Source organism: Populus nigra, chromosome 6 (genome assembly GCF_951802175.1).
Source record: "Populus nigra chromosome 6, ddPopNigr1.1, whole genome shotgun sequence".
NCBI classification, from domain to species: Eukaryota; Viridiplantae; Streptophyta; class Magnoliopsida; order Malpighiales; family Salicaceae; genus Populus; species Populus nigra.
The window spans coordinates 21,515,545-21,587,633 of NC_084857.1; positions in this window are offsets into that span (position 1 = coordinate 21,515,545).

Consider the following 72,089-nt stretch of genomic DNA (forward strand, 5'->3'; position numbering starts at 1 on the left):
GGTGTTTGTGTTAAGGGATCGACTTGTAATGAGTTTGAAATTGACTATTATGGTAAATTAGAAGGGGTTGTTGAATTGCAATATCATAACAAGCAGAATAAAATGTTTTTTATTCAAATGCTTTTGGTATGACACCATTGATAAAGGAATCAGAGTAGATCCCCACATGGTCTGGTCAAAATTAACTCAAAATCTAGACTCTGTAATGTAAATGATGTCTTTGGTTTTGTCAAGCAGTGCCAGTAAATTTATTACATATACACCCCTTTCTTTAGAAAGGATCATTCAAGAGTTCATTGGTTATCATATTGAGGTCGTTTAAGATGAGAACCAAGACACAGGTATGGGAGATGATGTCTTTCAAGTTAATGAGTTTGTTGAACCATATCGAGTTGCTTCATCGATTGACTTAGAAAAAATATTTAGAAATCCTAGAATCAGTAGAATTGAATTCAATAATATTTAATCAGTTGGTTGTTTGTTTTTAATCATTAATTTTTGGTTCGTAGACTATCTCATTTGATTCCTCAAATAGATCATAATTTAAAAGATTTTTGTAATTAGTAGTAATTTTTACAAATCCTCGTGAGACGATACCCTACTCATCATTTATTACATGTTACGATTCGTGCACTTGCAAAATTAATCAACAATAAAAAAATTAAAAGAAATATTGGAAGAAAATCAAAAATACATATCAGTATATCTTCGACTAATGAAGACCCTATTGTAAAAAAATTAAAAAAAAATTCAATTTGAGGAAGAAAATTCAAGCTTGGATGTTTAAGAACTTAATTGAAAAAAAATTAAAGGCTTAATTGAATTTAATGAGAGTTTAATTGCAAGAAAATTGACCTTTTGAAGTCAATTCAGACTCTAATTAGAAGAAATTAAAGCATGGGGGTCGAATTGCAAATTTTAAAAGTTAATTTGGTCAAATCAAGGGCTTAATTGCATAAATTTCAAAGTTGGATGGGCAATTATGAACCTAATTGAACAAATAAAAAACCAAGGACCAACTTGTAAGATGTGCAATACTTCAAGTTTGAAATTGGTGAAATTAGGGGTTAAATTGAAGATAATTGAAAGGTTGATGGTCATCTAGGGGTCCAATTGAACAAATCAGAAACCAAGGACCAAGTTGTAATAGGTGCTCAAATTTAAGGATGGCAAATAAGTTTGGCAGGGGTGAAATTGCATGAAATTAAGGATTTGTGAGGTAATTACAAGTTAAATTAAAAGAAATTGGAAGAATAGGGAATAAATTGAAGTTTGCCAAATATCAGATTAAAAACCCTAATTTGTAGGGTTAAGCGTAGATGACGTGTAATTCAGCTACTATGTATCTGCTAGATTGTTTTTTATTGTTTAAATGCAATGTTTTAAGTGTATTGACATGATGATTATTATGCTAATATTTTAAGTTTACACTTCAGTTTGATTTTGTGGGTTTCAATTTGAGGATTTTAGTTTTGAACCGAAATTTATTTTTGACAAACAAATCATGATATTTGAGTAATAATCAAAACAAACTAACACTTGATTCTTGATCTACGCTTAATTCCGAATAAAACCTTGTCTTTTATTGCTTGAAATCTGGTTTGGTTTGATGTTTACATTGTTGGTTTTAAGTTTAAGTGTCTTAATCTTCTTCATTTTTTTGTGTTTTGATCTGTTTTGCTTAAGAAAATTATTAGTTTTTATGTTTTTTTGGTTTAATCTATTTAGGTTTTTTCTGGTCAACTCAGTCAAGTCAACCCAATAGAGTCAAAATTGGGTAAATCATTTATACCCTGTTTGGTTTGCTATTTTTTCGTTAAGGTTTTTTTTAAAAAAAGGTGTGTAGCAAACACCCCTTAGACCTATTTTGGGTGGGTTTTTTTTTTAATCAAATATGACCTTACCAAAATACAAAAAAAATTAAAAAATGTCATAATCTAATTTTTTTAATTTTTAAAAAATAAAAAATAAAAAATAAATGAATGAATGAAAAATAATTTGAGGACATCACAAATTGAAAGTTAAAGGACTAATAACGATGGAATTATAAATTTGGAAGTCCATTTGGCAAAAATTGGATGAAATATCAAAATGCAGGGTCAATTCATGTCAAAATTGCAAGAAATTGAATTACAAGGACCAAAGTGAATAGGTGCTAATACTATAAGGGTGTTAATTGATTTTTCCAAGGGTAATTTTGAAAGAATTAAAAGTTGAGGAGTTAATTAAGGACTAAATTGATTAAATTTGAAACTAAGGACTATTTTGTAAATGGCATTGAAGTCAAGGGGTCCAATTGCAATTGAACTAGGGGCAAAATAAAAAAAAAGTAGAGATTTTCAAAGACAAGGGCTTGATTGCAAGATATCATAACTTCAATGAACAATTTGAAAAATGACCGTCTAAACCCAAAACAACATCGTTCGATCCACTGTTTATTTTCTTCTCTTGTATAGCAAAGGAAATTCACCCAAGAAGCCATAAAAATGGCATCGGCCAGACCCCAATTCCCCACCAAACTCACCCAACAACAAACCCGTTTCAATGCCCAAGACGTCCATCACCAATATGGGTAGTTGGTCTGATTTCCCTCGCCCCATAACCCTCCTCTGATCCGAAGACAATTCAGCTCCAATAGTCCAATAATAGCAAGACTATTGGAATCCACATCCTATCCAAACACGGTTCAAGCACGATCGCATCATGTCCTCATCGCCAACAACAACACTAGGTAAGCTTCTTCCCTCCCACCTTTGCATTTTAATGACATTGTTCCTGTAGCAAGCATGTGTGAACAATTCATGCACGCCTGTTGAAAATGGCCGGCTTGGTGACTAGGTCGGGCTAGTGACCAAGCCAGGCTAGCTAAATCAAGCCCAACCTGTACGGTTGGGCTAGATCTTGCACAAAAAAAAAACTAACACCCTTATGCCATTTCCCTTTATTTTTCACTCTTCTTTATTTTGATATCTAGCGAAAGAGGCCTCTTTAGATATCAGAAAATTCCAATTTTTTTTTGAAATATCCAAAAATTATGTTTTTTAATATATTGTATCGTTTTTAGCATTTTCAGTATCGTCTCAAAATAATTTAAAATTTCAAAGATCTTTGGAATGCGTTCGACTTTTAAAAGTGTTATTTTTAAAATCATCGATTTTCCTCATTCGAGTCGATGTTGATAAGAAAAATCCAAAAAAATAAGAAAAATCAAATTTATAAAAAAAGAAAGAAGTTGAGGGATCAAGTTTGAAAACCTAGCAATATTTTTACCTATAAATACTGATCTCCACAACACACACAAAGGGAGGGGAGCAATTTTGAAGAAAAAACACAAGAAAACCTAAAACTAAACCTATCTCTAACCCAACAGCCGCCCCACCCATCTTTTAATACCGCTCCATCTTCTCTACTCTGAAGCCAAAGCAGAGTTGCCGCCCCCCTAGCCATCTCCCTTCCCTCACACTACCGAACACCAACCTTTCCTTTCCCTTGGCCTTCAGCCATCCCCAGTCGTTCCCTCCTCTAGCCAGCCAAAGCCTTTTCCTTTCCCTTAGCTAAAACCTAAATGAGCCGCCTCCCAACACCATTTCCTCCATTTTTGCCCACGGTCGTCCCTCCTTTCTCTCTCAGTCATGTCCTCCTTCTCCCTTTCTTAGCCATCACCAGACCTCCCATCTCCCAAAACCAGCTAAACCTCTCCCCGTCATCTTCCCCTCTCAACTGACCCATCAGCCTCCCTCACTTGGCCAACACCACAAACAACCATCTGGCCTTTCTTCCTCGGATCTATCTTCCTCTCTTCTTCCTATCCCGGTCAAACCCAATAAGTTCTCCAAGACTAGAACCAACCACTCACCGCCGACTGAACCAGGTCTCCATCTCCTCCAGCTGCCGCCCAACATTCCCTTCTCCTTTAGCAGTAGCCCAAACACAGCAGATCCAACAGAACCCGCCGACCACAATCCATAACCGTCCACATCTATAATCCGACCATAGATGCCTTGACTTTAGAGCCATCCACCGCCTGTAAAGTAGGAGAAGAAAGTGAAACGTATCTGAATGGAAAGCAGAAGAAACTAGATCTAAACGACTACCTAAAATAGACTGCTTGTTGCGTCTTTGGGTGTTTTGCAGGTCGTTGCCAGTGCAGAAAGAAAGAGGAGAAGAAGCTAAGTCAGATCCACCCGGTCCCCTAATTTTTCTTACGGCGGCGCGTGAACCCACTAGCGGCGCGCGCACTACAAGATTTCACAGTTTTACCGATGGAAATATTCTGTCGGTGTGTGATTACGAGTTCATCGATAATTTATTTACCGACATCGTCACCAAAAAAATACATCTGTCGGCTTTCCTTTTGTCGGTAATTCCATATTCCGTCGTTATATCGGTCGGAAACACAAAAAAACCATTTGCCGATGGTTTTACAGATGAAATTTGCATGCAAAAAAAAAGTTTCCCGCTTGAAATATATCGACAAATTTTATCCCGTTGGTGATAGCATGATTTACCAATGAACACATACCATCGGTAAATTTGTCGGTGAGTGTTTGAAATACCGACAGAAGATATCTGTCTGTAAATTCATTAGTAATTGTGACAGCTACTGTCAAATGCCGACGGATTCATTCCTTTGGTAAAGCTGTCGGTGAGTGTATGAAATACCAACTGAATATATCCGTCTGTAAATTCATCGGTGAATGTGGCAGCTATTGTCAAATGTCGACGGATTCAGTCCGTCGGTAAAACCCTTTGTAATATTTTTTTAAAATTTGTTTTTAAAAAATTATTTAGAATACATAATACAAAATTATATAAATTAATGGTAATAAAAACCAATTATGCAAATAAAAGTTCTATTAATCAAAAACAAAAAAGTAAAGTTAAATAATATTCATTACAAACTGAATGTGTTTCAAACAAATATTAAATGAAATTTTAAAGGGAAAAAATATTTATTACAAATTAATATAAAGGTGGTGGAGGAGGAGGAGGTCGGTGGTTATATGACCAAAAAGGATTAGGCCGATTCCAGTTGCCAACACTGAACTGTGAGCGTCGTGTCAACCGCTCAGACGTCACGTGCTCAAGATAGTGCGGCCATATATCTTCCGGGATGTATATCGGTTTGAAATCCCTCCAAACCGCAACATTGTTCTAGCCTTGGAAACTCCTATCTCTCGCTGTTTTTTTTTTGCCCTTTTTTTTGCTTCATATCAAAAATCACGCAACCTACTTCACACAACCAAAAATTACATTTTAAAACATAAATTTTTGTCTAAAAAAAATCTTGTATTGTTTTCGATGTTACCTAGTTGCCGCGTGATTTTCCCACACCCTCCTTACAACAGTGTCATGCTCACTGTCCCGGCAGAATTTGTCCTGTGTATAAATAATTAATTTTAAATAAAAATAATAATTTATTTACAATTATATTAATAATTTAGTAGAAATAAGCTGAAAATTATAAATTAACACCAACCTCAAATCTGTCAAACCATGCATTGATTTGAGGCATCCATTCAGGATGACTGGATCTCTAACTCCATTGAAACAATGGAATCTCCATCGACGATTTAAACGCCGATGATATTACTCGGACGGCCTCAATGTTTGTGAACCTGAAAATAAATGAAATTAATGAAATAGTGATTACTTCATAAATTATGTTATAATTTTTTTAAAAAAAAAATCTTAACAAACTTACATTGAAAGGTCATCCTTCCACTGTGCCTCATACTTGCAGGTAAATTGATTCCGCTGTGAAGGCACGCCGCCTCTACGCTGTGAACTAGCTCTGGAAGAGGCAACATCGGTTGATAGCGCAGGTGGTGTAGGTGCCTCTTCTTGAGAGGCACCTAAGGAAATATCATCCTCGATACTAGATCAACTAGCTACAACCATACATGAGCGACCAACTCTGGTTTTCATTCTACACATCTATATAATTTTATACAAATAATTATATAATTAAATTCAAATGTTAAAAAAAAATCGACAGCACCTCCCCTATATTGGATACTACCCAAATCCACAAACCTGCAAATATTAACAATAGCCACAACCCATTGACCTAATCAACCAATTGACCCAATCTATACTAATTATTTCAACATATTCAATTACTAATTCTAAGGTAAATTCAACATTAACAATTACAATTCAAAAAATTAATCAATAATTATGCCAATACAGCAATAAAATATATTTAAAAAAATCAAAAAAACCTTTAGAACAATTAAAATAAATAGAAAAAATTAAACACAAATCATGCAATAATAGAGTAAAATTACTAATTATTCCAACATGTTCAATTACTAATACTAAGGTAAATTCAACATTAACAATTACAATTCAACAAATTATTCAATAATTATGCTAATGCAACAATAAAATATATTCAATAAATTCAAAAAAAACTCTAGACTAACAATTAAAATCAATGGAAATAATTAAACACAAATCATGCAATAATAGAGTAAAATTACAAATTATTCCAACATATTCAATTACTAATTCTAAGGTAAATTAAACATTAACAATTACAATTCAACAAATTATTCAATAATTATATTTATTTCAAGACTTTATCTACATTACAAAAATACTCCAAAACAAAAGGCATAACAACAATAAAATAGCTAAAATAATAATAAAAAATCCTTAAAGTAAAATGAAATAGAGGAAACACATACCTTTTAGATTGATGAAGATAAAAAAAAATAGTAACCTTTGCCAGAAATATTAAGGAAATGACAGGAAAAAAAATCGAAGAGGGGAGGGGAAATTAAGAACCAAGAGGAGAGGAAAAAAATGAACTGAAGGGGCGGTCGCTGGGATTTATAGTGCAATTTTACTGACGGATTCATCAATGAAATAAAAAATAATTATTAGTTTTAATTTATTCTGTCGGTGATGTGTCAAAAATCCGTCGATAATTTTTGAATTTCGCATCAAATTTTTTAACTACCCTCCATATTTTTCGCGGTCCGTCGGCAAACTGACAAGGTCAGAAATGCATTTAATGCACCGCCCTTTTGAATTCACATGCCCATCGGTGAATTTGTCGATAATATTGACCCGTCGACAACTTACCGGTAGACGTGAATCCATTGGTATGGTCGTCGGTGATTGTGGCATTTCAAGTCATTATTTTCAAACTTTCTGTGAAATGCCAATGGGATGAATGTCGTCGGTATGGGCGTTGGTGATTGTGGCATTTCAAGTAATTATTTTCGAACTCTTTGTGAAATGCCAATGGACATTATTCCGTTAGTATTGACGTCGGTGTATGTCTATCTCCCATGCCTGTATTCTTCAATATAGAAAACATATCCATTGACAAAATACCCGTTGTAGCACTTAACTTTTTTTTAGGCCCCAAGCTTATTGAAGACAATGACTTAGGCGCACTTCTTCTCATTTGATAAACCTTGTATGTAATGTACATCAATAAACAGTAAATGAACAAGAATCTCATAATGACATGCATACGTATAGTAATTTTGCAAGTTAGAATGAGTTTGTGATAGTGCTTACATGTGTTCTGAACCACGTGGCAAATTGTTCATCTTGTAATTGAAAGATCTGGGATTCGGTTAGTTGTGAGTTATTAGAGAGCAAATATTGTTGATGTTGCCTGCAGCTGATAGTGAGTGTATGATATTACAATATATAATTAACAGTATATTACTCACAAAGTTTAATTAGTATTACACATATATAAATTTACTGAATAAAAGATCTCAGCTTATCACAGTTAAATAGAACATAATTGTGTGCTTGTTTGAACTCTATTTCCGACAAATATCTTTCTCTTACGACATTTTTAGGTAGGGGTCGTCCAGTATTGGAGAATATTGACAAGTTCCCACTGGAAGGCACTTCACCGCCATCATCATGCCATGGAACACAATTAATTCTCGTTCTCAGATGAGGTTCGAAATAGTACGAGATAAATGTTGAGATCTCCTCAACAATATAGACCTCACATATCGAAGCCTCAACAGGCGCCTTGTTCTTAACCTTTTTCTTTAGATTAAACAAGTACCTGTATTGAATTAATCAAGTATTTTCAATTAAGAAAAACATAGAAAATACTTTTACATATGAATTACATTGCAACTATAATATCTAACCATTCGAATGGGTACATCCATCTATACTGGACCGATCCTCTAGCTTTTTCCTTGAACGGTAGATGTATAGAGAGATGCTCCATTGAGTCAAAAAATGATGGAAGAAATATCATCTCAAGGTTGCATAGTGTCTCGACAATATTCGTTTGAAGCCTCTCAATGTGCTCAGCATTCAACTTGCTGAAGCATATATCTCTAAAGAAATGACTGATCTCCGTGAGTGCATCTCATATTCCCTTTGGCAACAAATTACAAAAAGTTAATGGGATGAGCGTTTGTATAAACACATGGCAGTCATGACTCTTCATTCCGTACAATCTGCAGTGCCTTGATATACCCTGTGTTGGTTTACTATTTTTTTGTAAAGTTTTTTTTTGTTTTAAGGGTGTGTTTGGCAAACACCCCTTAAGCCTATTTTGGGTGGATTTTTTTATTTAAAAAATAGGTCTTCTTAAATATAGCCTTACAGAAATACAAAAAATAACTAAAAATAAAAAAATAACCCAAAAAATAGTAATATAAATATTTTTTGCGTGTGCATGTGACAAAGTCTCTCAAAAATAAATTATATTTGCATATGTTAGCATATTAAAAAAAAGGCACAAAAAATAGTCTTTTAATTTATTTGCATGCATTTTGGATTTAATAACTAGTTTAGTGAATCCATGAAAATTTGGGTGATATTTCAATAATCTCTAAAATTTTAATTCATGAGGATTAATGCTCAATATTTTGGTATAAATGTTTGACCTATAAGTAAGCTGCTATTTAAATATCAGGAATTGACTATAAAAGTAAAAGTATTTTTTACCACAATATAAGAGCTGTGAAAAACCCTTTCGCCTTTCAAGATAGGTGAACCCTATTAGGGCACCTACCTAGACCTTTCCCATAAGAATTCATCTGGGCATATAAGCCCATAATAAATTTGAAACACAAGATTTGTTCACACAAATGAATCTTTATCCTAAGCTATAAAACTAGGCAGTAACTCTTTTACCCCAACATCGCGTGCTCATACACGACACCTAAGATCAATAATAGAAGTAGTGGACAGGGGGGCTTGGTAAGAACATTGACAAGTTGATCCTTGGAAGAGATAAAGTGAATTTGAATGGCCTTCGTAGTGACTCAATCATGTACAAATGAAAATCAACCTCAAAATGATTAGTATGAGCATGGAAGATAGGTTTCATAAACAAATAAGTAGCACTCAAATTATCACACTAAATCATAGGCACAAAAGAAAGAGTAATATGCAGATCTTACTATAAATATTGAAGCCATATAACCTCAAAAATTTCATCGACTAAGGCTTTAGACTTAGTTTCGGTTGAAGAATGAGCAACTGTATGTTGTTTGCCTCACTTCCAAGAAATTAGTGTCAAAAATGTGTAGAATCCTAAAACAAGCAAGTGGACAGCACAACAACCTTTGATGTAGAAAGAGGAGTATCAATAGGCTTGCAAAAACACATACTTGCTTTGTGAATGATGTCAAGAATATGTAGAAAGAGGAGTATCAATAGGCTTGCAAAAACACAAACCTGCTTTGTGAATGATGTCAAGAATATACTTATCTTATCATAACATGATACCCATAGTGGTAGGATGGACTTTAATGCCTAAAAAATAATGAACAACTCCTAAATCCCAAAACTTAAATTCTAAGCTCAGCAACTATAACAATTGTTGAAGCAAGACTGAATTGCTTCCTATTAGTAAAATATTATAGGAACTAGAGAACTGTTATTGGGCAACAAGAGCTGATGGTGGTTGAGCTGACATGGGTAACAAAGGAGCACTGTCAACAACACCTATGGATTGAAGGGAGGTGTAACACGCTCAAATTATAATGTCATGAAATCTCAAACATTTCATTACTAATGTCAAGTATTGAATAATATGTTTAAGATTATGGGATTTTTTTTAAAAAAATTTTGACAGAGTTTCCTTTGTTTTTTTTATGTTACCAAGTTATCAACTAGACTCCATTCAATCATAATACTCAAATCTTCCACTTTTATCCAACCATCCTGAATCATAACCCATCGCATCATACAATATTTCATATAACCATACTTCATTGTGCTTTCTCATCCTTACATCATCAACAAATAAAACATTAACTACAAACAAATATAAACTTAAAGGATTCATATTGAACTATTTATTACATTAACATGCATCCATCTTTTAAACATGCATGATTATAATTATTAAGTATGCTTTTCGAATAGTTTCCTAATATTAGTTCCCTCATACTTTCTAAATGAATAAATACCAAAGACAAATATCTTTAGGATACATATATTAAAATCTACATATAATATAAATTACATATAAAGCAAAAGATATTACATCCCACAAAATAAATAGATTTAAACACAAAGCCTATATTTAATGCTCCGCATCACTTCGTGAAAAACCTATATACATAACATTAAAAAGAAATTAGAAAAATAACACATTAAAAATAATAAAGCTATTATGTTCACAATTCTTCAAAATATATCAAATTGTCTTTCATCACTAACTTACTACATATCAACATTAATAATTCATTCATAATTTATTAATCCTATACTTATAGGACCTCCGCAATCAACACTCATTGCTTAATTTTTAATTTTGTAATTCACAATTTTACCTCAAACCCGGCTAACCCTCTTTGATAGCCAACAATCAAACCGGTAATTCCATACATATTACCCAACATCCAACAATTCTCTAATAATAGTCAATCTAACCGGTAATTCCATACGAAATACCCAACATCCGGCTATTCTTTATCAATAGCCAATCTAACCGGTAATTCCATATGAATAACCGAATATCCAAATTATAATACAAACAAGTTTCTTCTTCTACTTTTTCCATATCAATATGTCATAAACAAATCATAACTAATAATGAAACTTTGAATTTTAAAAGAAAGTGATGAATCACCTACCATCTGCTCGTGATGGCCCAGCTCCTCCTACCTGATGCCCTACTCCCGAAACAACTCCTAAATCAATCAAATTGCACTACATTATTAATCCATTATTATTTCTCCTACGTGCCTAAATTTGAAGCATGTAATATCTTTTATTTAATTGGGTTTGGCACCAAAATGTTCATTCATTTGTCACCTCATTTTCAACATATCGTTTTAATCAATTTTCTTCTTTTAACTCACTTAAAGAATTCTTCCATGAACTATTCCCATTATTTAATCCTTCTTTTCACATTCTTATGATGTTTCTTCATTTGTTCATATTTTGAATACTTCAAATAAGATAAAGAACATCATTTCTCAAACATAAAACAATCAAAACCTCATTTTTTTATTTCCGCATCCTTAGTTAGAAGTTCATTTCTTCAAACATATTCATTTTCTTTCTTAATTACTACTTACATTCACTATTTATATACTATTGTACCTCAATTGCATCATGTTTACTACTTTTCATAAAATCCCTAAATTCTCATAAGAACCATAATTTAAAAAGTCAAGAATATAAGAAATTAAAACAAATTTAATTGTCATTTTTTGATAACTTACTCAAATAAATTAAAAAACACTTCATTCAATTAAGAATCTTAATTTTTCATGCATACCAATCTAAGTTCTCCCAACTTCTCTTCTCCTCCTAGTGTGGCCAGCCCTCCTCTCCTTTCTTATATATTCCTTCACTTGATTCTTCCTTAATTAATGTTCCAAGTCTTTCAATATTACAAGTTTCAAAGCTTTCTCTCACTTTTTCTTGTTTTTCTCTTGATTTCTAATGTTCTTCTCTTGTTTTTTTTTCTTTTCACATTTTGTTTCTGCCCAATCGGTAACTTATAACAGAAAAGGAGCTTATTTGTTTTATTTGTAATAGCAATTAACCATTTTACCCTTATTGAGTCTTTTTGCTTCTATTTGACGGTCCTTATTTTTTTGCTAGCATTATTGACCTTCGTTCATCCTGAAATTTTAACCAGACTTTATTCAATATATTTTACGGTTCCTCATAAAATTTCAGCTCAATCTCATTGTCGGATTGAAAATTACATCCAATAACGTAAAACTAGTCAAATTATGATTTTTCATCAAATTTCCAAATTTCTCTAAAACTTCTAAAATTTTAACCCAAGCTAAGGCATCATATCAAAAGGCTCCATACAAATTTTCAAAATTTTATGATAACCCGATCAAGATTTATGGATTTTTTTGTTTTACATGAAACTAGTCAATTTATGATTTTTCGCCTAGAGGTTTTACAGGAGGTCTTGTGAAAGAGCTTATGACTATGAAGATCTGTATACGAAAGAGGTTCTGCCTTGGTCGCGAGGTTGGTTACCAAGTATTTCAACTCACCTCAAGCACCATGAAAAACATATAAATTAAAATTCTCTAGCAAAACTAGCCTGCCAACAGTTGCCAATTCATCAAACAATGCCTTTTCTTTTTGCATACATATTATCGCACGTGTGTGGTGAAAAAAAATCCACTCTCAAATACTAATGTGTGTGGTATCCTAGAAAAATTGAAAAAAATCAGGAGACAAGGAATTTTTATATTTTATCTATGAAATGCAGGAATGGGAGTAGCCACCTAGTATTTTGGTCACTAGGAACCATAATTGGTCTCGGAGATCGGGTACGGGAACTAGTTGCGTAAAGGGAAGGTATTAACACCCCAAATACACCCTACCTAAGGTAAGCTACATTGTTTTATTTCCTAATAAAATCTAAGGCCTTGTCGTGTTTTCTAGTTGTTGGTCCGTCTATGATTTAAGAAAAGTCCTCGGTAAAGAGATCCTTATCTTATTGGGTAAAACCTAACCGTTCTAATGTCATATCTAGAATATGTTTTATGTATAAAGTCATAACCCCAAATACTAAAAGAAAACAAAATAATTTTTTTGAAATTTTTGAAATATTAGCTTAGTTCTTGTCGCACGTCACCTGCGCGACTTCGGTTGGCGATTTTTTCGTTTCGTTTGATTGATTCGTTGGGAGTCGCCACCTAGTATTTAATTGAGGGCTACTAGGAAACCCGAATATATTGGTCTTGTCTGAGATTCACGGATAAGGAACTGGTTGTGGTTAGGGAAGGTATTAGCACCCCTAACGCACCCTACCTGAGGTAAGCTGCTTCGTGACTTTGATGTGTTAAAGAAGTTTTAATAATTTTTTTTTCATCGGATATTAGAAATACAACTTACATATAAGTTAATAATTCTTGACCATGAGCAAATCAAAATATTAAATTCTTCTTTACCTTTGCAATTTTATCATAAATAAAAACAACAACCATAAAAAAAAATGCAAACACACAAATACACTTTCACTATATTCATTTTCTTTTCTGTTCTTTTTTTTTTGTTACATCCACACTACAAATAATAAAAATTTCAAACTAAAAAAAAAATTAAACAAATTTTAAAATTACAAAATAGCCCCAAAAAATAGAATCAAGAACAGTGCAGCCACGGAACTGTGTCAGGCCGACTTCTGGTCACCAAAAATTACAGGAAATTACAGGCAGCGGGTGGATTTGGAGCGGCTTCCTCCCCTCTTCCCTTTCTCACCGGCGGTGAGGAATAACATCACCTGCAAAGCTAAGAAAACACCACAAATAGTTGATTTTCCTTTATTAAAAGTTATTAATATTATTATCCCTAATAATAACCCCCTAACGGTATTTTTAATCCTTATATTAAAATTAAATAATATGTTCTTGCCAAAAAAATTAAAAATATTTTTAAAGATAAGTCAAAATTCTTTGGAATTTTATGAACTTGTTGTCAAATCTAATGCAATATATTTTTTTAAACAATGCCAAAGTGTTTAAAATTTTCTTTAAAAAGATGCTCAAAATAAATTTAGTATTTTTGGTCATATACAAAAAAAGAATTACATATTTTAGGTTTTGGAAAGAAGAGGTTTGATTAGTAATCCTGTGGAGGTTAGTTGATGATATCAACAAATTGGTATTAGCATTTTTGAAGGAATTGTCTTTCAACATTAACATATGATATTGGTCGGAAAATTTAGGGATGGAAAGGAAAATGTTAATGAATCCAGAAGGGATAATACCAGAAGTATTAAAAATGGAATCAGATGAAAAATTGTAAAGAATATGATAGCATGTAGCCTTGAATATATATTGTTTGATTACTAATGTTTGTATTGCTTTTCATCATAATTATTTTTCAAAGTTATGTTTGTTTCAGGTCCATCATATTCACAACAATATTAATATTTTAGATTATCTATCTTTTCTGTCATTTAGAACTAAACAAGTGCTCGTGTATTTTATATCTCAAGAAACTATTATGACTTGGATTGTAATAATATCTTTTAAATTGAATTTTTGAATGTAATTTATACTATCATGTATTCATACTTGTCATGCATGTGTGTTTTTCTTATTTACTTATTCTTAAAATATAGATATTTGAGAAATTGTGGTTGAAGCGATAAATATTGGATTAAAACCCAGGACAATTGGGTTGTGATTGGATAATGATTAATAGAATTGTACAGGTTGTTGGTCGATAACTTGAGACTTCCTGGTATAGGAGATTGTGCTGAAATTTCCATAGAAATTACAATGAACCTTGTGTCGCACGTGTACGGCGTCCCGACAATCGTTCACCCTCAGGTATGTATATGATATCTATCTAGCAATTATGGAAAGACAAGGAATTTTTGTCTTTTATCAGTGGAAAATGGAATGGGAGTAGTCACCTAGTATTTGGTCACTAGAAACCCCAACTAGTCTCAAAGATCGAGTACGGGGACTGGTTGCGTAAAGGGAAGGTATTAGCACCCCAACTACACCCTACCTAAGGTAAGCTACATTGTTTTATTGTCTGATATATGCTAAGGCTTCATCGTATTTCTAATTGTTAGTCCGTCTACGATTTAAGAAAATTTCTCCTCGGTAAAGAGATCCTTATCTTATAAGGTAAAACCTAGTCGTTCTAACGTCAACAAAAGAACTACCTTTTTAATATCGGAAATATGTTTTACGTATAAATTCATAATCCCTGATACTAAAACAAAAAAAAAGTATTTTTTTTGGATTTTTTTAAATATTGGCCAAGTTCTCGTGTCTTTAATAAACTGGTTATTAAAGCCAAAATGCACGCTAAAACATATTTTTTGAAGTTTTCTTTGTTGTATGAAAATACAATATGATTTTTTTAGCTTTGAAAGACTTGGTCGTATGCATGAAACAATTTTTTTTTCTTTTGACGAAAATATTTTAATACTGGATTTGTATCTTTACGGTATAAAAATACAAATCGATATTAACCAAAATGGATAACTAAAATGCACGCAAAAATCAAAATTTTTTTAGAATGGGCCGGACCCAACCCAAAAAGAAACTGGGCCAAGATCAGCCCAAAGTAAAATACAATCTATCTTATATTAGGCTGGACTCAACCTGGCTGCGTGAACTGGGCTGGTGATCAAACCCGGACTAGTTTCTGTGCCCATGCATAGTAACCAATCCATTATAATTAGTTGGTTACTGTGCTCATGGATAGTAACCGGGTAATTATTTTTCCTTGCTTGCAGAAATGTGCATAGTGCATGTTTTGCATGCAAGAAGATGAAACGGGAAATGGAGACGAAGGGGAGAGAATCACTAAGAATGTTCTCTTTTCATAATGAGTGACCTCCACTACTCCATAAGAAAACATCTTAACAACTGTAAATGGTCCTGACCACCGTGATTTAAGTTTGCTAGGAAACAAGCGAAGCCATGAATTGAAGAGCAATACTTGTTGACCAGGGACAAACTCCTTACATACAATGTGCTTGTCATGGTTCTTTCCTTGTATATCTTGGAATTCTCATAAAACTCATTTCAGAATTCATCCATCTCGTTAAGTTGCAGGATTCTTTTCTCACCTGCAACCTACAGATCCATGTTCAGTTGTTTCATTGCCCACGATGCCTTATGCTCTAATTCAATAGGAAGATTGCATGCTTTCCCATAAACTAATCGATATGGAGACATTCCCAAAGGTGTTTTGAATGTTGTCCTATACACTTATGGTTCATCATCTAGCTTTCTTGCCTAGTCTTTTCGAGAGTTATTCACTGTCTTTTCTAGAATCTGCTTCACTTCTCTATTTGACACCAATGTTTGGCCATTTATTTGAGGGTGATAAGCTAATGCTCTCTTGTGTCTGACTCCATACTTAGATAACAATGCTTTAAATTGCTTGTTGCAAAATGAGTTCCTTCATCATTGATGATGGATCTAGTAGTACCAAATCTGGTAAAGATGTTCTTCTATACAAAATTAAGGACCACCTTGCCATCATTTGTAGGTGTTACAATTGCTTCTATCCACTTTGATACATAATCCACTGCTAAGAGAATATATTTGTTGTTGTAAGATGAAGGAAAAGGTCCCATGAAATCAATGCCCTAAATGTCAAATAACTCAACTTCTAGGATATTCTGTAATGGCATTTCATTTCAGCGAGATATATTCCTAATTTGTTGACATCTATCACAAGCAGTAACAAAAGCATGAGCATCTTTAAACATAGTGGGCCAATAAAAACTAGACTACAGAACTTTGGTTGCAGTGTGTTGTGCTCCAAAGTGCCCCCCATATTCAAGTGTGTGGCAGTGCTTCAGTGAGTTTGTCATTTCCTCTTTTAGAACGCACCTCCTGATGACTTGATCTGCATAATGCCGATAGAGTATCGGCTCCTCCCAGAAATAGTGTTTGACTTCAGCAAGAAATTTCTTCTTTTGTTGGTAAGAAAAATCTGGCGAGATGATCTTACCTGCAAGAAAATTGACATAATCTGTATACAAAGGAATGAAATTGTTAGTGGAAATTGCTAAGATTCTTTCATCAGGAAAGCTTTCATTTATAACCATGAATTTAGACTCTAGTTGTTGTGCCAATTCCAGCCATGAAAGATGATCTGCCACCACGTTCTCAGTCCCCTTTTTATCTTTAATTTCTACATCAAATTCTTGCAGTAACAAGATCCAACGGATAAGTCTGGGCTTGGCATCTTTCTTGGAAACTAGAAGTCTAATTGCAATATGATTAGTATACACTAGCACCTTGTTTCCCATCAAATAAGGCTAAAACTTATCAAAGGCATAGACCACAGCAAGCAACTCTTTTTCAGTTGTGGCATAATTAAGTTGGGCATCATTGAATGTTCTGCTGGCATAGTATATGGTGTGAAACACGTTGTTTTTTTCACTGCCCCAGCATTGTCCCAATTGCATAATCACTTGCATCATACATCAGCTCAAATGGTTTCTCCCAATCCGGTGCACTTACAATAGGAGTTGTCACAAACTTCTCTTTCAATAGCATAAATGTTGTCATGCGTTGTTCGTCAAGTTGAAACTTCCTGTCTTTTAGTAGCAGATTATATAGTGGTTTGGATATTTTAGAGAAGTCTTTGATGAACCTCCTATAAAATCTTGTATGGCCAAGGAAAATCCTAACCTCTTTTACTGTAGTTGGCGGCAGAAGCTTGTCTATTGCCTCAATTTTAGCTCTACCTACCTCTATTCCTTTTTCTGAAATCCGGTGCCCCAACACTATACCTTTCTTTACCATGATGTGATATTTTTCCCAGTTCAATATCAAGTTTGTCTTCCAAAACCAATGCCAACTTTGCAAGGCAGTCATCGAAAGAAGTTCCAAATAGAGAAGAGTCATCCATGAAGACCTAAATGATCTGCTCCACCATATCTGAAAACATAGCCATCATGCACTTCTGAAAGGTAGTTAGTGCATTACACAACCCAAAAGGCATTCTTCTGAAAGCAAAAGACCATAAGGGAAGTGAAAGTAGTCTTCTCTTGGTCCTCAAATGCGATGGCTATTTGGTTGTATCCTGAATAACCATATAAGAAACAATAGTATTCATGCCCGACTAACTTGTCCAACATCTGATCAATGAATGGTAGGTGGAAGTGATCTTTGCGAGTTGCCTTGTTGAGCTTTTTGTAATCCATGCAAAAACTCCATCTAGTTACCATTCTAGTAGGTATCAGTTTGTTATCTACATCCCTTACCACTGTCATTCCTCCTTTCTTTGGCATAACTTGAACTGGGCTCATCCATAAGCTATCACAAATTGAATAAATAACACCAGCATCTAACCATTTAAGAACTTCTTTTCGAACTACCTCTTTCATTGTCGGATTTGTTGTTACCCATTTTTGAGTCCCCACACAAAAAGGAGAAAATACAAAAAAAAAGATTAAAAAAAAATTCAGAAAAGATGTAGCAGTGAGAAAAGATGTCGGAGTGCCTAAAAAATAGCCAAAAATTGGTTAAGGAAGTTAAAAAATGCAAAGATTGAATTTTGATAGTATATCGCTGACTAACGAGAGCCCTATTGACAAAAAAAATTCAATTTGAAAAAAATATCCAAAATCAATTTAGACCGATAGAGTTTCCATGAAAATTCAATGTTTATGGACTCAATTAAATTCTATCTAAGGTTTAATTGAATTTATGGAGGGTTTGATTGCAAGAAAAATTGATTTATAAGTCAATTTAGGATTTTATTGGAAGAAATTAAAGTTTTAAGGTCAAATTACAATTTTGAAGAGTTGATTTGGTCAAATCAGGGGCTCAATTGCATAATTATTAAAGTTTGATGGTCAATTAGGAACTTGATTGATAAAATCCAAAACCAAGGACCAAACTAGAAAAAATGTGTAAATAGAGGGGCTGAAATTGACCAAGGCAGGGGCTAAATTGAAGAAATCAGAAGATTATTGATCAATTGAAGGTCAAATCGTATGAATCCAAAACTAAAGACTGTCTTGTAAATGACGCTAAAATCAAGGGATCCAATTACAATATATCCAGGGGCTTGATTACAAAATTGCAAAACAATCCAATGATCGAATTAGAAATATTCATTTTGAATTTTGGAACGGTGCCATGTCCTTAACAACTGTTCATTGCCTTCTTCATCAACAACGGTTTCGACAGAAAAGGCGTTAGCAGTAAAGAACAGCGGAGTTGCTTCAATCTAGGGAGCGCGTCTCATGGCTGATATCCCTCGCCTCCATGATGCACGCCTACCGTTACAACCTCATGGCATTCTCTGGCCTTATAAAAGCTAGAGAAAGGCCACGAAAAAAAAAGGGAGAAAAAGGAGAAGAAGACTAGTGAAGACGCAGACAGACACAAGAGAATAGAGGCAAACAGAGAGCACTGAGAGAAACCAAAAATCCCAGATGATAGAATGAAATTACACAGCGCACAGAACTGAAAAAACCAAGGGAAGAACGAACAAGGAAAGAACAGAAAAGAGAGAACATGGACGAACAGAGGAAGCCTGGGAAAAGAGATGCAAAAGAGTAACACAAAGGCACAAAACAGAAGGAAATCTACGAGGAGAAAATACATGGGAAGAGGAAAACCAAAAATAAACCAGTAGAGAGAGAAGTAAACAAACAAAAACATAAAGGAAAAAACATGCAGAAGAATACCAGGAGGGAGGAGAAGATAGAGATGAAAGGGAAGGAACAAAGCTGCAACAAGAACATAAAATAGAAACACAGAGAACAGGAGACTGGAAACCAGAGAAGAAGCAAATAGAAAACAAAAAGAAAGAGAGGAGAATCATCCAGCCATCGTCTTCGGTTCTACCTCTCCGCACCTGGTAAGTTCTTTTTTTCATTTCGTCTTTTGTAGTTATATAACACTGTGCGAAGGTAATATTAATTACCTTCACACTATGCACTGCGTGTGTGAATAGTTCACACATGCAGGCCTTAGTCAGCAGGGTCAGTGGCTTGGGCTAGTGACCTGGCTAGGCCTACTGGGTACATCCTAGCTACATGGGCTAAGCTGGACCCAACCCAAAAATAAAAATAAAATAAAATATGTATGCATAGATTTAAATTCATTGTATTGGTTTATTCACTGATGCTAGAGTCAGGAATATCATTTATTTTGTTTTTTTGCTACGTAATAGTTACAACACTAGAGTTGGAAGTATCCGTAGTCGAATATTCACTGACGTCAGAGTCAAGGAATATTATAAGTAAACTATCATAGCATAAATTAACAAACTTTTAGCAATTTAAGACAAAACCACCAATGCAGATTACCTTAGGTAGGGTGTGCTAGGTGTGCTAATACCTTCTCTAGCCACAACCAGTCTCTTACCTGTGAATCTCTAACAAACACCAGCACACTCGGGTCTCCTAGTGACCCAGAACCAAATACTAAGTGGCGACTCCAAACAATAAATAAAGAAATGAAAATCGTTATCGACACTGCGCGGGGACGTATGACAGAATGACAACTCCACTAAGGACCTTTAGGACTAAGCTTTGCCTTTCGTTCCATACTTATTATTATTTTTGTTATGTTGTGTTTATATGGTTATCACTTTTTACTGCTTTAGCATGCATCCTTGTTTATAATGTCATGTCACACATCATTTTGAGACCACACACCTTAAAATCTAGGATAGGTGGGGAAGTAACGGTACCATTTGATAGTAACTTACTCCTTGATGCACTAAAAGACCTTTGTCACCCCGTGAAGGGTAAGCCCACATTTCATATGTATTTTTCTTATTGAATCAACAGTTTTGAATAATTGCATGATTTTCATTTAGTAGGTTGAAATATAGGCTTCCCGTTGAAACCCACTTATAACACTTGATTGCAAAAAAAAAAAGACAAATGGATAATGAAGGAAAATCCCAATTGGAGGTCCATTACCAAAAGGAAATTGAGAGCATCAGAGATGAAGTAGCTAGACTCGCAGATCTGCTTGAACAGGTGCTGAGTTTCAAGAAAGGAAAGGAAACATCTACATAGCCTCCTATGAAAACACCATCAATCCACATCCCTCACACATCTCGGAATGGGGGCAGACTCAATAACTGGGAATCATTTTGTCCTTTTCGCTGTTATCTATCCAAGTCAAGCTCAGATCACCGTGAATCCAACAATGATAGGACCTTCTAACAATAGATTTACCAATCTCACGGGCCATGATAAATGGGTTGCTCTAGAAGAAAGATTGAGATCAGTTGAAGGAAATAATCTGATTCACCCTGTGATAGTAGCTGAAGTTTGTTTGGTTCCAAATATTTTGGTGCTGAAGGAGTTTAGAGTGCCGGACTTCATCAAGTATACCAGACTAGAATGCCCATACATCCATCTTCAGTCATACCATAAAAGATGGTTGAAATGATCCATAACGAAAAGATGTTGATATACTTTTTCCAAGATAGTCTCACTAGAACTGCTTTGAGTTGATACATGAGACTAGACAATATCAAGATCAAGACATGGAAAGACTTGGTAGACACCTTCTTGAAGCAGTATAAATTTAATTTGGAAACTACTCCTGATAGAACCATCTTAATGGTTATGGAGAAGGAAAACCGAGAGTCTATGAGGGCATATGTGCTGTCATAACCCATTTTTGTGTTATTTCCCAATTCACATTTTTTCTATCTTCAAAAAAATAAAATACAAAAAAATAAAAAGAAATTATCAAAAAATATAACAGTGAAAAAATGATGCCAAAATGCTCAGAAAATGGTTAAAAATTGGTCGAGGAGGTTCAAAAATACGAAGATTGAAATTTGATGGTATTTTGTTGACTGATGAGAGCCTTATTGACAAAGAAAATTCAATTTGAGGAAGAAAAGTCCAAAATCAGATGTTTATGGACTCAATTAAATTTTATTGAAGGTTTAATTGAATTTATGGAGGGTTTGATTGCAAGAAAAAATGATTTTGAAGTCAATTTAGGCTTTAATTGGAAAAAATTAAAGTTCTCGGGTCAAATTATAATTTTTTTAGAGTTAATTTGGTCAAATTAGGGGCTTAATTGCATAAATATTGAAGTTTGATAGCCAATTAGGTACTTAATTGAAGAAATCCAAAACCAATGACAAAAATAAGCTAAATTGAAGAAATTAGAAGTTTATTGATCAAGTAAAGGTCACATTGCATAAATTCAAGACCAAGGATGAAAGTGAAAAAGGCGGGCAACTTCAAGGTCGTTGTTTGCTTTTTGGCAAGGATGCAATTGCATTGATTTTTAAATCAAAATTGCAATTGAAGACTAGATTGAACAAATCACAAATTAAGGACCAATGTGAACTCTGACATGTTTTTTTATTGTCTTTCCTTTTAAATGAAATGACGCGTTTTGTACAAAATGGCGTTGTTTCATACACTATTCATTAAAAAAAAGGAAAAGTCCAAAACGGTGCCGTTTTGAACGGCACTATAGCCTTTCTTCTTCCCCTAGACACGTGAGGTAGGGGAAGAAGAAGACTTTTCTCCCTTGCTTTGCTCATTCCCTCTTTCTCCGAAACCACCAAAAAGACGCCGACCCAAAACACCCCACATGCCTAAGTTCAAGGGTGGTTATGGGGCGGTTGCACAGTGGCCACATTTGCCTAGTGTATGAAACGACGCCGAAGAGGAAGAAATAAGAGAAAAAGGAAGAAGAAAAAAACAGAGGAACTGCCACCAACACTGCCCCTGCAGAAATGACCACCATCGCTGGCCATCACTGACGACTGAGGCTGCATTTCACTTCTCCAGGTAAAAACTTTGCCCCTTTTTCTTATGCTTTGTTTCTTCCCTTGCCATGTAAGACGTGCATGGTGCACGTCTCTGTAGGCGAGGTGAAGCTGGTTACTGTGCTCATGCACAGTAACCTACTAAGGTGGGATGGGCTCATGGATATTTAGCTGAATCCAGTCCAACCCAGCAATGGTGGGTCGGGTTCGGCCCAGCAAAAAAATAAATATATGTTTAAATATTTGTGATTTCCCTGCGTGTATTGTTTTACGCTGTTTTGTTTTAATCTCAATCTGTTTTTTTTCATTTCAAAAAAATACAAATCCAGTATTAAAATACTTGGTTTTCGTCAAAACTTCCCAAAATACAAAACAAATTGAAAAAAAATGTTTTTATGCATATGGCCAAGTGTCTCAAAGCTAAAAAATCATATTGTGTTTTTCATACACCAAAGAACAATGTTTTAGCATGCATTTTGACTTTAATAACCAGTTTATTAAAGTCAAGAGAACATTGGCCAAAATTTCAAAAACAACAAAAATTTTATTTTGTTTTATTTTAGTACCAGGAATTATGAATTTATATGTAAAATGTATTCCTGATATTAAAAAGGTATTTTTATTGACAACATAGAACAATTAGATTTTACCCCATTGACACGACCAAAAGATTGATGTCTTTTCCCAAGTGTAGGAGTGTCGAAGTAATAAATAACCTGGCAAGACCGGGATCGAACCACAGGGAGGTTAATTGTATAAATTATAAACAACAATAATACAACAACAACAGTAACAACAATAACAATGACAATAATAATAATAATAATAATAATAATAATAATAATAATAATAATAATAATACTAGTAGTAATAGTAGTAGTAATAATAATAATAATACCAATAATACTATTAATAATGATAATAATAAAGATGATGAAGAAGAAGTTGATGAGAACTTTGAGATGGAAGATTAACGTAAGGATTAAACAATGATAACAACAAATGTCAAGGTTAGAGGATCCACTAATGGTATTTCAAACAAGTATAGTATAAAATCTTATTATTTAATTGGAAACCACACAGAAAGGAGGTTCCAATCAGATTATAAATTGTTAACATGATTACATTAGTTATCTTATTCGAATAATGTTAATACTTGTAAATGTTGTCAGGCATTCATGATTATAACTTATGTTAACAACAAATCAAGTTCCTTTCATAGCTTAGGTGTCAGTTATACCATACAGTATGGGCTATGAAAGTGCCAAGTATTTGTTGTACCAAGTGTTATACAACATAAATCTAGATTAACCATTTAACAAGCAAAGTATTAAAAGTGAACAAGATAGCAAATATAAAGCATGTTAGTATCCAACATTAAGGTCCATGTTAAGTTTATATTATACTTATTCTTACACCATTAGTGTACCCTTTTCACCTTGACATAATTAACTTAGTTAAACATAATGAAAGAAAGAAACATAAACAAACAAGATAAGAACATAAATGAGAAAGAAGTTAACTAAGTAAAGAAAAGGAAATGAAAGGCATAAACTAGATATTAATGAAAGCAAAACTTAAACATTAAAAATACAAAGAGAGAAAGAAAGAGCATGATCTTGATCTCAACACCAAGATGCCTAAATACATGGCAAATGCCTTCTTTTATAGGCCAAAATTTGGAACTATTGATTTGTTGACTAATTGATGAGTGGGTGGCCACATCTTGACTTGGTGACAATCCTTATCTTCTTGTCTACCAAAAACATCATTGATAAAGTCAAGATTTGAATAGATTCTCTCATGAAGGTTCTAGACAATTGTCTCAGCTTTCCAGGAAAAAAAAGATGAGGTCATTTGGACTTCTAGAACTCGAGAAATGGGCTAAACACTGAACAGTGTCTGGGCTACAGGACAAATTCGGACTTCTCCGTTGTTGGTACAATTTGGACTGAAAACGGCCTTTTTAAATCTTGGACTCCACATGAATGTTGTAGGCCTATGTCTTATCTTTCCATCCATATAAAATGGACCAAAATCCAAGATCTACAGCTCTAGATATGACCCAATTATCGAACAGTGTTCTAGTTTGGACTCCATCAGCATCTCTTTTCTAAGTTTGACCATCTCTTTGTCCTTTCAATTTCAGTACTTCAACTCATCAATCAATTCTTTCATTTATGTGATAGGCCTGCATTTAAGATGAACATTTACCATAAATTAAAGGTATCTTATATTCTTAGATATGTTATTATAAAACATGCTTTAGTTAAGGAGTTACTGATACTTCAAGTGCAAAATGATGATATAAAACCTTGATAAAAATGCACTTTTAAGTACTAATCACCCATTAAGATAAGAACCTCCTTACAGAGGAGAGCTTTTCTTAAATCTTAGACAGACAAGACCAACAATTACAAACCGCAACAAGACCTTAGATTTTATCAGACAATAAAATAATGTAGCATTTAATAGAAAGCTCAGCTCAACATTTCCATGAAGTTCTGAGGATTGCTGAAATAATTGAATAAGCTATGAAGAGGGGAAGAATTAAAGGTTCTATCATGGATTCCAGAACAATGATAAGAGATGACTCTGATGGTGGGAAACCTTTTTTATGTGATCTAGTCAGGTCTCGTTATAGCATCAACTGCTCAAATGTATTTGTCAAAGGTTGACATTCCTTTGCCACTCGAATTTGTCAAATCTCATGCAACCACCATTTCTTATATGGTATATTCTAGACAAGAGATGTGAATATCATGGTGGGGTCCTAGGCCATTCATTTGAACAGTTGCAAGAATTTCAAGAATCGAGTCTAGAGGATAGTGAGTAAGAGGTGAGTTGTGTTTATGAAAGATGATGTCATTGGCCATATTGTCACCAGGACATTCTTAGATTGACAAGTGATCAAAAATACTTGGCAAAATTAAAGCTAATCAATCTTGAAGATTAAAAGTGTTTTGATTGTAGAAATGACTCAATGTTTGTTAAAATGGCAAGATGAACAATATAGGGAGACCAAACATATTTTGAGCTCACACATGAAACTGAACCACCCACCATGTAACTAAGTTTTAGTAGTATGCATAATGACATGTAGTGGATTCGGTAATTATGGACTTGTGAATCATTAACTTTTACAAGTCCCAATCATTACACTAGACGAGGTTAAAATTTATCGGTTCTAACTGACCTTGCTTGAAATGAGAAAAGGCCATCTTTGTTTTATCCTTTCACAATACTTGAAATATATCCCTTGTAATCCCATTTTAAGCCTGATAGAATGTTCCTTTAAAAAAAAACCCTGACTAAGATCACACCCCACACTGGGGCAAATAAGAGATTTTTATTAGAAAAGGAAGAAGACAAAAGTGAATCAATGCTAAAAAGAAGGCTAAGTACAAAAGTCCAACGTTTGAGAGAGAGCTAAAAGAAAGAAGACATAGACTAGGGGCATGTTAGAAAACTATGAGGAAGGCTATGTAAAAGCCATTGCAAAAAAAAAAAAGGCACAACAAACACCAAAAGTCAATACCAAAAAAAATATTAAGCTACAAACATGACTTTTAGTATCCATGATAAAGCATCTGATGTCTTCAAGTGATTAGACTGATTATTAATCAAAGAAAAAGTTGGATTTGCATTATGACCTATGTTAAGAGAATTATGATATTTGAGGTTAATAAAGTTATATGCCACTTTCTCTACAAAGATAACAAGAGAAAGAGAATTGATGAATAGTTGATGTTGATCCTAGGTCTTTTAAACTCTCAAACACCTTTTTGAGCTTGCAAATTCCCTTTCTTTCATAACCATGAACCATAGCCTACATTACATGCTTCTAAAAGCCCTTTTTAATCAAGTAAGCAACTTGAACAGATAAATGACGCTCTCAAAACTTGAAGAGCTTATCCATAAGGGTTATGACTTAATGAATCAAGCTACTGGTTATTGTAGTTACTCATTTTTGGACCCCATGTGATGGAGATGTTGTATACCTCTTTTGAACTAAGTGTAGGAGTTTAACTCATGTTTGCTGGAAGATCGACAAAAGCAGAAAAAGAAATATTTTTTTCAAAACCCTGTTTGAGTTGTTTTCTGCTCTCTTTATCCTTCCCCTTTGCTGCTAAAATCATCAGGTTTTCTTAGGTTGATCAGGAGTCTTCATAATGCTAAATTCATTCCTTTTTATCTAGTCTTTAAGGTTGAATAAATCCCTCATAATTTGCACTAAAAAAAATTGTTCTGCTGCTGTCGCAATTTTTTGTTCCAACTTAGGCTCTAATTCTGATGCGGTTTCGTATGATATCTGACCATCCTAGGTATATTTTGTCACTCATGAGATGTTGAAAAATTGATGTACACTTTTATTAGGTCCTAGGGATCATTGTTCTTAGGGCAGATTCTCAGTCAGATTTGGAAGCTCAGCATTGTCTGATGAAGAACCTTTTTGACCAACTAGATTACTGCTAAATTCTGTTCTCTAAAATGATTTTATCTCACTTCGACTCCTTCATCAAAGTTGTATTCCTAGATGTGTAGATGAATTTGGGCTTTTGAATCACTTGATTTTGATATCAAAAGCTCAAGATATTCTCATTTGAATATCTAACGTGAGGGCAGAAAATTCTGCCGCGGGAAAGATAGAGCCCAAGTTTGCGGGGTTGATTCAAAGGATTTTTTTTTTGGACCAAGGACTGAATCAAAAAGTGTTAAAATGAGGGATTGAATTGAAGAAGGATATTGAAAGCTGGAGAGCGGGGTTGGATCATCATAAATGACAGGATTTTTACCACACCGAATAAGGAAAATAAGACTTTGCAGTTGCACCCTCCATCTGATTTCTTTACTTTTTTTCTCTGCTGTTTTCCTTTCTCATCATGCCTGATTTTTGGAGCTGAAGACCACGTTTTTGTTGCCTCATTTCAAAGGGAGCAGCTGGCCCTATGGAAGGAAATAAAAGAGCCACACCATCCTCTAAAACTAGAAAGAAATCAGACGTACAACACCAACACAAAATCAGAATATTGTAGTTTCCTTTTTGCGTTTTTTTACTGCAAATCAATAGGGATTTGCGTCCTAAGATTAATGCATTGAATCCTTCCTAAATACAGACATATTTAGACTATATATAAGCCCTTCTAATGACCTAACAGGGGAAAGAAAGAGAGCAGAAAAATAAGAGAAAAACAGAGAGAAAAGAGCAGAGAAAGAAACAGCCAAAGACATAAAAGAAAAACGCAAGAGAGGCAGAGTAAAAAAATGCAGTAAATAGCGGGAGTTTCTTGCTTGCATTCTTGTGTCACTGTGAGGGAAGAGGAGAAAGAAAGACAAGACGGAGAGGGGGTTTTGCTCTAAACCTTGACAGCAACGTGCACTTGGTTTTTATTTTAGTTGTTGCAGTAAACCATTTCAGCGAGACCTGCAGGTATTTGTTTTGATATTTAAAATACTGTTTTGTCTTCTGGCTTTTCACTTTCGTTTTCTATTTCCTTTTTGCCATACAATGAATGTTTGTCTTCTGTTTCTTCCTGTGGCTGTGAGTTTAGATGGTTTTTTTTTGTGCTAGAGTTGCGGGTTCCTTGTTTCGTTTTTTCTTTCTGGTGTATGAGGAACCAGGATGACAGCCCCCTCTTTAGTTCAGATTTTTTCCTTTTCTGCTTTATAATCTGGGATGGGGTATCTTTGATAAGTTTAGGCCGAGGAAGGCAATTGAAATTGCTGGGAAACCCCTTCTGCAATCGCAGTAAGGTTTTTGGGCAGATTCTAAGGGGGGAGGCGTTATCCTTTCTGCTGTTAAATGACAACATTTGTGTTACAGTTCAAGTGAATTATAATTCACTTGAACAGTGACACAGTTTAATTTTTGGGTTTAAGAATGAACCGAATTTTATTTGTGAAAAGTTAGTTTTGAGGGGACATCTTAGTTTTGTTATATTTTATTCATTTTTGCAGAATTTTGAGAATATATATATGCACACGGTTTGTGGTCTTTAATTGTGATTAACTGTGATGTTTATGTTTCGATGAAAAAAAAAAGTTTTCTTGTGTGTTGCATACGGTCATTACCCGAATATGTTTTGAACGTTTTTTTTATATACAAAAAATATTGGAAGTTTTGAAACATGTGTTTTCACATGGATTTCTTAAACACAACAAAAATTATTTTCTTGCATATCTGGATTTTACAACTTGTTTGTAAAACTCCAAAGGGTATTGACCAATATTCCAAAAAATATAAAAATCTTATTTTGGGGGGAATTCATCTATTATTCACCGCTAATGTTTGGATAAAGAAATCCTTAAAGGACAAATATCCAAAATATTATTGGAAATAATTTGTTATTATTCACTGTTAATATTTGGATAAAGAAACCCGGAAAGGAAGATAAAATCGGAGTTTGTGTGGACTTTAGGGACTTAAACCAGACTAGCCCTAAAGACAATTTTCATCTATCACACATAGATATGTTGGTTGATAATAAAGCTCGTAGCTTCATATATTCCTTTATGGATGGATTGTTGGGCTACAATCAGATGAAAATGGCATAATAGGATGAGGAGAAGACAACCTTTGTAACACCATAGGGAACCTTACGCTATAAAGTCATGATATTTAGGTTAAAGAATGTCAGGGCCACCAACTAAAAGGTCGTGGTGGCTCTATTTCACGACATTAAAGTATACATGGACGATATGATTGCTAAATCTAGAGAGAGGGAGAATTATGTCCAAATATTGAAGGAATTATTTGAAAGACTAAGGAAGTACAAGTTGAGGCTTAACCATGCAAGGTGTTCATTCCGGGTGAAATCTATGAAGTTGTTGGGATTTATGATGAGTGACAAAGGGATAGAAGTGGACCCCGGTTAAGTAAAGGCTGTTCAATTTATGCCAACTCCCAAGACTGAAAAGGATGTAAGAAGGTTCTTGAGAAGGCTGAATTACATTTCTCAGTTTATATCCCAATTAAGCACGACTTATGACCCCATCTTCAATTGTTAAGGAAGAAGAATCCTAGAATTTGGAATAAGAATGTGAAAAAACTTTCAAGAAAATCAAGCACTGCCTACTAAATCCACCCCTATCTATCAAGCCGAATTGCAAAATGGCAAGTTATACTGGCTGAGTATGACATAGTATATATGACAAGGAAAGCCATGAATGTCATCATTAATCACCTAGCTGACCATGCTATGGAAGATTATGAGCCATTAAAATTTGATTTTCCTGATGAAGATGTGCTTTCAGTCGAGGAAGGGAAATCAGATTGGTGGATTATGTACTTTCATGGTGATGTGGTAACGAAGTAGGGGTAGTGCTAATCTCTCCTAATAAGAAACAGTAACCGGTTTCAGTTCAGCAGCAGTTTGGGTGCAATACAACATAGGAGTATAAAGCTTGCATTCTCATTTTAAAGGTGGTATTGGAGCAGAATATTAGAAAGATAAATATGTATGGAGACTCGATTTTGATTATTTGCCAAGTGAAAGGAAAATGGCAAACCAAGGATAAGAAGTTGAGACTTTACCAAGAATACCTGTCTAAAATTGGCTAGAGAATTTAAGGAAATAAAGTTCACCTATCTAGGAAGGGGAGGAAACTATTTTGCTGATGCTTTGGTCACGCTAGCTTATATGACTAGAATCAACTTTAGGCACAAGGTGCGGCCGGTACACATTGATACCAGAAATAACCCAGCTCATTGTTGCTCAGTTGAAAGAGATATAGATGGAAACCCTTGGTACTACGATATCAAGAATTTCATCCAAAACCAGACATATCCCATGGGGGCATCCAAGATCAACAAGAGGACTTTGAGGAGGTTGGCAATGGATTTTTATCTTGATGGGGAAACTTTGAATAAGAAATCATCTAACAAAACTTTGTTGAGATTTTTGGATGACATGGAGATAAAAAGTGATGAAGAAATTTATGGAAAGAGATTTGATATGTCGATATGGTCCACTAGAAAAGATTATAACTAATAATGCCCAGAACTTCAATGGCAAGATGATAATAGAACTCTGTGCTAAATGGAAAATCAAGCATTCCAATTCCTCGCCATATAGGCCAAAGATGAATGGTGCAGTAGAAGCTGCTAACAAAAATGTTAAGAAGATTATTTAGAAGATGGTAGTCACCTACAAGGATTGACATGAGATGTTGCCATTTGCCCTTCACACGTACCATACCGCAATCCGAACCTCAATAAGAGCCACCATGTATACATTGGTATATGGAATGGAGACGGTGATGCCTTTAGAAGTGCAAATCCCCTCATTGAGAGTATTAATAGACTTTGAGCTAGAAGAGGTAGAATGGGAAAAGGTTAGATATGAACAGCTGAATCTGATAAGTGAAAAGAGGATAGCCACAATCTATCATCATCAACTCTATCAAAGAAGGATGGCCAAATCATATTACAAGAAGGTTCGACCTCGAGGATTCTACGAAGGAGATCTTGTACTAAAAAAATATTGCCTTTTACCAGGAGAAGATCAGAGTAAATGGGCGCCAAACAATGAGGGCCCTTTGGTGGTCAAGAAAGCATTCCTGGGAGGAGCTTTATTGTTATCTAGAATGGATGGAGAAGATCTAGTTAAACCTATGACTGCTGACTCTATAAAGAAATACTATGCTTCCTAGTCAATAAAAGAAAGTTTGGCCATGAATTGTCTTTGTAAAGAACCTTTTTTTTTTCATAAAACGTATGATCTCATAGCATTTGAAATCTTTTACTTAAAAGAACTGTTTTTTGTAACACATGACTAAGGAGATGACTCCATCAATTAGAGAGAACCAAATCAAATCTAAACTTGACATATTTTTGCACACTACACTGAGGGCAAGAAGTGCAAGAAGTGCACATAGGGGTCCATAGTGAACCAAAGCCAAAAGGGGTATCATCATAAAAAGTTCTAAAAAGCATCTTTTATGAGAATTACTAATTGTATTTAAAGTTTCAGTTTTCATGAACAGAACCAAATCTTTTGAGTTTTCCTTTTAAAATAATAATAAAAGACAATACGCAATGGAGCAAGAAAAGGCCCCATAAGGAACCTAAGATCTCTTCACCAAGAAGATAGGAAGTATAGAGCATGGAGCATATTTCGTTTCAAGAGGATGAGTCAGACAAACAAAAGAAAACAGGAGCTCAATAAGTCTACAATAGAAAGGGGGACCTATGTTTCATAACACTAACCTGGGAGGAGAAGGTGTGATGAAAGCCAAAATAGTTCCAAGTTTTTGAGAAAACCGCTGAGGTACAAAATCTCACATCAACGGAACTACGAAAAAGGATAGGAATTGTGAACCAGCATTGCTTCATTTCCTCGAGGTAAGATGTTTTCTTTTGAATTTTGAGATGAGCAAGTCACCCGATACTGAGACCATTTCATAGAAAAGCATGGAGTTTTCTAAGAATTTTAGGATCGGCAAGTCACTCGATATTAAGACCATTCCTTAGAAAAGCGTGGAGTTTTCTAAAGAATTTTAAGAGGGGCCGATTACCTGATTTCAAAACCGTTTCTTAGAAAAACATGGAGTTTTCTAAGAATTTTAAGATGGGCCGGTCACCTAATATTGAGACCGTTTCTTAGAAAAGCATGGAGTTTTCTAAGAATCTTAAAATGGGCCGGTCGCTTGATATTGAGACCGTTTCTTAGAAAAACGTGGAGTTTTCTAAAGAATTTTAAAGGGGCCGGTTACATGATTTTGAGACCGTTTCTTAGAAAAGCATGGAGTTTTCTAAGAATTTTAAGATGGGCCGGTCACCTGATATTGAAATCATTTCTTAGAAAAGCGTGGAGTTTTCTAAAAAATTTAAGATGGGCCGGTTACCTGATATTGAGACCGTTTCTTAGAAAAGCATGGAGTTTTCTAAGAATCTTAAGATGGGCAGGTCGCCTGATATTGAGACCATTCCTTAAAAAACCATGGAGTTTTCTAAAGAATTTTAAGAGGGGCCGGTTACATGATTTTGAAACCGTTTCTTAGAAAAGCATGGAGTTTTCTAAGAATTTTAAGATGGGCCAGTCACCTAATATTGAGACCATTTCTTAGAAAAGCGTGGAGTTTTCTAAAAAAATTTTGAGGCGGGCAGGTCACCCGATATTGAGACCATTCCTTAGAAAAACATGGAGTTTTCTAAGAATTTTAAGATGGGCCGGTCACCTGATATTGAAATCGTTTCTTAGAAAAGCGTGGAGTTTTCTAAAAAATTTAAGATGGGCCGGTCACCTGATATTGAAACCGTTTCTTAGAAAAGCATGGAGTTTTCTAAAGAATTTTAAGAGGGGCCGGTGACCTCATATTGAGACTATTCCTTAGAAAAGCGTGGAGTTTTCTAAATAATTTTAAGATGGGCCGGTCACCTGATATTGAAACCATCCCTTAGAAAAGCGTGGAGTTTTTTAAGAATTTTAAGATGGGCAGGTTACCCGATATTGAGACCATTTCTTAGAAAAGCATGGAGTTTTTTAAGATTTTAAGATGGGCAGGTTACCTCATATTGAAACCGTTTCTTAGAAAAGCATGGAGTTTTCTAAGAATTTTTAAGATGGGCAGGTCACCCGATATTGAGACCATGTTTTAGAAAAGCGCGGAGTTTTCTAAAAAAATTTTGAGGCGAGCAGGTCACCCGATATTGAAACCATCCCTTAGAAAAGCATGGAGTTTTCTAAGAATTTTAGGAGGGGCCTGTCACTCGATATTGAGACCATTTCTTAAGAAAGCGTGGAGTTTTCTAAGAATTTTAAGAGAGGCCGGTCCCCTGATATTGAAATTGTTTCTTAGAAAAGCGTGGAGTTTTAAGATGGGCCAGTCACCTTATATTCAGATTGTTTCTTAGAAAACCGTGGAGTTTTCTAAGAATTTTAAGAGGGGTCGGCCACCCGATATTAAGACTGTTTCTTAGAAAAGCGTGGAGTTTTCTAAGAATCTTAAGATAGGCAGGTCACCTGATAGGGAGACCATTGTTTAGGAAAAGCACTAAGTTTTAGCATGATCAGACAATTTATCTTTACAACACTTACTACGCCAAGCATTTGACAAGTTTTGCTTCGTAAGCATTGTAAAGAGGGGGCAGCTGTAGTTACTCATTTTTGGACCCCACGTGATGGAGACGTTGTATACCTCTTTTGAACTAAGTGTAGGATTTTAACTCATGTTTGCTCGAAGATCGAAAAAAGCAGAAAAAGAAATATTTTTTTCAAAACCCTGTTTGAGCTGTTTTTTACTCTCTTTATCCTTCCCCTTTGATTGTCAAAATCATCAGGTTTTTTAAGGTTGATCAGGAGTTTTTATAATGCTAAATTCGTTCCTTTTTATCTGGTCTTTAAGGTTAAATAAATCCCTCAGAATTTGCACTAAAAAAAATGGTTCTGCTGCTGTCGCAATTTTTTGTTCCAACTTAGGCTCTAATTCTGACGCGGTTTCATACGATATCTGACCATCCTAGGTATATTTTGTCACTCATGAGATGTTGAAAAATTGACGTACACCTTTATCAGGTCCTAGGGATCATTGTTCTTAGGGCAAATTTTCAGTCAGATTTGGATGCTCAGCATTGTCAGATGAAGAACCTTTTTGACCAACTAGATTACTGCCAGATTCTGTTCTCTAAAATGATTTTATCTCACTTCGACTCCATCATCAAAGTCGTAGTCCTAGATGCGTAGATGAATTTGAGCTTTTGAATCACTTGATTTTGATATCAGAGACTCAAGATGTTCCCGTTTGAATATCTAACATGAAGGTAGAGAATTCTGCCTCGAGAAGGATATTAACCCGAGTCTGCACAAAACAAATTCTATTTTTGGCCTAGTTTTTGTGATTTTTGTTCTTAGTTCATACTCTCAGTCATATCAGGATTCCCGACATTTGTCAGTTTTTGAGTTAGACCCGGAGATCCCTTTTGACCAACTAGATTACTGCCAGTTTCTGTTCTGTAAAAATATTTTATCTCACCTCGACTCCCTCATCAAAGTTTTAGTCCTAGACGTCTAGATGAATTTGGGCTTTTGAATCACTTGATTTCAATATCAGAAGCTCAAGATATTCTCATTTGAATATCTAACGTGGGGGCAGAAAATTCTGCCGCGGGAAAGATATAGCCCAACTTCGCAGGGCTGATTCGAAGGATTTTGTTTTTGGACCAAGGACTGAATCGAAAAGTGTTAAAATGAGGGATTGAATTGAGCAAGAGAGGGGGGTTGGATCATCATAAATGACATGATTTTTACCACACCGAATAAGGAAAATAAGACTTTGCAGCTGCACCTCCATCTGATTTTTTTCCTTTTTTTCTCTGCTGTTTTCCTTTCTCATCACGCCTGATTTTTGGAGCTGAAGACCACGTTTTTGTTGCCTCATTTCAAAGGGAGTAGCTGGCCCTATGGAAGGAAAGAAAAGAGCCACACCATCCTCTAAAACTTGAAAGAAATCAGACGTAAAGCACCAACACAAAATCAGAATATTGCAGTTTCCTTTTTGCGTTTTTTTACTGCAAATCAATAGGGATTTGTGTCCTAGGTTTAATGCATTGAATCCTTCCTAAATAGAGACATATTTAGACTATATATAAGCCCTTCTAATGACCTAACGGGGGAAAGAAAGAGAGCAGAAAAATAAGAGAAAAACAGAGAGAAAAGAGCAGAGAAAGAAACAGCCAAAGACAGAAAAGAAAAACGCAAGAGAGGCAGAGTAAAAAAACGCAGTAAATAGAGGGAGTTTCTTGCTTGCATTCTTGTGTCACTGTGAGGGAAGATGAGAAAGAAAGACAAGACGGAGAGGGGGTTTTGCTCTAAACCTTGACAGCAACGTGCACTTGGTTTTTATTTCAGTTGTTGCAGTAAACCATTTCAGCGAGCCTGTAGGTATTTGTTTTGATATTTAAAATACTGTTTTGTCTTCTGGCTTTTCACTTTCGTTTTCTATTTCCTTTTTGCCATACAATGAATGTCTGTCTTCTGTTTCTTCCTGTGGCTGTGAGTTTAGATGGTTTTTTTTTGTGTTAGAGTTGCGGGTTCCTTGTTTCGTTTTTTCTTTCTGGTGCATGAGGAACCGGGATGACAGCCCCCTCTTTAGTTCAGATGTTTTCCTTTTCTGCTTTATAATCTGGGATGGGGTATCTTTGATAAGTTTAGGCCGGGGAAGGCAATTGAAATTGCGGGGAAACCCCTTCTGCAATCGCAGTAAGGTTTTTGGGCAGATTCTAAGGGAGGAGGCGTTATCCTTTCTGCTGTTAAATGACAGCATTTGTGTTACTGTTCAAGTGAATTATAATTCACTTGAACAGTGACATTTTAATTTTTGGGTTTAAGAATGAACCGAATTTTATTTGAGAAAAGTTAGTTTTGAGGGGCATCTTTGTTTTGTTATATTTTATTCATTTTTGCAGAATTTTGAGAATATATATATATATATATATATATATATATATATATATATATATATATGTGCGCACGGTTTATGGTCTAAGTGTGATTAACTGTAATGTTTATGTTTTGATGAGAAAAAAAGTTTTCTTGTGTGTTGCATACGGTCATTATCCTAACATGTTTTGAACGTTTTTTCTATATACAAAAAATATTGGAAGTTTTGAAAAATATGTTTTTGCATGGATTTCTTAAACACAACAAAAATTATTTTCTTGCATTTCTGGATTTGACAACATGTTTGTAAAACTCCAAAGGGTATTGACCAATATTCCAAAACATATAAAAATCTTATTTTAGGGGGAATTCATCTATTATTCACAACTAATGGTTGGATAAAGAAATCCTTAAAAGATGAATATTTAAAATATTATTAGAAATAATTTGTTATTATTCACTATTAATATTTGGATAAGGAAACCCGGAGTGGTAAATATCCAAAATAATCAAGGACATTTCAATTTTTTTTACTCCACGGTTTACGAGCCGTGAGAGTATAAAACATTAAGGAAAAAAATAGGTTTTTAAAGCACCCTATATTTCTAAATTTTTGTTCCTCCTTGCGATTTATGAGTCGCAAACTCTTGAAAAACTAAGGGGAAAATGAGCTTTTAAAGCACGTGGAACTTCCTTGGATTTCTATCTTAAGAAATTTAGTTTGAATCAAACCTAGAAAAGCTGATGGGATTAGAAAACACCAACACTATAGCAATTATAAAGCAAACCAAACACCAAGCAGCTTACCTTAGGTAGGGCGTACTAGGGGTGCTAATACCTTCCCTTTACGCAACCAGTCCCTTACCTTAGAATCTCTCAAAGATCAGTTAGGGTTTCTAGTGACCAAAATACTAGGTGGCAACTCCAATAAACAAAAAAAAATACCAGAAATCAATCAAGGGTCGTCGCGCTTCGCTGCGAGGGTGCAACAATTATTATGCATGTTGACACATTTGGTGCTAAAAAGGGAAACAATCTTTCTTGATAAAGCCTTAAGTTTTGATTTGAGAATTTTGTTTCTTTGAAATTCATAAAAAGGTCACCTCATCACAGACCATCAAAAGACATACCCAAAGTCAGAGTTTACAATAGATACAAAAAAACCATAGAAAAAGCTATTTTACAACGGGTCAATTTTTGTTTTCAAAATATAAGATAATCAAAAGACTACATTGAATGGCATGGCATGTGTTTGATCTATAACTGAAGAAACTTGATTTTAAAAAATACTTTCAAAAATTGACATCTCTTTAATTTCGTTTCAACAATAACACTTTGAATATACATGATCTTTAAAATATGAAATTTGATTGTAGAACAAGAAAGATTATTAAGAAAGAAGAGCATCGGTCAGATTTGCAAAATCCTTGACAGAAGTGACATCAACATTTCTTGACACTCCTAAAAAAGTTGACCACCTGAGGGCAATACAGTGGACCCTCAAAAGGAAAACAAATAATATTCAGATTAGCTAGAGGGTAAAGAAAGATGATAAAATGATGAATCAGTGAACGAGCACACTCGAATCAGTTAAGGGCAATGATGTTCAAGAATAGTTTATGAACTAGTAAACCCCGACAACAATTGTGAATAAAGATGTACTTGAAGGACATCTTCATATTGTCATCTGGGTTTACCCTCCAACATGGCTAAGACTTTTGAATGATGTTATCGCATAGTCTTATTTGGATAAATGTGAAAGGATGCACCCACCAGGACTGACTGTGGGACCATCTGTTTTGAGGCTCGAAGGCGCACTTCACCGCATGAATATGGGTGATAAATTGAACATCATTGATAATTCCAATGCATTCCTTTTCACAATTTGATTAGACGAGATGAAAGGGATCCATTGAGAAAAACATGAAGCCTATAACCAAGAGCCTTTTACTGCAAGCTATGAGATGCATGTCTGTACTATTGGATAGTTTCCAAGAAGGTTGATGATAACATATACTTGAAAAGTATTATTTGAACTAGAGGCAAGTCTATGGCTGATTAGCAATCTAAGATGAGGACAACACTAATAAACCTTTTGATGGGTGCTGGTAGCATGCACACAGCTAATCAAAGAACAATTCTTGAGAGAATCCAGCAGATGAATGATCTGTTAAGCTCCTTCATGATGAATCAAGCAACACCACACTTGGGGGCACAGTCATGCTTGATAAATAGTGAAAACAGTAATCATCGAAGACAGCCTAGGATAGGCACTGCATTTACAATTGAGTGGATGACTAACACATGAATGAGCCAGTACATTGAAAGAGCAAAAAAGGCTTTGGATAGCAAACAAAGACACCTTATGACAATAGAACATCAAAGATGGGGAAACCTATATTTCAAATCAGGTAAGGATGCATGTATGTCATCTAATCTCATAGCATTGCATATATATTTTGTATTCGTTACAGAAAAATCCTCAAAAAAGTCCAGCAAGATTGAGGACAAAAAAAAAAGAATCATTGAGCTAATAATAACAGAGAATCATGGTTATGACCTTAGAACGAGAAGAAGATGAGATGAACCCTACCATTAAGAAAGTCTCAAAGAAATGAAAAGATCAACCTTGTCATTAAGAAGAGTCTTTAGTTCAAACCCAGCTATCAGGAAAAATACATGGATTTTGATTTTGGTTAAAGGGGATCGTCAGATGGGATCTCAGGTTAGACCAACCATATAGATTTTGGTTCTAGTTAAAGGGGATCGCTAGATGGTATCTCAACAAATCTGTTTTTTTTTTGTGTGCTGGGTTGCCTCCCAGTTAGCGCTTTTGTTTTATGTCATTGGCTCGACATGTTGCATGCTTATTCTTCATAGATTGGTTCAGCTAACTCCGCAGAAGCGGTGAGTTCTGTCGTCTAACCTTCATAGAAAGGTTTCAAGCGATGCCCATTGACCTTGAGTACTTTGTTGGTTTCTAAACTTGTAATTTCAACTGCACCATAAGAAAAAACATTAGAAACAACAAATGGTCCAATCCAACGAGAGTGTAACTTTCCAGGAAAAAGTTTCAAACCCGAATGATAAAGAAGGACTTTGTCTCCAACATGAAACTCCTTTCTTGTAAGCATTCGGTCATGAAGATTCTTAGTCTTTTCTTTGTAAATCCTTGCATTCTCGTAAGCATCATTTCGAATTTCTTCCAACTCTTGTAGTTGCAGTTTTCTTGCAATCCCAGCAGCATCATAATCCATGTTACATTGTTTAATGGCCCAAAAAGCTTTGTGTTCAAGTTCTACCGGTAGATGACACGCTTTCCCATAAATCATTCTATAAGGTGACATTCCTATAGGTGATTTATAAGCAGTCCGATAAGCCCAAAGTGCATCTCCAAGACGTAGACTCCAATCTCGCCGGTTAGGTTGCACTGTTTTCTCCAAAATGGACTTGATTTCTTGATTTGAAATTTCAGCTTGGCCATTCGTTTGAGGATGATATGCTGTGGAAGTTCGATGAGTCACATGATATTTGCGTAGCAATGCTTCCATGGAACAATTACAGAAATGAGTGCCACGATCACTAATGATAGCTTTAGGGATTCCAAACCTGTCAAATATGTGAGTCCTGACAAAATCTAAAACAACCTTAGCATCGTTAGTTCGTGTGGCTTTCGCCTCAATCCATTTGGACACATAATCAACAGCAAGAAGAATATAAAGATTGTCAGATGAAGAAGGAAATGGACCCATAAAGTCAATACCCCAAACATCAAAAATTTCACTTACAAGAATATTCGTTAAAGGCATTTGATTCTTATGAGTGATATTACCTGTTCTTTGGCATTTTTCACATGATTTGCAGAAGTGATATGCATCTTTAAAAATAGAAGGCCAATAGAAACCACTTTCAAGTACCTTGTGGGCTGTTCTTTTTGCTCCAAAATGCCCACCACAAGAATGAGAATGACAAAAAGTGAGAATGGAATGAAATTCATCTTGTGGTACACACCTCCTAACTACTTGATCCACACAAAATTTCCAAAGAAAAGGATCGTCCCAAAAATAATATTTAGCATCAGCTCGTAACTTATCTTTTTGGGGTTTAGACAAACCTAGAGGGAATTCTTTGGTGACTAAATAGTTTACCAAATCAGCATACCAGGGTCTTGTAGAGGAATGCAACATATACAACTGCTCATCAGGGAATGTCTCTCTTATTGTTTCGATCTGTATATCCTCGATCCTCAGTCGGCTCAAGTGATCAGCCACATGGTTTTCAGCACCTTTTTTGTCTTTGATCTCAAGATCGAATTCTTGTAAAAGCAAGATCCACCCAATCAGTCTTGGTTTGGACTCCTTCTTCTTTAAAAGATACTTGAGAGCTGCATGGTCAGTAAAAACAATGACTTTTGTACCAAGTAGATATGACCTGAATTTTTCAAGAGCAAACACCACTGCAAAAAGTTCCTTTTCAGTTGTATGGTAATTGCATTGTGCTCCATCCAACATACGAGAAGCATAGGCGATAACATGCAAATTCTTCCCAATTCTTTGCCCAAGCACAGCCGCATAGTCACTCGCATCACACATTATCTCAAAAGGTTCATCCCAATTTGGTGGTTGGATGATAGGGGCAGATGTGACACGTCTCTAAAGCTCATCATGGGCATCTTTACATGCTTGATCAAACACAAAATCCACTTCTTTGGCTAATAGTTTGCACAAGGGTGCTGTAATCTTTCGAGAAATCTTTGATAAAGCGTCGATAGAAACCTGCATGGCCTAGAAAAGAACGAACTTCCCTCACGCATGAGGGGTAAGGCAATGATGAAATAACATCTATCTTAGCTTTATCAACCTCTAATCCACGTGAAGACACAACATGCCCAAGAACTATTCCTTGTTCTACCATAAAATAACACTTTTCATAGTTCAAGACAAGGTTAGTTTCAATACACCTTTTCAAGATTAAAGATAAGTTTTCTAGACATTTATCAAAAGAATCACCATACACTGTGAAATCATCCATAAAAACCTCGATTATTCTTTCAACATAGTCAGAAAAAATACTCATCATGCATCTTTGAAAAGTTGCAGGAGCATTACAAAGACCAAAAGGCATTCTCCTATATGCATATGTACCAAATGGACATGTAAATGTAGTCTTTTCTTGATCCTCAGGATTAATAACAATCTGATTGTATCCACTATATCCATCAAGAAAGCAATAAAAAGACTTACCTGCTAGGTGTTCAAGCATTTGATCTATGAATGGTAATGGAAAATGATCTTTGCGTGTAGCAAGATTTAGCTTTCTGTAATCAACACACATTCTCCATCCACTCGAGATGCGAGTAGGAATGAGCTCATCATTTTTGTTTTTCACCAACGTGATTCCGGTCTTTTTAGGCACCACATGGATTGGCGCAACCCATTTACTGTCCGTGATGGGATAAATGACTCCTGCATCTAACAGTTTTAAAATTTCAACTTTCACTACCTCCATCATAGGCGGGTTCAACCTCCTTTGCATTTCCCTTGTTGGTTTCACATTGTCCTCCAATAGTATGTGATGCATACACATTGAGGGACTAATGCCCTTGATGTCAGCTAAAGTCCATCCAATGGCCGTCTTGTGATCACACAACAATTTCACAAGTTTTTCCTCTTGCGTATTTGTCAAACCTGATGCTATAATAACGGGAAGTGTATTGTTGTCGCCAATGAATACATACTTCAAATTATCGGGCAAAGGTTTCAATTCTAACTCGGGTGCCTGTAAAATAGATGGCAAAAGCTTTTTATGTGAGAGTACTAAATCAACAAAGACATTACCATGGGGAACAGTTTGCAATGATTGCAAAGCCAATGCTGATTCGTGCACGTTTTGGGGAACACATATGTGCCTCTCCATCTCTTCTATCTCGGTAAAATCATAGCCATAGCTCAAAGCTACGCTTAATCCATCCTCACAATCAAAATCAAAAACTTGTTGCACACACTTATCAACTTGGTCATAGCATGTGATAGAATAAACATTGCTATAAGCATATTTCATTGCATCATGAAAATTAAATTCAATCTTTTCATCTCCTACTTCCATAGACAAAGTATCCTTACCACAATCTATCCTTGTATTGGCAGTTTTCAAGAATGGTCTCCCAAACAATATAGGAGTGTTGTTTGATGAATCACAAGAATCATGTTCCATATCAAGAATATAAAAGTCGCATGGAATGACCAAACTATCAATCTTAACTAGGACATCTTCTATCACACCAAGTGGGTAAACAAAACTACGATCCGCAAGTTGTATTACAATGCTAGTTTTATTTAAAGGCTCAAGACTAAGAGAATCATAAACATGTTTGGGCATAACACTAATGGATGCACCTAAATCGCATAAAGCTCTTTTAAAACTAGCATTACCAATAACACATGGGATAGTAAACGCACCTGGGTCTTTTTGTTTCAAAGGCAGATTCTTTTGAACAACGGCAGATACAACTTCACCCATACTTACCGTTTCATGACCTTTCAGTTTGAAAGCTCTCTTGGTAGTACACAACTCCTTCAAGAATTTTGCATACTTGGGAATTTGCTTGATAGCATCAAGCAAAGGAATGTTGAGTTCTACTTTCTTGAAAACCTCTAAAATCTCTTTTTCTTTGTCCTCTTTCTTTGACCTAGAAGATACAACATTCCTTCTTGAAGAGCTTTTCCATAAGGATTGTGACTTCATGAATCAAGCTACTGGTTATTATACATGTTGACACAATTAGTGCTAAAAAGGGAAACAATCTTTCTTGGTAAAGCCTTAAGTTTTGATTTGAGCATCTTGTTTCTTTGAAATTCATAAAAAGGTCACCTCATTATAGACCATCAAAAGACATACCTAAAGTCAGAGTTTACAATGGATACAAAAAAACCATAGAAAAAGCTATTTTACAATGGGTCAATTTTTGTTTTCAAAATATCAGATAATCAAAAGACTACATTGAATGGCATGGCGTGTGTTGGATCTTTAACTGAAGAAACTTGATTTTAAAAAATACTTTCAAACATTGACATTTCTTTAATTTCGTTTCAACAATAAGACTTTGAATAGATATGATCTTTGAAACATGGGATTTAATTATAGAACAAGAAAGATTGTTAAGAAAGAAGAGCATCGATCGGATTTGCAAAATCCTTGACAGAAGTGACATCAACACTTCTCAACACTCCTTAAAAAGTTGACCACCTGAGGGCAATACAGTGGACCCTCAGAAGGAAAAGAAATAATATTCAGATCAGCTAGGGGGTAAAGAAAGATGATCAAATGATGAATCAGTGAACGAGTGCACTCGGATTTGTTAAGGGCAATGATGTTCTAGAACAGTCTATGAACCAGTAAACCTCGACAATAATTGCGAGTAAAGATGTACTTGAAGGACATCTTCATATTGTCATCTGGGGTTTACCCTCCAACATGGCTATGACTTTTGAACGATGTTATCGCATAGTCGCATTTGGATAAATGTGAAAGGATGCACCCACCAGGACTGACTGTGGGACCATCTGTTTTGAGGCTCGAAGGTGCACTTCACCGCATGAATATGGGTGATAGATTGAACATCATTGATAATTCCAATGCATTCCTTTTCACAATCTAATTAGACGAGATGAAAGAGATCTATTGAGAAAAACATGAAGCCTATAACCAAGAGCCTTTTACTGCAAGCTATGAGATGCATGTCTGTACTATTGGATAGTTTCCAAGAAGGTTGATGATAACATATACTTGAAAAGTATTGTTTGAACTAGAGGCAAGTCTATGGCTGATTAGCAATCTAAGATGAGGACAACACTAATAAACCTTTTGATGGGTGCTGGTAGCATGCACACAGCTAATCAAAGAACAATTCTTGAGAGAATCCAGCAGATGAATGATCTGTTAAGCTCCTTCATGATGAATCAAGCAACACCACACTTGGGGGCACAGTCATGCTTGATAAATAGTGAAAACAGTAATCATCGAAGACAGCCTAGGATAGGCACTGCATTTACAATTGAGTGGATGACTAACACATGAATGAGCCAGTACATTGAAAGAGCAAAGAAGGCTTTGGATAGCAAACAAAGACACCCTATGACAATAGAACATCAAAGATGGGGGACCTATATTTCAAATCAGGTAAGGATGTATGTATGTCATCTAACCTCAAAGCATTGCATATATATTTTTTATTCATTACAGAAAAATCCTCAAAAAAGTCCAGCAAAATTGAGGAAAAAAAAGAATCATTGAGCTAATAATAACAGAGAATCATGGTTATGACCTTAGAACGAGAAGAAGATGAGATGAACCATACCATTAAGAAAGTCTCAAAGAAATGAAAAGATCAACCTTGCCATCAAGAAGAGTCTTTAGTTCAAACCCAGCTATCAAGAAAAATACATGGATTTTGATTTTGGTTAAAGGGATCGTTAGATGGGATCTCAGGTTAGCCCAACCACACAGATTTTGGTTCTGGTTAAGGGGATCGCCAGATGGTATCTCAGGTTAGCCCAACCATATAGAGGATATTGGTTCTGGTTAAAGGGGATCGTCATATAAGATCTCAGGTTAGCCCAACCACATAGATTTTTGTTCTGGTTAAAAGGGATCGCCAGATGGGTATCTCAGGTTAGCCTAACCACATAGATTTTAGTTCTGGTTAAATGGGATTCCCAAATGCGATCTCAGGTTAGCCCAACCACATAGAGGATATTGGTTTTAGTTAAAGGGGATCGCGATATGGGATCTCAGGATAGCCCAACCATACATAGACTTTGGTTTTGGTTAAAGGGATCACCGGATGGGATCTTAGGTTAGCCGAACCACACACCGACTTTGGTTGTGGTTAAAGGAGATCGCCATATGGGATCTCAGGTTAGCCCAACCATGTAGAGGATTTTGGTTCTGGTTAAAGGGGATCGCTAGAAGGGATCTTAGGTTAGCCTAACCAAGCAGACTTTGGTTCTGGTTAAAGGGGAAGATAGGATCTCAGGTTAGCCCAACCATGCAGACTTTGGTTCTGGTTAAAGGGAATCACTAGATGGGATCTTAGGTTAGCCTAACCACACACAGACTTTGGGTTCTAGTTAAAAAGAATCGCCAGATGGGATCTCAGGTTAGCCCAACCACATAGAGGATTTTGGTTCTGGTTAAAGGGGATCACCGGAAAGGATCTTAGCTTAGCCCAACCATACAGAAGACATTAGTTCTGGTTAAAGGGATCGTTAGGAGGGATCTCAGGTTAGCCCAACCACGAAGAAGATTTTTTGTTCTAGTTAAAGGGGATCGCCATAAGTGATCTCAGGTTAGCTTAACCACACTCAAACATTGGTTCTAGTTAAAGGCAACCGCTAGGAGGGATCTCAAGTTAGCCCAACCATGCAGAGGATTTTGGTTCTGGTTAAAGGGGATCACCAAAAGGGATCTTAGGTTATTCCAATCGCAATACAGATTTTTGCTTTGGTTAAAGGAAATTGCTAGAAGGAATTTCAGGTTTAAAAAAAAATAAAAGAAAAGAAAAGGAAGAAGACAGAATTTAGAGGGGCGCCAAGATCAGGTTCTCAAGATAATCGAGTTACACATAGTTTTGATCGTTAGTTCCTGATTGATAGGAGATTGTTGTAAAGACAGAGTTTCTGGTCAACAAAGTTTTGATGAGATCAATTTTGGAAGTTTAGTTTTGTTTATCTTTACAAAACTTACTACACAAAGTCTTTGCTCCGTAAAAATTGCAAAGAGGGGGCATCTATTGTTACCTATCTTTAGGTCCCCATACAAAAAGGAGGAAAAAAAAAAGTCGCAAAAAGTTTGGAAAAAAGAAAATAAAAAAATATGTAGTAGTGAGAAAAGATGTCGAAGCGCAAAAAAAAGGGCCAAAAATTGGTTGAAGAGGTTAAAAAATGCAAAGATTGAAATTTGATAGTATATCGTTGACTAGTGAGAGCCCTATTGACAAAGGAAATTCAATTTGAAAAAAATATCCAAATTCAGATGTGTATGGACCCAATTAAATTTTATCTAAGGTTTAATTGAATTTATGGAGGGTTTGATTGCAAGAAAAATTAATTTTTAAATCAATTTAGGCTTTTATTGGAAGAAATTAAATTTCTAGGGTCATTACAATTTTGAAGAGTTGATTTGGTCAAATCAGGGGCTCAATTGCATAATTATTGAAGTTTAATGGCGAATTAGGGACTTGATTGATAAAATCCAAAACCAAGGACCAAACTGGAAGAGATTTGTAAATAGAGGGGCTGAAATTGACCAAGTCAGGGGTTAAATTGAAGAAATCAGAAGTTTATTGATCAATTAAGGGTCAAATCACATGAATCCAAAACCGAAGACTGTCTTGTAAATGATGTTAAAATAAGGAATCCAATTACAATTGATCTGGGGGCTTGATTACAAAATTACAAAACAATCCAATGATCGAATCAGAAATATTCATTTTGAATTTTGAAATGGTGTCGTTTCCTTGACAACTATTCATTGCCTTCTTCATCATTTATGGTTTTGGCAGTGAAGGCAGTAAAGACGTTACCAGTAAAGAACAGTGGAGCTACTTCAATCAGGGGGCACGTCTCATGACTGTTATCCCTTCCCTAGCCACAACCAGTCCCTTACCCGTGAATCTCTGACAAAGACCAGCACAGTCGGGTTTTCTAGTGACCCTGAACCAAATATTAGGTGGCGACTCCTAAGAACAAACAAACAAATGAAAATCGCCATCGATGCTGGGCGGGGACGTGCGACAGGGTTAAGCCTTCTCTGATGCTCTACTATTGGCTTGACTTCATCCTCTAACACAATTTTGTGTATGAGGCTGGAGTTCATGTTTTTATATACGGTCATAGTCGGTCCTAACAGTCTGGTTCGGGATAACAGTGGTGTTTGTGTTAAGGGATCGACTTGTAGTGAGTTTGAAATCGAGTATGATGGTAAATTAGAAGGGGTCGTTGAATTGCAATATCATAGTGAGCATAATAGAGTGTTTTTTATTTAAATGTTATTGGTATGACACCACTAATAGAGAAATCATAGTAGATTCCCACTATGGTCTAATCAAAATTAACTCAAATGCTAGACTCCGCAACTTAAATAATGTCTTTGTTATTATCAAGCAATGCCAGCAAATTTATTACACATACACCCCTTCCTTTAGAAAGAATCGTTCAATGGTTGATTGATTATCTGTTTTAAAAACAAAACTCAAGGGTCATGTCGAGGTTGTTTAAGATGAAATGAAGAAACAAGTGTGGGAGATGATGTCTTTCAAGTTAATAAGTTGGTTGAACCATATGGAGTTGCTCCATCGATTGACTTAAAAAAAATTAAATTTTCATGTCTTCGATAATAGTCTTGTTGATGTTGAAGCTAAGGAGTTAGTTGTTGTTCTAATCTCCAGCGAACAAGCACAAGTCGATTAAAATGATGATAACAATGTTATCAAAGTTGAAAATTGCGATGGAGCTAATGCTAATTCAATTGAAGAAGAAGATAATTCTAACTAACTATTAGAACATAAAAATGTAATGCAATTTTTTATAATCTAATATTTATGGATGAAATTATGTACAAATAAATATTTATTTTATAATTTTTATGTGAACTGTTGTTATTGTGTTGTGCATGCCACTTTCAATTTAAATATTTGCAGAAAGAATATACAGCGAATGCAGACAAAATCTGTCATTCTTTCAATGCACACCGGGGACTCAAATCTATACTCTCTGCGCATTCTTTCAACTCATCAATAAAAGCTATGTTGAGGAGAAGAGTCAATTATTTTTTTCTATGTTTGGGACATAGACTGATGGTGTTCCCACAAAAAAAAAACTATGCAGATATTCACTTTCCATTCTTGATGCTCAACATTTGTTCAAGCAGATTTGTTAGTCTAGCTACTTACCTTTGATACTCTCAATTTTCTTTTAACAATGAGCCTCTATCTAACCTCTTTTGTTTTTCTTTTTTTTTTTCAGTGTAGTAGACCTTAGGTGGGGGGAACTAATGTTTCAACCGTGGAGCATGCATGATAAATGTATGAGTATGTAATCCATATGATGAACTCACCCTTCGAGGGGTGACATATAGTCGTAACTCTTGTATGATGAAACAAAAATCTTGATTCTTGCCCAAACTCTGCAATGGAAATTTCCCGAGTTACGACTATTGTTGCTATCCAATTTTTGACCCATATTTTGATAAATTTTCAAATAAAAAATAATAAAAAAATAATAATAAGGGTTTACATGTGACGAGAACATAAAGCATCAATGCTAATATCAAGGAAGCAATATGTCAAGGAGATAATTACTGAATCATATATAATTACTGCAATATAAAATACCATATATATATGATTTGATTCGTGTTGGTTATGGAAAATAATCACTGCAATATAAAATACCATATATATAGGATCTGTTGGTGCTGGTTATAGAAGACAATCTCTGCAATAATTATTGTAATATTTTCTTGAATAGCATGTGTAGAGATTTTCTATATAAATGAACCTCCAGCCATGATAATAAAGAGAAGGGGGTAATTTTTTAGAAAGAAGGAGGAAAACACACATAAAAAAGACCTAAATCTACACCCTCTCTAGAGGAGCCGCAACCCTCTCCATTTCAAAAAAATAAAGGGGCAAAGCTAGAAAACCCCCTCCCCGAGAGAAACCTCCATTTCTCCATCTTAGCCACTGCGCCCGACACCCCACCACACATTGTCCCCTTCTCCCTCTCATCAACACAAACCTTTTTTTTCCTCACTGGAATCGGCTCCCTCTTTGGTTCACCTGTTGCTCTCCCTCTCAGCCACAGGACAACCACCACATACTCTTTTCTCCTGTCACAGCCCCATCTCTCTTTTCAAAGACCTTCCCCTTTCCTCAGCAAAGTTTTCCCTTCCCGTTGGTAAAAAAAAAAAAAACAGCCCATAGCCGCTCATCAACACAAATTTTCAGACTCTCTCTCGACCACGTACCCACCTTCAGCCGCACACTGCCCTTTCCATCTCCATTCTCAAAACCGAAATAGATCTTCCCTCTATCACCCGAATAGCTAGAAAACCAAAGCCTCATCCTCTCTTTCTTTCTTTTTGGCTTCTCCCCACCACCACCGGATTCTTCCCCACGGTCCAACAACCTCTCTTAATATCAGCCAAAACTGTGAGCCACAAGCAGTGTTAGAAGCTTTGCTTCACATTCCAAACAGACAGTTCTTCTCTAAGTCCTGCACCAGAACGCGGCCGTCTCCAGCTTCAACAGTGGCGTCGTCTTCAGCCCCGGCAGCCATTGCTGACTCGCAACCCCTCAACCACTGGAAGCAGGTACTAGCCGCAACAACAATCCAGTAGTGCGACTAGTCTCGTCTCTGCACCAGCAGCTGGTCCCAGTTGTCTCCAGAGAAAGCATCGACAAGAAGAGAAAGACAGAGATCAACACCAGTTACCAACGTTCTTCGTTGTCTTCAGAATCAGCGATGACCGGTTGTGCGCAAGAAACTGCAGCATCATCATCTTTCCCCTGTTTCAGCACCAGGTAAGTTTCCATGCATTCTCTTCGCTTTGCATTTTAATTACTTACCTACTGTGCATGCCTTTTGTGTTTACTGTTCAAGTGAATTATAATTCACTTGAATAGTAGCCTCTTTTTTTTTATGTACGGGTCACTTGCCTAAGCAAGTGATCTGACCGGATGAATTCACTTGAACAGTAGCCTCTTTTTTTTTAATGTACGGGTCACTTGCCTAAGCAAATGATCCGACCGGATGTACTGGTTTCAATTTTTTTTTAAAAAAAAAAGAGAGACAGAGATTGATGATTTTAAGGTCTATTTTTTTATATATATAATAAAACAATTATATCAAATTCGCATTTAGAATACCCGGTTTTTCAACACAAATACGGCAAATATACAAAAAAATATAAAAAATGTTTTTGTGTGTTACATACGACCAATACCCTAACATCTTTTTTTGAAATTCCTCTTTAAAAAAAACAAATATTTGAAGTTTTGAAAATGTGTTTTTGCATGGATTTCTTAAACACAATAAAAAATTATTTTCTTGCATTTCTGGATTTTACAACATGTTTGTAAAACTCCAAAGGGTATTGGCCAATATTCCAAAAAAATACAAAATCTTATTTTGGGGGGGGGGAAGTCATCTATTATTCACCTTTAATGTTTGGATAAAGAAATCCCAAAGGGATGAATATCCAAAATATTATTGGGAATAACTTGTTATTATTCATCGTTAATGTTTGGATAAAGAAATCCTAAAAGGGATGAATATCCAAAATATTATTGGGAATAACTTGTTATTATTCGCTGTTAATGTTTGGATAAAAAAACCCCAAGTGGTTAATATCCAAAATATTTTTCTAGGAATAATAAGTCACTACACATCCTTGAAAAAAGCCTTGATTATAATTGAGGACATTTTAATTTTTGACTCAACGGTTTACGAGCCGTGGAAGTATGAAACACTAAGGCAAAAAGAGGTTTTTAAAGCGCTTTGAATTTCCTTAGATTTCTACATTTTTATCCCTCCTCCTTGTGATTTATGAGTAGCAAAACTCTTGAAATACTAAGGGAAAAATGAGCTTTTAAAGTACATGGAATCTCCTTGGATTTCTATCTTAATAAATTTAGTCTGAATCAAACACAGATTTCAAAAGATCTGCATTGGTTCTCCTTTGTACTTTGTAGACATATCTAAGGGTGTGATCCACATTGACCAAGGGTTATTTCTTTTTAAACTTTCAGCCCAAATCCATTTATCATAGCAAAACGTATCCTAGGAAAACACCAACACCATAGCAATTATAAGGCCCAAACACCAAGCAGCTTACCCTAGGTAAGGCGTACTAGGGGTGCTAACCTTCCCTTTACGCAACCAGTCCCTTGCCTTAGAATCTCTAAAAGACCAGTTAGGTTTCCTAGTGACAATAATACTAGGTGGTGACTCCTTTATTCACAATAAAACAAACAAAGACCCTGAAACCAATCGAGGATCGCCGCGACACCGCGCTCCGCTCTTGAGGGTGCGACAACCATTATGTCACCCGCAAGTCTTGATTTTAAGATGCTTCAGGAAAGGCTTGTTTTGATGCAAAACAAAGTGTAGGGAGCATACATCCTAAAGGTAAGTTCTAGCTCTTATATGTGAGACAAAAGGTAGGTTGACTACTCAGACTCTAAAAAGGGTCTCTTGTTGTCCTAGTGATCACCCTTATGTAGGTAATATAGGGGCCCAATAGGTAATGGGATGGCATGTGCACCAATCATCACCAGTCTAAGCACTCAATGAATAGTTGAGGTTTATACAAACTTAAACCTTGACTAAAAGTCATAAGGTAAGCTGCTAGTCCCCCACCTAACCTAAAGTTTTCCAGTATAAACTCTCATATAAAAAGAGAATGATGCATGAAATAATTCTATACATTGCATGAACAAATATGCACAAGAATTAAAGCGTATAAGCAAACAACAAAAGAAAATGCATATTAACAATAAACCCACAAAACCACACACAAAAATCAGACAAAACAATGTTTAGTCCACAAGGTCCCCAGTGGAGTCACCATTATGTCGCACGTATGCAGCATCACAATGACCGTCCACCTTCAGGTATGTATATTGTATTTGTTTGGCAAATATGAGAAGACAAGGAATTCTTGTCTTTTATCAATGGAAAAATGCAATGGGAGTCGCCACCTAATATTTTGGTCATTAGGAACCTTAACTGGTCTCAGAGATCGGGTATGGGGACTAGCTGCGTAAAGGGAAGGTATTAGCACCCCAACTACGCCCTACCTAAGCTAAGCTACATTGTTTTATTTTCTGATATATGCTAAGGCTTCATCGTATTTCTAATTGTTGGTATGTCTACGGTTTAAAAAAAGTCCTCTTCGATAAGGAGATCGTTATCTTATCGATTAAAACCTAGTCATTCTAATGTCAGCAAAAGAACTACCTTTTGAATATCAGGAATACGTTTTACGTATAAATTTAAACGTCACCAGTCTAAGCACTCAATGAAGAGTTGAGGTTTATAAAAACTTAAACCTTGACTTAAAGTCATAAGGTAAGCTACTAGTCCCCCACCTAACCTAAAGTTTTCCAGTATAAACTCTCATATAAAAAGAGAATGATGCATGAAATAATTCTATACAATGCATGAACAAATATGCATAAGAATTAAAGTGTATAAGCAAACAACAAAAGAAAATGCATATTGTTGTTACTCATTTTCGGACCCCACGTGCTAGAGACGGTGTATACTTTTTTAAGCAGAGTATAGGAGTTTAGCTCATATTCGCCAGAAGATTGAAAAAAGCACGGAAAGAAATATTTTGTGTTTTGAAACCTTGTTTGAGTTGTTTTCTGCTCTTTTTATCCTTCCCCTTTACTACCAAAATCATCAGGTTTTCTTAGGTTGATCAGGAGTCTTCATAATGCTAAATTCGTTTTTTTATCTGGTCTTTAAAGTTGAATAAGTCCCTCAGAATTTGCATAATAAATTGGTTCTGCTGGTGTCGCAATTGTTTTGTTCCAGCTTAGGCTCTGATTCTGACTTGTTTTCGTTCGATATCTAACCATCCTAGGTATATTCTGTCACTCATGACATGTTGAAAAATTGACCTACACCTTTATTAGGTCCTAGGGATCATTGTTCTTAGGGCAGATTCTCAATCAGATCTGGATGCTTAGCATTGTCAGATCAAGAACCTTTTTGACCAACTAGATATAAAATGATTTTATCTCACTTCGACTCCTTCATCAAAGTTGTAGTCCTAGACGGGTAGATGATTTTGGCTTTTGAATCGCTTGATTTCGATATCAGAAGCTCAAGATATTCCTGTTTGAATATCTAACATGAAAGGAGAGAATTCTGCCGCGAGAAGGATATTGACCCGAGTCTGCACTAAAAAAATTCTATTTTTGGCTTAGTTTTTGTGATTTTTGTTCTTAGTTCATACTCTCAGTCATATCAGGATTCTTGGCATTCGTCGGTTTTTGAGTCAGACCTGGAAATCCCTTTTGACCAACTAGATTACTGCCAGTTTCTGTTCTATAAAACGATTTTATCTCACCTCTACTCCTTCATCAAAGTTGTAGTCCTAGACACGTAGATAAATTTAGGCTTTTGAATCGCTTGATTTCGATATCAGAAGCTCAAGATATTCCCGTTTGAATATCTAGTGTGAAAGCAGGGATTCCTGACCGCAAGAAGGATTTTTGCCCAAGTTCGCGGGACTGATTCGAAGGATTTTTTTTGGGCCAAGGACTGAATCGAAATGTGCTAAATTGAGGGATTGAATTGAAGAAGGACATTGAAAGCTGGAGAGGGGGGTTGGATCATCATAAATGACAGGATTTTTACCACACCGAATAAGGAAAATAGGACCTTGCAGCTGCACCCTCCAGCTGATTTCTTTCCTTTTTTTCGCTGCAAATTCCTGTTGTTTTTCCTTTATCATCATGCCTGAATTTTGGAGCTGCAACCACGTTTTTTTCTTCCCTCATTTGAAAGGGAGCAGCTGGCCCTATGGAAGGAAAGAAAATAGCCACACCCTCCTCTAAAACTGGAAAGAAATCAGACGTAAAGCACCAACACAAAATCAGAATATTGCAGCTTCCTTTTGCGTTTTTTTTTACTGCAAATCAGTAGGGATTTACGTCCTAGAATTAATGCATTAAATCTTTCCTAAATAGAGATATTCTAGACTATATATAAACCCTCTCTAGAGGAGCGGCTGCGGGCTGATCTTTTAAAAAGGAAGCAACCACCCTCTGACTTTGAAAAGAAAACAGAGTGAGGAGAGAAAGTAAAAAAAAAAACAGAGAGAAGAGGCCGAAAACACAGGGAAGAGAAAGCAAAGAGAGACTGACACGACCAAAAGATTGATGTCTTCTCCCAAGTGCAGGAGTGTCGAAGTAATAAATAACCCGGCAAGACCGGGGTCGAACCACAGGGAGGTTACTTGTATAAATTATAAGCAACAATAATACTATAACAATAGTAACAATAATAATAATAATAATAATAGTGATAATAATAATAGTGAAGAAGAAGAGGAAGTTGTTGATGAGAACTTTGAGATAAAAGATTAACGTAAGGATTAAACAATGATAACAACAAATGTCAAGGTTAGAGGATCCACTAATGGTATTTCAAACAAGTATAGTATAAACCCTTATTATTCAATTGGAAACCACACACAAGGAGGTTCCAATCAGATTATAAATTGTTAACATGATTACATTAGCTATCTTATTCGAATAATGCTAATACTTGTAAATGTTTTCAAGCATTCATGATTATAACTTATGTTAACAACAAATCAAGTTCCTTTCATAGCTCAGGTGTCGGTTATACCATACAGTATGGGCTATGAAAGTGCCAAGTATTTGTTGTACCAAGTGTTATACAACATAAATCTAGATTAACCATTTAACAAGCAAAGTATTAAAAGTGAATAAGATAATAAATATAAAGCATGTTAGTATCCAACATTAAAGTCCATGTTGAGTTTATATTATACTTATCCTTACACCATTAGTGTAACCTTTTCACCTTGACATAATTAACTTAGCTAGATATAATGAAAGAAAGAAACATAAATAAACAAGATAAGAACATAAGTAAGATAAAAGTTAACTAAGTAAAGGAAAGGAAATGAAAGGCATAAACTTGATATTAATGAAAGCAAAGCATAAGCAATACAAAGAGAGAAAGCAAGAGCATGATCTTGATCTGAACACCAAGATGCCTAAATACATGGCAAATGCCTCCTTTTATAGGCCAAAATTCGGAACTATTGATTTGTTGACTAATTGATGAGTGGGTGGCCACATCTTGACTTGGTGACAATTCTTATCTTCTTGTCTGCCAAAAACGTCATTGATGACGTCATAATTTGAACAAACTTGAATCATGAAAGTTCTAGGAAATTGTCTTATCTTTCCAGGGTAAAAATTGGAGATCATTTGAGCTTCTAGAACTCGAGATATGGGCTGAACACTGAACAGTGTCTGGGCTGCAGGACAGATTCGGGCTTCTTCGTTGTTGCTACAATTTGGACTTGAAAACGGCCTTGTTAAATCTTGGGCTCCACACGAAAGTTGTAGGCCTATGTCTTATCTTTCCATCCATATAAAATGGACCTAAATCCAAGATCTACAGCTCCAGATATGACCCAATTACCGAACAGTGTTCCAGTTTGGACTGCACCAGCATCTCTTTTCTAAGTTTGGCCATCTCTTTGTTCTTTCAATTTCAGTACTTCAACTCATCAATCAATTCTTTCATTTATGTGATAGGCCTGCATGTAAGATGAACATTTACCATAAATTAAAGGTATCTTATATAATTAGATATGTTATTATAAAACATGCTTTAGTTAAGGAGTTATCGATACTTTAAGTGCAAAATGATGATATAAAACCTTGATAAAAATGCACTTTTAAGTACTAATCACACCCCCCAACCAGCTTATTACTAGTCCCTAGTAATTAAAGCGTTAAAGTAGAAAAACAATTTGCAAATTCCACAAAGCAAGGCATTCATCATTCAACTTCCATTAATCTATTCAGATAAACAAACTCTCATTAAATTTTGTATATCTGCTCAATATCTCTTAAACAAAGTATTAATAAACCTTCCTTATTATGTGCTCAATGTATGAAACATAGATGATGGGGCTTTTATTGGAAGAAAACAATATTTTGTTCTAATGTTTAAGGTTAACTTCCTTGGGTTGGGATTATTTTATTTTATTTTATTTTACTTTTTTTTTTAATATCTATACATATAACTTAAAACACAATGCATCTTTAACCCATGTAACGAGCTTTCGGCTAATGACTCCCAGACCAGTTGATCTTAGGGCATTACGTGTTGAGACACCCCTACGAGCTTAGTAACTCGGGTTGCAGATACTGATACGTAGATAGTGCAATGTTTGATTCCCTTAAGCTTTTCTCCTTAACCTATGTAACAAGCTTTGGGCCAATAGCTCCCAAGTCAGTTGACTTTAGGGTATTAGGTGTTAAAACACCCCTTCGGGCTTAATTGCTTAGGTTAGGGAGGCTACGAAACCAAACTTATCTACGTTTTTATTATCATCATTTTTTTTCTCTCTCTTTTTTTTTTTTTTTTTTTTTGAAAATTATAGACTATCCCTATCCCTTAGTTGTTACCTTTAACAAAAGAACATAAATAATGTAATAATCCAATGTGCAACCCACAATCATATGTTAAAGTGTGTGTGTGAAAATGAAGGTTTAAAAATATTTGTTAAATGAGTATAGGAGCAGAACCAAGTGATAACAATGCGAGAGTTTGTAAACCTGAATATTTCAAGAAGTATTCTAATAGGCCTTGTTATGAATATTGCAAATAACCATTAGAAAATGTTTACTAAGATGCGTCTCAAGAGTCATTCCCCCTTACTCTGCCATCCTAGTAATAACAGTTTTGCCAAATGGTTTTTAAAAACAAAAACAGTTAGTTGGTTAGTTTTTTTTTTTTTTTTTTTTTAAATACTACTACCCTCTCCCCCCAACCAAAACGAGACATTGTCCTCAATGTCCTAAGGTAGAAAGATAGAGTATAGAAGACATCACCTAAAACAACGAACACTGACAAACCTGAAACACACTTAAACAAATATAAGAAATAACAGAACAAAATACTATGTTAGAAATAAAACCAAAAGACACAAGGATTCACAAACGAAGGCTCAAATCCAATCTAAGCTTTTTACGGCTTTCTGTAGTTGACCAATTGATGCGACTCATGGAAGGATCAATTACAGGGGTGAAAGATTGTAGTTTGTCGATCAATTGTTCAGCCGTAGCAGCAGAGATTATGATTTGTCGTGCCGAAGATGTTAGAAATTCCTGTTCCACAGCTTGATCAAGAAAAGACAACAAAGTATCATAAAAACCATTAACATTGAGCAAACCTATAGGTTTATGGTGAATGTGAAGTTGGGCCCAAGAGGAAATATGAAAGATCTCTTCCAATGTGCCCAGACCACCTGGTAAGGCAATGAAGGCATCAGCATGGTTAAACATTGTATTCATTCGATCAAACATTGTGGAGACCTGTAGTTCCTCTCCAATTGTTCTTCCAATGATGTCCCCTTTTGTTAAAGCTTCGGGGACGACCCCCAAAACTTGACTACCTCCTAAAAATGCAGCTATTGCCACACCCCCCATTAACCCAAGGCTGCCTCCCCCATACACTAAATGAATCTTTCTCTCAGCTAGGACCTGACCAAGATGATTTGCTGTTTCTAAAAATGTTATTTCCTTCCCAGGACTGGATCCACCGAAAACACAAATATTTTTGATGTGATAAGTTGAGGGACCTGCCATTTCTACACACTTCTATATCTGTCTAATGTAAGGGATAAGTAGAAATGAGGGGAAGGAAGAGAAGATTTTATAGATGAGAAATTGAAGATGCAATCATACCACCTATATGTAGGCCAGCTGGAGTCTCACACTCTTTCTCTCTCTTTATTTATTTATTTATTTATTTTGAAAAAGCATGTGTATGTACAGGTAGTTGTGATTGTGGCTCACATCTTCCCTTGGTTTTACGTCCAAGAACGGCTTAAACGCCCTCTATGGGTCGGGGATAGGCTTCCCATCCAGTTTTCTTAAAAACTGGCAAACAGGGTCTTTTTTAGTCAGATTCCCAAGACTAAGTCTATCATGTTCTTTATGAAAATGGGGCCATAAATCATGAATTGCACGATGCACATCTCCACTAGGATGCGTCTCAAGGGTCAACAAAAGATTATCTAAAGACCCCTTACTCAGGCCATCCTTAATGAATTGTATTTTATCTTCACGGTTTATAGATACCATTCCTAAAGAACGACATGTTGCATTACAAGTCCATCTGGCACATCGGTGACAGACTTTCAGTCGTTTTGCACGACGTTTCTTTGCAAAAGTGCTTTTACCTGTTCCAGGCATGTGTGAAATGAAAGAATCGGAGGACTCACCTAATAATCGGACCTTTGCTTCAATCAGCCAGCGAATATCTTCAGGAATTCCATGATTCATCAACAACTTCAATCTGGCACACCTAGCACGGTAAATTTTTGTAATCGCATTCTGAGGCAGAGCGGGAAAATACTTTTTCAATTTTTCAAGAGTGGTGTCCATTTTGAAATGAGAATTGGAGAAGAGATTCAAAGAAGAGAGAAAGAGCAAAGAATTGCACAAATATATACAGATATCAGTTATTATGGGAAACTGAAAGAACCGACTGAAGTCACGGAGTACCGTTATCCGCCTTTTGACCGGGGTGAGAGAAACTAACAAAACACAAAACAATGTGAGAAAACGAATCAATCTTTATATACAGGATCACTCAATTCAATAGAGTCATTTTCAACTGAAAAATTGTCAAAGTAGACTTTCAAACGATGTCCATTTACCTTGAAAACATTGCCATTCTTTGGATTCTCGATATCACAGGCCCCATATGGATACACATGTTTCACAATGAAAGGACCACTCTATCTTGATCTTAGTTTTCCAGGAAATAAATGGAGTCGGGAATTAAAAAGCAAGACTTTTTGACCAACATTGAATGTTTTTCTCAATATTTTCTTGTCATGCAACTCTTTGATTCTTGCTTTATGAATTCTTGAATTTTCATATGCATCATTTCTTATTTCCTCAAGCTCATTTATTTGTAATTTTCGCAGTTGACCAGCATCATCAAGGTTTGAATTAAAAGCTTTAATAGCCCAATAAGCTTTATGTTCAAGTTCCACAGGCAAGTGACAAGGTTTTCCATAGACTAGTCTATAAGGTGACATACCTAATGATGTTTTATAAGCAGTTCGATAAGCCCAAAGAGCATCATTAAGTCTTAAAGACCAGTCTTTCCTATTAGGGTTCACTGTTTTTTCCAAGATTTGTTTGATCTCCCTATTAGCAAGCTCTACCTGTCCACTAGTCTGAGGGTGATAAGGGGTGGCAACTTTGTGAGTGATTCCATATTTCTTCATTAAAGACTCAAATGGCTTATTGCAGAAATGTGTTCCACCATCACTTATCATGGCTCGAGGGATTCCAAATCGACTTAAGATATTTTCTTTCAAGAATTTTATCACTGTTTTGTGATCATTGTTTCGACTTGGAATTGCCTCTATCCATTTTGAAACATAATCTACTGCGACTAATATGTACACGAAACCAAATGATGAAGGAAATGGACCCATGAAATCTATACCCCAACAGTCAAAGATCTCAATGACAAGAATAGGATTTAAAGGCATCATGTGACGTTTTGAAATAGATCCCAACTTTTGACAATTTTCACAAATCTTACAGAATGCATGTGAGTCCTTGAACATGGTGGGCCAGTAAAATCCGCATTGTAAGATTTTTGCAGTTGTCTTTCTTGATGAGAAATGGCCCCCACATGCCTCAGAATGACAAAATTTAATGACACTACTTACCTCATTGTCAGGAATGCATCTTCGAAATATTTGATCAGGACAATATTTGAATAAGTCATCCCAATAAAAGTTCTTCACTTCATTCAAGAACTTTCTTTTGTCTTGGGTACTCCAATGAGCTGGCAATTGTCCTGAAACAAGAAAATTAACAATATTAGCAAACCAAGGCATCGTAGAGACAGAAAATAAAGATTCATCAGGAAAGTAGTCATCGATTGGTGTGATGTCAGATTTTGAATCTGTTGTCAATCTTGACAAATGATCGGCGACAACATTTTCGGTGCCTTTCTTGTCTTTGATTGTGATATCAAATTCTTGAAGTAACAAAATCCACCGCACCAATCTAGCCTTAGAATCTTTCTTAGAAAGAAGATATTTCAACGCTGCATGATCACTAAAAACAACAATAGGTGAGCCAACAAGATAAGACCTGAACTTTTCACATGCAAATACTACTGCAAGTAATTCTTTTTCAGTGGTGGTGTAATTCATTTGAGCACTATTTAAAGTTTTACTTGCATAGTAAATCACATAAGGCTTCTTATCTTTTCTCTGTCCCAAGACAGCACCCACGGCGTAGTCACTAGCGTCACACATTATTTCAAAAGGTAAAGACCAATCAGGAGGTTGAATGACTGGAGCAGAAGTAAGCTGGTTTTTAAGTTTAACAAAGGCTTCTTCACAATGTTCAGTCCATTCAAAGATATTATCCTTTGTTAGAAGATTACTCAAGGGCTTAGATATTACGCTAAAATCCTTGATGAACCTTCTATAAAAACCAGCATGTCCTAAGAATGATCTAACATCTTTAATAGATTTTGGTGTTGGCAAGTTAGCAATTAACTCGATTTTAGATTTGTCAACCTCAATTCCTTTTGATGAAACAATGTGACCAAGTACAATGCCTTCTGTTACCATAAAGTGACATTTTTCCCAATTCAGTACAAGATTCTTCTCTTCACACCTGCTCAAAACCTTTTCTAAGTTAGTCAAACAATCATTAAATGAATCACCAAAAACAGAAAAATCATCCATAAAAATCTCAAGAAAACGTTCAACCATATCACTGAATATACTAAGCATGCATCTTTGAAACGTGGCTGGTGCATTACATAATCCGAAAGGCATTCTTCGATATGCAAAGGTACCAAATGGACATGTGAAAGTAGTTTTCTCTTGATCTTCTAATGCAATTTCAATTTGGTTGTAGCCTGAATAGCCATCTAGGAAACAATAAAATTCATGACCTGCAACTCTTTCTAGAATTTGATCCATGAAAGGTAAAGGAAAATGATCTTTTCTAGTCATTGAATTAAGTTTCCTATAATCAATGCACATGCGCCAACCAGTAATAGTCCTAGTTGGAATTAACTCATTTTTTTCATTTGTTATCACAGTAACTCCAGACTTCTTAGGTACCACTTGAGTAGGACTTTCCCATTTGCTGTCAGAAATAGGATAAATGATTCCATTATCTAGAAGCTTAATGACTTCATTTTTCACTACTTCTTTCATATTAGGATTAAGCCTTCGTTGCATTTCTCTAGAGGGTTTAGCATTTTCCTCCAAATAAATCCTGTGAGTGCAAATCAAAGGACTAATTCCTTTTATGTCAGCTATGGTCCATCCTAATGCATTTTTGTGCATTTTCAGAGTTTGTAATAACTTACCTTCTTGCTGTGCATTAAGTTTGGAAGAGATTATTACCGGAAAAGTTTCATTTTCTCCTAAAAATGAGTATTTGAGATTGAGGGGTAACGGCTTCAAATCAGGTTTTGGTGGTTGAACACTTGAAGGTATTGGCTCAATTGATCGTGGCGGCAATTCCTCAATTTGTGGTCTCCAATTACTTGCCTTTAATTCTTCCTGAAAATAAACCATTTGCAAATCATCAGATTCATCAATCTCAATTTCATTGGAAGTGGTTTGAAATTGATCATGAACTAATTTTTCAGTAAAGTCCACTTCCTGTAAATCATTATCATCCCCAGGTTGCTTGCAAATGTTGAAAATATTCATCTCCAATGTCATGTTTCCAAAAGATAGCTTCATTAGTCCATTCCTACAATTAATCAATGCATTAGAAGTTGCAAGAAATGGACGTCCTAAAATAACAGGAAATGAATTACATGCTTCAACAGGTTGTGTATCCAAGACAATAAAATCCACAGGATAAATGAATTTATCGACTTGTACTAACACATCTTCAACTATTCCTCTAGGCACTTTTACAGATCTATCGGCAAGTAAAAGAGTCACAGAAGTTGGTTTTAACTCACCTAGATTGAGACTTTGAAAAACTGAATATGGAAGTAAATTCACACTAGCTCCAAGATCAAGTAAAGCTCTTTCAATTTTATGTTCTCCAATAAAGCATGAAATTGTAGGACAACCAGGGTCTTTATATTTCAATGCATTATTGTTCTGAAGAATGGCACTTACTTGTTCGGCTAAAAAGGCTTTCTTTTTCACATTCAGTTTTCTCTTCACAGTGCATAGATCTTTCAAAAATTTAGCATAAGAAGGAACCTGTTTGATAGCATCCAACAAAGGTATATTGATCCTTACCTGTTTGAAAGTTTCAAAGATTTCAGAGTTGTGATTGACTTTCCTTTGTTTAGTCATGGCATGAGGAAATGGAAGTGCTGGCGGAGAATCAGTCTTTTCTTTGCAATGATCAGATTCAACCCCTTCCTTACCCTCAGAGATTGATTCATCATCATTCTCACAAGGTTCAAGAGTGGGTTTTTCAATAACCTTACCACTGCGAAGAGTGATGACTGATTTGGCTTGATCCATGTGTTGGCTTCCAGAACTACTTGCATTTACATTGTATTGCCCCTTTGGATTTTGTTGTGGTTGAGAAGGAAACTTACCTTTCTCTTGGAAACTGAGAGCAGATGTCAATTTTGCAAGAGTATCTTTAAAATCTGTCATGCTTTGAGCAAGTTGAGTGTTAATTGCCTCTTGCTTTTCCATAAATGCATGCAATGTTTCCTCAAGATTTCTTCTAGGAGGGGGAGCATAAGGAGGTGCATATCCATGAGAATTTTGGAAATTAGGGTGTGCTTGAAACGGTGGCTGTGAAGTTTGAGCATTATTGTTCTCACTCTTCCAACTAAAATTTGGGTGGTTTCTCCAACCAGGGTTGTATGTTTGTGAATATGGGTTATGATTGGGCCTTTGAAAACTGTTTAATGCATGGGCTTGTTCATGGAGACATTCTTTAAAAGAAGGCAAGGTTGGACAGTCATTGGTTGAATGTTCGTTGGTTTCACAGATTTGACATGCAATGTCTTGAACAGATTTTAGTTGACCACTCTTTTTTAATTCCAATGCCTCAACCTTTCTAGCTAAAGATGCAAACTTGGCTTGGAGGTCATGATCTTCCCTAAGGTTGTACATACCTCCACTAGATGTATGAGGTTGGGTTTTACTTGGTGCCTCATAAGTACCTGTGGTGTCCCAATTTTGCGCATTTTCAGCTAGCAAGTCTAGGTATTCCATTGCTTCATTAGGGTCTTTATCCTCAAAAGTTCCATTGCACATCAATTCAACCATTTGCCTATCTCTAGGAGTTAACCCTTCATAAAAATGTGAAACTAATCTCCATGTTTCAAAACCATGATGGGGGCAAGTATTAAGTAAGTCTCGATACCTATCCCAACATTGATAAAATGTTTCTCCTGGTTTTTGAGAGAAAGTAATGATTTGTCTTTTGAAAGAGTTTGTTCTGTGGGATGGAAAAAACTTCTTTAAAAATTGTTGTTGCATTTCATCCCAAGCACGAATGGATCCAGGTCTCAAATTTTGTAGCCATGTTTTAGCTTTATCTTTTAATGAAAAAGGAAAAAGCTTCAATCTAATGGTGTTCATGCTACAATTCGAGTCATTATAGGTGTTGCAAACCTCCTCAAATTCCCTTAAATGCAAGTATGGATTTTCTAAATCTAAGCCATGAAAAGACGGTAAAAGTTGAATAATGCCTGTCTTAAAATTAAAATGAGATGCATCAGGAGGAAAAACTATGCATGAGGGTGCACTTGTTCTTGTGGGATTCATGTGGTCTCTAAGAGTTCTAACCCGAATATTCTCATTATTCTCATTATGAAGTGATTGATTATCTTCTTCAGCCATATTTTCTGAAAATGATGAGGATACCCTACAAAGTCTACCACTTAATGTACGTGACCACACTCTCATGCACGTGTAAGAAGAGAATAAAAGGAAGAAGAAAACAAAAGAAAAACAAACAAAACAAAAGAAACAAAGTTAGATACAAGAAAAGAGAAAAGAGAAAATAAAATAAATACTATAATTTGTACAAGAATTTACCTCCCCGGCAACGGCGCCAAAAACTTGACACGACCAAAAGATTGATGTCTTCTCCCAAGTGCAGGAGTGTCGAAGTAATAAATAACCCGGCAAGACCGGGGTCGAACCACAGGGAGGTTACTTGTATAAATTATAAGCAACAATAATACTATAACAATAGTAACAATAATAATAATAATAATAATAGTGATAATAATAATAGTGAAGAAGAAGAGGAAGTTGTTGATGAGAACTTTGAGATAAAAGATTAACGTAAGGATTAAAGAATGATAACAACAAATGTCAAGGTTAGAGGATCCACTAATGGTATTTCAAACAAGTATAGTATAAACCCTTATTATTCAATTGGAAACCACACACAAGGAGGTTCCAATCAGATTATAAATTGTTAACATGATTACATTAGCTATCTTATTCGAATAATGCTAATACTTGTAAATGTTTTCAAGCATTCATGATTATAACTTATGTTAACAACAAATCAAGTTCCTTTCATAGCTCAGGTGTCGGTTATACCATACAGTATGGGCTATGAAAGTACCAAGTATTTGTTGTACCAAGTGTTATACAACATAAATCTAGATTAACCATTTAACAAGCAAAGTATTAAAAGTGAATAAGATAATAAATATAAAGCATGTTAGTATCCAACATTAAAGTCCATGTTGAGTTTATATTATACTTATCCTTACACCATTAGTGTAACCTTTTCACCTTGACATAATTAACTTAGCTAGACATAATGAAAGAAAGAAACATAAATAAACAAGATAAGAACATAAGTAAGATAAAAGTTAACTAAGTAAAGGAAAGGAAATGAAAGGCATAAACTTGATATTAATGAAAGCAAAGCATAAGCAATACAAAGAGAGAAAGCAAGAGCATGATCTTGATCTGAACACCAAGATGCCTAAATACATGGCAAATGCCTCCTTTTATAGGCCAAAATTCGGAACTATTGATTTGTTGACTAATTGATTAGTGGGTGGCCACATCTTGACTTGGTGACAATTCTTATCTTCTTGTCTGCCAAAAACGTCATTGATGACGTCATAATTTGAACAAACTTGAATCATGAAAGTTCTAGGAAATTTTCTTATCTTTCCAGGGTAAACATTTGAGATCATTTGAGCTTCTAGAACTCGAGATATGGGCTGAACACTGAACAGTGTCTGGGCTGCAGGACAGATTCGGGCTTCTTCGTTGTTGCTACAATTTGGACTTGAAAACGGCCTTGTTAAATCTTGGGCTCCACACGAAAGTTGTAGGCCTATGTCTTATCTTTCCATCCATATAAAATGGACCTAAATCCAAGATCTACAGCTCCAGATATGACCCAATTACCGAACAGTGTTCCAGTTTGGACTGCACCAGCATCTCTTTTCTAAGTTTGGCCATCTCTTTGTTCTTTCAATTTCAGTACTTCAACTCATCAATCAATTCTTTCATTTATGTGATAGGCCTGCATGTAAGATGAACATTTACCATAAATTAAAGGTATCTTATATAATTAGATATGTTATTATAAAACATGCTTTAGTTAAGGAGTTATTGATACTTTAAGTGCAAAATGATGATATAAAACCTTGATAAAAATGCACTTTTAAGTACTAATCAGAGACGCAAAGAAAGAGTGAAGAAAAACCGAGAGAACCCGTATAAGGCTGAGTTGAGAGACACAGAAAAACGAGGCCGAAAGGCAGAGGCTTTTCCATCTATCTGAACTTCATCTTCTGCATTCAGACAAGTAAGATCTGCAGGTTAGTTTTCCAGTTTTTTTTTCTTCCTTGCTATATTCAAACTTGACATCTGTTGTTTTTTTTTTTCTGTTCCAAACCTGTTCCTTCCTTTTGCTCTGGATATTTGTTTCTGGTTGGACAAGAGGACATTGCTTGCCCACGGTTCATGCATGGCTTGGAGTTTAGATTTTTTTGTTCATGTTAAAGTTACGTTTCTTTTCTTATTCTCTTGCCGTGAGGAACCGTGAGCTTTAAAGGCTTTCATTATCTTTCCCTTTCTTTGTCCGAGTGTCTCTTTGCCTTAGGATGTTGCATAGTTTGAGTTTGGCTCCTAAAGAAAGCTCTATCTAGAAAGTGAAACACGAGGGAAGTCCCTTTAGAGTCAAGGCAGTCTTTTAGCAGACTTTCGGTTCATGTTTTCATTTTGATTGTTTTTTTCTGAAAAAAGAGCTAGTTGGCCGTTGGTTTGTGTTTGTAGTTCTGTATTTGCTTCAGTACAAAGGTGTTGCTCAAGTAGTTTCCTTTTGCATGAGACTAACGAGTGTGGCAGTATTAAAGATCGGAAAAAGGATGGGTGTTGAGTCATGGTTACCGTTATAGGTTTTGGTTTTCAGAATTGTGGTCTTCTTGTGCATACAGACTTGTTATTTTTTTTTAGTTATAGGATTTGGGTTTAAATGGACGGACTGAATCTTGTGTGAGTAAAGTTTGGCTTTGGGAAATTTATTTTTTTATATATATCAGTGTTTTGGGCCTTTTGCAAATTTTGGAATGGATGTGTATGGCTTTTTTTTTCTTTTTTGTGATGCTTGCGTTTTGACAAAAAAATATAAAACAATGTTTTTGCGTGTTGCATACGGCCAATACCCTAACATGTTTTGAATATTTTTTTTATATACAAAAAAAATACTTGAAGTTTTAAAAATGTGTTTTCGCATGGATTTCTTAAACACAACAAAAATTATTTTCTTGCATTTCTGGATTTTACAACATGTTTGTAAAACTCCAAAGGGTATTGGCCAATATTCCAAAAAAAATACAAAAATCTTATTTTGGGGGAATTCATCTATTATTCACCGTTAATGTATGGATAAAGAAATCCCAAAGGGATGAATATCCAAAATATTATTGGGAATAACTTGTTATTATTCACCGCTAATGTTTGGATAAAGAAATCCTTAAAGGATGAATATCCAAAATATTATTGGGAATAATTTGTTATTAATCACTGTTAATATTTGGATAAAGAGACCCGAAGTGGTAAATATCCAAAATAATTTTCTAGGAATAATAAATCCACACATATTCTTGAAAGAAGCCTTGATTATAATCGAGGACATTTCAATTTTTTACTCCAGGTTTACGAGCCGTGAGAGTATAAAACACTAAGAAAAAAAATAAGTTTTTTAAAGCACTCTAAATTTCCTTAGATTTCTAATTTTTTTGTCTTTCCTCCTTGCGATTTACGAGTCGCAAACTCTTGAAAAACTAAGGGGAAAATGAGCTTTTAAAGCACATGGAACTTCCTTGGATTTCTATCTTAATAAATTTAGTTTGAATCAAACCTAGAAAAACTGATGGGATTAGAAAACACCAACACTATAGCAATTATAAAGCAAACCAAACACCAAGCAGCTTACCTTAGGTAGGGCGTACTAGGGGTGCTAATACCTTCCCTTTACACAACCAGTCCCTTACCTTAGAATCTCTGAAAGACCAGTTAGGGTTCCTAGTGACCAAATACTAGGTGGCGACTCCCTTATTCACAATAAAACAAAAGACCCCGAAACCAATCGGGGATCGCCGCGACGCCGCGCTCGCTCGTGAGGGTGCGACAGGATGGCGACTCCACTGAGACCCTTGGACTAAGCTTGGTAATTTGTTTGTTTATGCTATGTTGGTTTTTGTTTTTTTTATATGAATGATACTTTGTTCAAAAGCTTTAGCATGCATCTTTACATTCTGTCATACATGATATAGTCATTCATCACTTTATGATTATTATCTTTTTGAGGGCACACACATTAAACTTTAAGTTAAGTGGGGAACTAGCAGTTTGCCTTATGACTTGAGTCAAGGTTTAAGTTTGTGTAAACCCCAACTCTTTGCTGAGTGTTTAGACTGATAGTGATTGGTACATGTGCCATCCCACTATCTGCTGAACCCCCATATTGCCTTTACGAGGGCGATCACTGGGACAACAAGAGACCCTTTTTTTAGAGACCAAGTAGTAAAACTACCCTATGTCTCACGTAAAGGAACTAGAACCTATCCTTAGGGTGTATGATCCATAATATCTTTTGCATCAAAACAAGTCTAACCCCCAAGGCATTTTGAATTGCAGGACTTGTGAACGAAATGGCCACCATTGCTAAACTTTCCATCATAGAATATGGGAAAAATTCTGAACTGTCACAATTGACTGAAGGAGACTGCCTTAGAAGCGATGCTAAGAAACTGTCACCAATCAAGAGCCTGAATTGCATTATGAATGAGGTGAACAGGTTAACGACTCACTTTCAGAATGTGGATAAGGATGCATTTTTTAATAAATACGGATGTTTGATGGAAATTGCAAGGGTAGAAGTTTTAAGCCCAGTTGTGCGAGCCATAGTTCATTTTTGGGATCCAGACTACCGGTGTTTTTCTTTTGGAAGCATAGACCTATGTCCCACTATGGAGGAATATGGGATGTTGACTGAGTTTCCAAACAATCTGTATCAAATTTATTTGCCTTTGAGATCTGACAAGATCATCCCCGAACTATCAAAACTGCTCAGAATCTCCAACTTGGAAAAGTTTTTGGAAAAGAATGCTACCGGTCTGAAATGGAGGATGCTAGAAATTGAACTGGAAAAGAAGTCAGGATTAGAAAAAGAGAGATTGATTGCCTTGGGCATATTTGGCCTTGTGTTGTTCCCAAGTCAGACGGGTTTAGTGAGTTTGGAGGCCGCTGCTGCTTATGTAGAGTATGAGAATACACAAATCAATCCAGTGGCTGCTATTTTAGCTGAAACTATCTTGACGCTTAATCATTGTAGGAGGACCGGAAAAGGGGCAATGAGATGCTGCACGCAGTTGTTGTATATCTGGATGGTTAGCCATATCGAAACAAAAAAACCTGTCTTCAATAATTTTTGGTGGTTCACCCAAAGACCCCTGAAGTTAGTAGAAGAAGAAGAATGGGGAGATCTAGATAACCAAGGTTGGGTTGACAAATTAGAAGGTTTGCCTAATAGTGATTTTAAGTGGAGAGCACCATGGGTAACGACAGTGAAAGTCCTAATGAGTTGTGGACAAAGACGTTGGGTGCCATTGGTAGGGATTACAGGTTATGTGAGTTATGCTCCTGCCCTAGTGGTAAGGCAACTTGGGGGCATGCAGTTTGTTCCAAGGACTATGGGAATTGCTCAATTCTTTGGTTTGTTCAAAGATTCCATTGCACAAGAAGTTTTAGAGATCATCAAACAAGATTGGAAGCATTTGGTTTTGGTTGAGATAGAAGGTTTAAAGGATCCAAGTGCAAGTGAAGGATATGCAAGATGGAGAGACTTAGCTGCTTCAGCCATGCCTTGTGTAGAAGCCAAATCTCCCCAAACTATAGAAGAGCCTGTTAAGAGGAAAAGGGTCAATAATGAAGAGGAGTTGAGAAGACAAGTGGAAAAACTTTGGACAGAGTTGAGCAAAAGCAGAAAAGACAAGGCAATGTTGGAAGAAATGATGCTAAAAGAAGATAAAAGGAGAGCATTTCTAGATGAGCAAATACAATCTAGAGATGCGCGAATAACAAAGCTTGAGTTAAAGCTGGGTGAGGAGAAGATTGCTAGGGAAAGGAGTGAGAAGGAGCTAAGAGGGATGAGTTTGGATTGGATGCAAAGTTGCTCTGAACTTGAAGCAATGGAGATTGACTTTAACGATTGCCAAGGAAGTGCAGAATATTTCCAAGAAAAATTTGCACAAGTCCAGTTTGAATTGATGGATAGGATTGGGAAGTATGAGGATTTGAACAAGAAATATATAGAGTTGGAAAGCCGTTCGATGGAGATTGCAAAAGAAGAAAATAAAAGGAAAGGTTTTGAGGCTATTGAAACAGAATTAGCGGTTAATAAGAATGAGATAAAAGTTATGAGGATAAAGCTTGACAAGGAACGTGAAAAGGTGAAGTATTTGGACGAGAAGCTAGCAGCAATGGAAAAACACAAGGATCAAATCGATGCCAACAACACTGCTTTGAATAGAACCAATATGTTACTCATAGAAAAGATGACCAAGACAGATGAGCAAATGGATGAAGCTGCTGCACATGCTCGAATTATTAGAATTAATGCGCGGAATGTGGGAGGGGACATCATTCGCTATCGCCGAAGCCTAGCTGAAACCGATGCCTTTCTAGGGAAGATTGAGAACCGTGGTTTTGCCTTCTTACCTTTGGCTAGAGAGTTTGTGGAGGAAAGGGATTAATAAATTTTGTATTTCCTTTTTATTATTAATGCAATAAACTTATCAAGCATTAATGAAAAGGGCGTTGACCCATCTTCTTATGCAAAATCTGTCTCTTGGTGAAAATGATTCAAGCAAACGACTTGAAAGGTAGTACTCCTAGCAATGTGACAAAAGAACCTATGTTTATAAGGTGGTGGCTATTATTCGTTCACAAGAAAGTTGCATCCATACCCAATATACAAAGCATTCTCAATCATGCATTTTTCTCATACATCTATACACGCATCTGTAGATTAAGAAACATAGGTCCCCCTTCTAGAATCCACAACACTCGACAAAGAAAAAGAATGGAAAACGAAGAAAGGTCACAACCAGAAGCTCAGTACCAAAGAGAACTTGAAGGAGTTCGGAATGATGTGGCGCACCTAACCAGTATGTTAGAACAAATGTTGAGAGCCAGAGATGGAGAGGGAACGTCTACTCAACCTGATGAAGCACCAGCAGCAGCTCAAATTCCTGTCGCACCTATAAACATGGGGGCAAATACACCAAATAAACAGCATCCTAATCCCACTCGGCCCATCCAAATCCCTATTACAATGGATTTAACAAACGAGGACCCACATGACGTCAAACTCTCTAATCATGAAGGGTATGATAAGTGGACTGCACTAGAAGAGAGGCTAAGGGCAGTTGAAGGAAATGATTTATTTGACCCAGTTAGGGCTGCTGAAGTATGTTTGGTGCCTAACATTGTTATTCCAAAGAAGTTCAGAGTGCCAGAGTTTGTTAAGTATACCGGGATGGAATGCCCAAAGACCCATCTCCGTTCTTACTATAACAAAATGGCAGAAGTTATCCACGATGATAAGATGTTAATTTACTTCTTCCAGGATAGCCTGACAGGATCGGCCCTTAGTTGGTGTTGCTACCCAATTTTTGACCCATATTTTGATAAATTTTCAAATAAAATAATAAATAAAAAAATAATAATAAGGGTTTACATTTGGCGATAACATAAAGCATCAAGGCTAATATCAAGGAAGCAATATGTCAAGGAGATAATTACTGAATCATATATAATTATTGCAATATAAAATACCATAGATATATGATTTGATTCGTGCTGGTTATGGAAAATAATCAATGCAATATAAAATACTATATATATGGGATTTGTTGGTGATGGTTATAAAAGACAATCTCTGCAATAATTATTGCAGTATTTCCTTAAATAACACACATGTAGAGATTTTCTATATAAATGAATCAAGGCTAATATCAAGGAAGCAATATGTCAAGGAGATAATTATGAATCATATATAATTACTGCAATATAAAATACCATATATATATATATATATATGATTTGATTCGTGCTTGGTTATGGAAAATAATCATACCATAGATATATGATTTGATTCGTGCTGGTTATGGAAAATAATCACTGCAATATAAAATACCATATATATAGGATTTGTTGGTGCTGGTTATAGAAAACAATCTCTGCAATAATTATTGTAATATTTCCTTGAATAGCACGTGTAGAGATTTTCTATATAAATAAACCTCCAGCCATAATAATGAGGGGGGAGAAAAATATTGAGAATGGGGTAATTTTTCAGAAAAGAGAGAAAACACAAAGAAAAACCTAAACCTATCCTCTCTAGCAAAGAAGCCGTAGCCCTCCCCCCTTCTCATCTTTTTTAAAAAACGAAGCAGCCACCCCCCTGATTTTAAAAAGAAAACAGAGATCTCTCTCTCTGGCCGGACACTGTCCCCTCTCCCTCTCATCAACATAGACCTTTTGCCCTGCTGGTCTCCGCTCACTCTGCTCTCTTGAGGACACGGCGTCCCTGAGCCGCATCCGTAAGGCTGCAAGAATGTTTCTCACCCTGGATGAGAAGAACCAACGCTGAATTTTTGAAGGTGAAGCCTTTCTCCGCAGGATGAACAGGTTTGACTC